Source organism: Sminthopsis crassicaudata, chromosome 4, assembly GCF_048593235.1.
Source record: "Sminthopsis crassicaudata isolate SCR6 chromosome 4, ASM4859323v1, whole genome shotgun sequence".
Classification (NCBI taxonomy): Eukaryota; Metazoa; Chordata; class Mammalia; order Dasyuromorphia; family Dasyuridae; genus Sminthopsis; species Sminthopsis crassicaudata.
In genome coordinates this window covers 292,706,988-292,767,935 of record NC_133620.1, presented here as the reverse complement: position 1 = coordinate 292,767,935, position 60,948 = coordinate 292,706,988, and the positions used below count along the sequence as shown (strand labels likewise).

Here is a 60,948-nt window from a genome sequence, read left to right as displayed (position 1 = left end):
AATAATCAAATGACAATTCAGTTTGTCTGGAACATTTAATTAGAATTTAGGGAATCTCATAAGGTAAAGTCAATTTTAAAATAACTTTTAAAGCAGTGTGTGTGTTAAACTTGGAAATTTAACTGTAAATTATATGAAATTATATGAAACACCTATTCATTTTTGCAATAGATTCTGCTCTATCTGAATTTTAAGAATTCTCTTGTTTAAGGGAATAGGAGAGGAAGCCGGAACCCTCCCTGAGAATTCCTAAAGCTGCAAGAGACTGGAGACAGAATAAACGAAACTAAAAGAAGGTAGAAAGTTTAGCTTTGCTAATCCTGTTTATAGTGTTTTGTAAATGCAATTTTAAAAATTTTGCTAGAAAAATTAAGAGGAAATTGCAGTTAAGACTATTTCTAAGATTGTTATCGAAGTTATTTGGAGTTATTGTCATGTTAAACCTAAAATTGGAAATGACTGTGTGGAATGAGAGAATGGGGTGAAAGCCTTATCAGTTCACCTCCAAGTATGAGATGTGCAGCACCCTATTCCCCCTTCACAGAGTGGGGGGAAGTATCAAACAGCATAGCTCAAGGAAGCTGATGGTGGCAACAACAAGCTCAACCCCTTCCCTGGGGGCTCTGTCAACTCCCCTTAGTAAGCTTGCCAGTTTTCTTAAAACCTTCAGGGTGAGCAAGGTCATAAGCTCTGAAAAATGAACCTGTTTGGGATGTGCATATATATATATACATATATATATATATATATATATATATATGTAACAAGGAATGTGTTTATTATACAGAAATGATTGGTCCTTGGACCAGGATGAGTTTAAACTCAAAGAAGAAAAGAAAAACACCTTAAAGTTACTTTCAATCTGAAAATATGTAGTCATTATATCCTAAATAATTAGGTAAGTAACTAGATATATACCTGTATAAAATTAGGTTCCCAAATACACTGCCTATGGGACCTGTTATTTTATTGATTATTGAAACAAAATCTGAAACATCTTCAGTATGGATTAGATCTTGTCACTCCCTGAATTTGCCTCAAAGAAACAACTGTGTGCTTTCCTGGGCATAGGCTGTATTTTGTAGCTATTCAGGGCTCTGACACACTTCCCCTCCATTGGGGTCCTCATCAGGCTAAGGCTATATATTTCTTCCCCTAGATTTTAGGGAAGATGTAGCAATAACCCTAAGATCCCCTGGCCTTCGGAGTGCTGTAGTTCCACAAACATTGCTGGCTGTAAAACAACAATATGTTGCTCAGTAATAACAAAGTTTCTGAGACAATAATAAGGCATGTACCAGACCAATCCTCAAATCCACCTATAAGCCATAAAATTAGTATATCAATGACTTGAAGGATCTGGTCTCTCTAGCTTTTTCCTATAAATTTATCTTCTTACTCCACTCTTTGCTAAATTCTTTTGAAACAGCCCATTTCAATTGGCATTACAATTATAATAAAATTTGCCTCTTGATTTGGATATGGATCCAAGCCTGCAACTCCAACTCTTTTGGGATCTCCTTTGAACATCATACATGAAACCTTCCATCTTTGCCAAAGAGAAAGGTTATTGTGAATTCTTCACATAACAGAATCCCAACTTTTGGTGCCTATCATCTGGTGTTTGCATCACAAAAATCATGAATGACTTTTTTAGAAGCAACTAGAGGTGTAATGGAAAGAATGCCAGTCTTGGAATAGGCACATCTGTATTCAAAATTTGGTTCTAATACTTAACTCTATCAGTTTTGCTGAATCAATCAATTGTCAACTCTCTCTAGACTCAATTTCTCCTAAAAAGGATAATGATAATACCAATGTATTCCATAGAATTGTTTAGAGTCAGGTTGTAAACTTTTTTTTTTTTAAATGAGCTATTTCCAAGTGTGTGTGCTCCATTTTCTCAACTAGACCATGAATTCTCTGAGACTATGTTCTCTAACACTGTCCTGGGAAAACAGCACCAAACCCAAAGCCCAGAAGACGCAGTACACTCAACAGATGCTTGTTGATTATCTTATTAATTTTTTGCTGAGGCAATTGAGGTTAAGTGACTTGCCCAAGGTCACACAGCTAGGAAGTGTTAAGTGTCTGAAACCAGATTTGAACTCCTGACTTCAGGGCTGGTGCTTTATGCACTGTGCCATCTAGCTGTTCCCTGATGATCTTATGATGATTGTCTTCAAGTTGTTTTCCTCAGTAGAAATAAGTTCCCTGGAAAGAGATAAGACTTAGATTTTTGACTCTCTTTTACTAATTAAGAACTGAATTTATCTTGCATCATCTTTAGATTCCAAATGGCTCAGAACCAGTAGGTTTCTACTTACTTGGCAGAAAGGGAAGTGGCTAGTGTTGATGAGGTCTTCAATATTGGGTGTGGTTAGCCAGAAAAACAGAAGAATTATAAAAATTAATCCCTGAGGCAGGCAGGGAAAAGGCAGATAGAGATCAGTTTCTGAGGTCATCTAGTCACAAAAGTTATGTCAAACCCCTGAGACCCTCCCTTTATAGAGGTGTTGGGCAACCTCATTTTGCCATGTCCTGTCAGAAATCCAAGTTATGTCTTTAGTTTAAATTTTCCCTATAACATCTACTTATGGGCCATTTCTGCTGCCTTCCTTTGGATCAATCTGCCACAGCAATCTGCCTCCTTACTCCTCCACTATGCCACATGGTATCTCCCCTAACTCAATTACACTTCCCAACCACATAGATTTGAACCCAGATCTTCTGATTCCCGAGAGTTTTTGCTACAAGGTCCCAAGTACACTTGAACATAGGTTCTGAGATTTTAAATTATGGGCTGCTTTTCCTTTCCATCACACTGCTTCCTTCTACAAAAATTTGTCATTTTAAGTTCTTATTTTCTGATAATTTAATAATACCGCTAGTCAAAATTTACCTTAACAAAATTAAATGGTGATAAATTACCTATACTGCAAGAATCACCGGACATGGAGTTCAAAAAACTGTGCTTCAGTACCATTTCTGGCATTCACTACTGTAACTTTGTAATCTTTCGAGAAGTCATTCCATCTTTCAGAGCTCACTTTTTCCATCAATAAAGTAAGAATAGGGCAGGTAGGTGGCACAGTGGATAGAGCACCAGCCCTGAATTCAGGAGGACCCGAGTTCAAATCCAGCCTCAGACACTTAACACTTCCTAGCTGTGTGACCCTGGGCAAGTCACTTAACCCCAGCCTCAGGGAAAAAAAAAATAATAATAATACCACTGCCCTTTCATCTCAGAAGTAACTGTATATGAAGAATTATATAATGTAAGTTATAACAATACTCCTTTAGTCTAACTCGTTTCTTTTCATTTCCTTCGTCATTAAAGGTGAATTATAGAGGTAAAACTAGCATTTTTACTACCACCACCTTCCCAAATCTAGTACAAAATTCACTAAACTGTATACTTCTCCTATCCCTTCTCTGCCAACCCTCAAGATAAACACTTCATTAAACTCTTTCCACTGTCTCTAGAGTATTTTCCCATTTCATCTCTCTCCCAATTGTAAGACACATGTGTCTTACAATTGGGAGAGAGATGAAATGGGAAGATCTGTCTTTGGCATCACTTTTCCACCCTCATCATACCTTATCTTGGGCTTCTCCAGCTACCTACTCTGGGAAACTAGCTATATTCCTTTTGCCCTGAAGAGGAAGGGAGGGAGCTGCTCCACACTCCAATGTATAAAGATCCAATATCTTACCTCGTAGTGCTGACTGGTGTCTTCTATAAAGATTTCTGCATGATCTTTATAATCTGGGGATCCTCAATCTACATAGAGCCCTTAAAGGCTCTCTCTGCCCACACAATAAGGTTTCCCACCATGTAACACAAACATGACATTCTCTTAGTTCATCCCTCTTTAGCCTTTTGAAGCCCCCCCCCTCCAAGTCAGTCATCTGCCAAAGTTGCTAAAAGCTAAGCTTCTTATATGGCTTCTTGTGGAGGGAACAGGACAATATTGTCATGGAAAACTGACACTGCTTCTTATGGTGATGAGGTTTGACAAAAGATGTTTCTGTGCTGGAGACTCATGGATTTGGTCTGATAATCCACGCAAGAAGGATGGGATAGGTCTTTCCTGAAGTTTTCCATCACCACAGGTGACAAATGGGTTTTGGTTCCTCTCATACTCAGGAAGTTTTTCAACACATATATCAAAGCAACCAAATTCATTTGCAAGTTCCTAGAGGATAAGCACTGTCCTTTGTCTCTTTTTTAATCCCCAGCCCTTAGGACAGTGCCTAACACATTAGGTTTATTCAGTTGTTCCCGATTCTTTGGGACCATTGAGTTCATGGCCCTTCTTTCTCCTCTTCAAGTTTATTCAAGCTCATATCCATTACTTACATGACAGCAATTTACCCAATTCATCCTCTGCTGTCCCCTTCTCTTTTTACCTTCAATCTTTTCTAGCAACGAGTTCTTTTTCAGCTTCAGCATCTTTCCTTCCAACAGTTGGAGTTCATTTTTTTAAAGTATTGACTAAATTAATTTCCTTGCTTTCCAAGGGGCTCTCAAAGTCTTCTCCAACATAATTCAAAAGTGTCAATCCCATGGCACTTAGTTTTCCTTATACTCAACTCTCACAGCCACACATTGTTACTACAAAACCATAGCTATGACTCTATAAACTTTTGTCAGAAATGTTATGTCTCCTCTTTTTAGTGCATTGTCCAGATTTTCCATAGCTTTCCTTCAAAGGAACATCTTTCATTTCATGCTGCAGATGCCATCTGCAGTGATCTTGAGTCCAAGAATATAAAATCCAATACCGCTTACATTTCTTCTCCCTCTATTTGCCAGGAAGCAATGGGACTAGATGCCATGATCTTGTCTGCTTGTTTGGGGGGTTTTATGTTAAGCTTCAAGCTATCTTTTACACCTTTTTCAAACTCATCAAGAGGCTTCAATTTGTTTTTCTACCAAAGTGGTATCATCTGCATATCTGAGATTACTGATATTTCCCCCAGAAACCTGAATTCTAGTTTTTGATTCATCCAGCCCAGCATTTCATAAGATGGACTTTGCATATAAGTTAAATAAAGTTACAATAGCCTTATCATACTCCTTTCCCAATCTTGAACTAACTAGTTCTTCCATGTTCAGTTCTAACTGTTGCTTCTTGACCTGCATACAGGTTCTTCAGGAAACAAGATGATCTGGCACTCTCATCTCTTTGAGGACATTTTGTTGTGATCCAGACAAGTTTTAGTGTAGTCAATGAAGTGGATTTTTTTTTTTCTGGAACACCCATGATTTCTCCATAACCCAGTGAATGCTGGCAATTTGACCTAATAATAAGTTGATGTTTAATAATATATATTGTCTGATAAACATTTAATAAATACCCACTATGTGCAAGGCACTATACCAAGACAGAGTGAAACTGAAGAGTAGAAGGATGGGAAGGTCACTTCTTCTGAGTGGTCCTTTTTCTGATAATAGGATCTATAAGTCTTTCTCATATTCCCAGTTCTTTTTGCTTAAGATATTGTTCTCCTTATTTGGCCTCTGTGCCAGCCGAGTCCATTTTTATTCCATTTTTTTTCTAGTAGTTTGGCAATGCCACCTCCCCTGGCTGTAAAGTCTCCATCACTGAAAGGAAATAAATATCTAGAAAGAAAAGATAAATGGCATGGCCAGAAGCAGAATTCTTCTTTTTAGAGAATTAACAAATACTGAACCCTGCTATGTACAAGACACTGACCTAAGAGCTAAGGGGAAAACAAAAGATGAAACAAGAAAAATCTGCCCTTTGCCTTAAATACAATGGGAAGAGATCACAGATTTAGAGCTAGAAGGGACTTTAGACCAACAAGTCCCATTTCCTCTTTTTAAAGACAAGGAAATTGAAGTCCAGGATCACATATCTAGTAAGTTCAAAACAGAGTTTGAACCTAGGTTTTCCTGATTACAAGTCCAGTATCCTTTCCACCAAAGGACATGTATGCAAACAGCTAAGATTTTAGGCACAAAGTAACAAAGACAAAAGAGAGATCCAGATAAAAAAATCCCTAAGAAATCAAAGGTCCAGTTGACTATTTTTAGCTAGCTGTGAAATCGGGTGGGGAGAAGCTGTAGGGGAAACTACTGTCCAGAAGTTTCTTCATGATGGCATCTGAGCTGAAGGATACATGGTAGCATTCTAGGCATGGGGCAGAGAATGTTGGGATGCATAAGAAATGATGACAGGAAGAGATCAGGAAACTGGTAGCAGTCTACTTCATGTACAATGCAAAATACATGAAGGGTAATTAAATTAAAATAGGTTGGAGGTTAAAAACAAGAGGATCTTGAATGCTAGGTTGGGACCTGTGTATCCTTTCTCCTAAGCCATTGAAGATTTTCAGATTAGGAACTCTGTTTTGGTAATTAATGAAAAGAAAAGACCCTGGGGGTTGCCTAGTCTAAACTTATGTCTTCAACTGACTTGATAAAGGTGCCCTGCAGAAACTAGGCACTGACCTACATCTAACACCCATACCAAGAGAAAGTCAAAATGGGTTCTTAATTTAGACATAATTACATTATTGGCATAGTGATACTACAAGCAAATTAGAAGAACAAAGAATAGTCTACCTCTCTGTTCTGTGGAGAAGGAAAGAATTTGTGAGCAAAGAACTAGAGTACATTATAGAATGCAAAATGGATCATTTTAATTATATTAAGTTAAAAAGTTTTTGTAACATGCAAAACCAATGCATACAAGATTAGAAAGAAAGTAATAAACTAAGGAAAAATTTTTACATCTAAGGGTTCTGATAAAAGCCTCATTTCTAAAATATACAGAGAATTGACTGAAATTTATAATTCAAGCCATTCTCCAATTGATAAATGGTCAAAGAATATGAACAATTTTCAGATGAAGAAATTATTTATAGCCATATGAACAAATTATTGATCAGAGAAAATAAGACAACTCTAAGGTACCACTATACACCTTTCAGATTGGCTAAAAGAAAAACTTTTTATTGTTGTTTGATTGCATTTTTTCTTATTTTTTTCCTTTTTGATTTCATTTTTCTTGTGTACCATAATTGTAGAAATATATACAGTAGAACCATGCATGTTTAACATATATTGGATTCCTTACCATTTAAGGAAGGGGGGAAGGAGGCAAAAAAAATTTGGAATACAAGGTTTTGCAAGAGTGAATGTTGAAAATTATGCATATGTTTTGAAAATAAAAATCTTATGAACCAAATCAGTTCCAATAGAGCAGTAATGAACTAAACCAGCTACACTCAGCGAAAGAACTCTGGGAGATGGCTATGAACCACTACATAGAATTCCCAATCCCTCTATTTTTGTCCGCCTGCATTTTTTATTTTCTTCACAGGCTAATTTTACACTATTTCAAAGTCTGATTCTTTTTTTAAGTAAAAAGCTATAATAAAAATAAATATAATTGAAAAAAAGAAATTGAAAATAAAAATAAAAATAAAAATCTTAACCAGCTACACCCAGTAGTAGAGTGTGAATTTCTACATAGCATTTCCAACCCCTCTGTTTTTGTCCGCTTGCATTTTTCATTTCCTTCTCAGGTTAATTTTACATTATTTCAAAGTTCGATTCTTCTTATGCAGAAAAATAACTATGGATATGTATATACATATATGGTATTTAATATATACTTTAACATATTTAATATGTATTGTTCTACATGTCATCTGAGGGAGGGGGTGGAGAAGGGGAAAAGTTGGAACAGAAGATTTTGCAAGGGTCAATGATGAAAAATTACTCATGCATATATATTGTAAATAAAAAGCTATAATAAAAAAAAGAGAGAGAGAAAAATATTTTAATTAAAAAAAAAAAGATAAAGGTGCCTTGGTCTAACCTTAGATCTCAGGTAAACTTCATAAAAACCATTCTTCACCCCAATCACAGTTCACAATCAAAATTCTCCAACACACACAATTCAGCATTTATCAAGAATCCCCTAAATATACTATTCAAACTGTTCCTGTCTTTTCCTCAAGGAAATCTCTTTAGGAATCTATCTCTCTCCTTTTTCTCCAAACCAGGAATTTAAGGCTAAGTTATTTAATTTCTCAGACCCATAATATGATTGATGTTTTTTTTTTTCTTTTTAAATCCTATTACATTACTAAAACATCATTTGATCTTTTATTTAGCTTTCTGAATTATCCTCTTCATCTTTTTTTTTTTTTAATCACTTTGCCTTTCTGTTCATAGAAGTACCTTATTAGTCTTTGAATTTAATACAAACTCCTTACTATGTGCCAGACACTGTGCTAAACACTGGGAATAAAAGGAAAAGAAGAATGCTACAGTCTCTGCCCTCAAAAAAACTTTATATTCCACTACGGGAGATAAAACATACAATTTCCAAAGTATGAATTCTCTTGCTGAAAATGAAAATTTAACAATGTGCTGACACTAACGTACCTCAGAGTAGGCAGGTGATGATGCAAACCCTGAGACTAAATCTGGCAAATCCAGCTTAATTATTCTGCCCTGTAAGACCTACCTGAGCCCAGGCATCCCAGACTATTGCCAATCATCTTTGTCTTGCTGCTGGACTTCAATGATTATGGAGGAGTGAGAGAGGCTGAGGACTTTGTGCAGTTCTATCTTACTTAAATACAATTCATGCATAAGTCAAGACATCACCCTCATGATGCCATTGGTCCTCTTCAAGAACAAATATGTACATAAATAACCACATAAAAAAATAAATATGTTTTGGGAAAGAGGCCAACTGCCTTCTAAGGGAGGAGCATTCAATAAAGGATCTATGCAGAAGGTACCCCAGAGCTTTAAAAGAAGTAAGGCACTTATGTACCAGTGAAACAGAAGTGCATTTTTAGCATAGGAGACAGTCAGTGTATGGGTAGGGAAATAAGAGAATGAGTTTTGTATGAAGAACAATAAAAAAGCCAATTTGACCAAAAAATGAAAGGGGCATAATGTATATAATAAACATTAGTTTAACTTGGGACTAGGTTGTAAAGGTCTTTAAAAGCAAGGTAGTTACAGTTATTCATAAAAGTGACAAGGAGCCATTGGGGAGTTTATTTTGGGTACAGTGAGGTTCTAAAGCTCTTTTCATTGATCATTTCCTCACTTTTAACTCATTAATTTTGCTTTCTCGTTACACCCTGTTTGCTTCTACCACAGGTCTTTTATTCCCTATGCTTCTCATAATGTTTATTCCATTCCCAATGTCTATGCCTGATATCAATAAGCCATATGAAACAAACATGGCAGCCATGCTCATTTTCAATGTCCAATCCTGATTCTGCCCAGCCTCCTTCTCCAATGAGAAGCTTAAGCTGTTGCCAAGTGAAAATGATGTATCAGGTTAAGAAGAATCAAAACCTGGAAAATCCCTTATAAGTATGAGCCAGAAAATCAGAGTAAACTTTTGCAGGGAAAAAAAGAAATTCTTTCTGGGCATTAAGCATTCCAACCATTCTGTTCTCCCTCCTCCTTCCTCCCAGAGTGCAAAAGTAATGAATCACATAGAAATCAATAAATCTTTTAGAACTTCAGGAGACCATGTAGTCCTATCCCTACAAAATGATAAAACTATGACCTAGAAAGAGGAAGTGATCACAAGAAAGCAAAGAAAATGACAATTAGCCAGAGACAAAATTAATAGAATCACAGAAACACTACAGAGCTAAGGACCTTAAGATATCAGCATTTTGCAACTAAGAAGTCTAACTCAGAAGGAAATCCTTGGCTCAAATCACCCAGCAAGTTAGCTCCAAATTTGGCACAAATGTATTGGACAGAAAGGAAAAAGTGATCCTAGAATCAGAGCTGGCAGAGTTCTTAAAGGACCTAGAAATTCCCTTTATTTTATAAAAGTGAGATCTAAAGTCACACAGCTAGTAAATGTTAGGAGGTGGTCTTCCTGACCTAACATTTTATCCTCTATATCAGTGGTTATTAAACTTTTGGGTCTCAGGACCCAGATGCACTCTTAAACATTACTGAGACCCTACCCCAAAATCTTTTGTTTATATGGATTATTGCTATCAATATTTACCATATTGGAAATTAGTATTATGAAAAGTTTTGACCTTTCAGGCCCCCTGGGAACCTGAGATCCCCAGACAACCCCAGATTGCACTTTGAGACCCACTGTATTACACCACTGTGCATGTTGCAAAATACAGAACATATTCCAAACTCCAACTGAAATTACTTTTTCATTACCCAGTTCATTTGACAAATATTTATTCAGTCAGTACTAGTAATGCAATATATCTAGCACTGTGGAATATGAGAAACATGGTCCTTGCCCTCCATAGCTTACAGTCTAGCGGGAAAGAAGGGGAGGAATATGAACATATGAAACACGTTAATTAACAATACAAGTTACTATCTGAGAAATGCCACCACATGGTACACACAAGAATACACATCAGGACAAAGGAAATGACAAAGTCACTATGGGCAGAAGCAATTGAAAAAGACTTCTTGGAAGAGTTAGACTTGGGGTGGGCTCTCAAAGACTTTGACAGGAAAGGAAAAAAGATATTCCAGGTGGGACTTGTGAATGTATGAGTAAGCAGTGACTCTGGTGTGTAAGGAGGCTGTAGAGACAATGATTAGAGTAATTTGGCAGGAGCAGAGTTTGTTTTGGATCATTAGGGCATGAGATTGGGTTAAATAAAGCAGAAGATTGTGGAAGACCATGAATGCTAGGTTAAGGAGCCAGGAATTTATCCCCTAGGAGGTAGGTTGTCATTTTATTCCCTTCTCGTGCTATAGAGAACTGGAGATTTGATTGTGGATCTCTGAGGCACCTTGAATATCTTTCCCCTATCTTTTCTTAGGGAGAAGTTAAGGCCTTTTTGGAGGAGCTCAGTCAGGATTGGAAAAGCACCAAAGACCCGAGGGATTTCTATCTATAGGCAACAACATAGGACCTACTACAATTCATCGGCCTTTGAAGTGAGGAGAGGTGATAGACCTAGTCACAGGAATAAGACACCCTGGGCTCAGTCACATACTCAAAAGAACAGATTCATAAAGGTGATTTATTGATCTTGATAATTTTCCCAAAGTCAAGTGGGTCTATGTACACATCAGGACATCAGGACTTGAGGTTGGTACCTTGATAACCATTGAGAACCTCATCTGCAAAGCCCTGGTCCAATACAGACTATGAACTTCAGTTAGGACCTCACTCAAGGGCTTTACATAATCAATAAGTACTAAGAGAAATAGATCCCCACTGGCACCTGGGATCCTTGGAGTCCCTTTCCTTCTTCTGACATCTTAGAATTTCTTAGTCTGAAAGAAACCCTAGGGGAATTCCATTTTATTCCATAGATATTTTCATTTATGTTTTGAGGAAACTGTCTCTTTACTACATGGAGGAAGGTTGACTGGGAGAGGCAGGGTTTGGGATGGAGGGATGAGAAGCAGCTAACCAGATGAGAGTAGGTGGTTATTATAGGAAAAAGGGAGAAAGCATGGGCAGGAGACTAGAGAAATAGATTTTGCAAGTCTCCTAGATTTCACCATCAAAATTACCTAGAACTCCAATGGTACTGGGAATGACTTTGAGGGAAGAGAACTTGAATAAGTAGAATTCAAGGCTAGAACCTTAGTGAAGTTTATCAACTAATGGAGAAGGGAGACCATCAGAAATGTCATAATTAGAACAGGTCAAGTTGTAGAACTAGCCCTGGTACAAGTCTACATGGGGGCCGTGGAAACTAAGGACATAAAGATTGGCAGGAGGCAAGAAAAACCTCCTCTTTCCTGCTCCTGATATCCTGACCAGGAGAATACTCTCTCCCCTCAATAAAAAGCATGTTCATTCCCAGGACTATTTGCCTCTGTGAAGGGGAAATCAGAGCACTGAAGAAACTGAGGGGCCACAGGGAGGATCTATATGCATAAATGTCTCTGTCTTTCAGGGTTTCAGAATAAGACTTGTTCCTGGCCAATTGAGCCAAAAGAAGGGAACTAAACGCCTTGTGAAGGATGCTGAGAATGTGTAAATAAGTTCCTGTGATTCTGCATTGGTGAAGGTCACTGTACCCCCATCATAATCCAGAGCAATCCCTACTCTCTTGGGTCGCTGGGCAAGGAATAACTCTACTTCAGGATTGGTATTAATCCATACACCAGCAGCGGACAAACGCAGAGCCCATACCCCATCCTCAGGACTTAAGCAGAGCTCCCCCTTCCTCCTCACAGTGTCTCTGGCAATACCCACCAGACAGGACTCCTGAACAATGTCATCCTCTTCCAGATCATCTTCATCTTCATCTCCTCCTGATTCATCATCCTCATCTGTCTCCCAGTCCTCCTCTCCTTCCCCATATCCATTTTCTTCTTCTTCCTCCTCCTCCTCTCCTTCTTCTTCTTCATCCCCTTCTTCTTCCCCCCATCCTTCCCTCTCCACTGCAACTTCCCAATAGACTTTGCCCCAGGTGAAGCCCTTACTACCCATAACTGCAGGTTCAGGATCAAACTGCTGGGGGTATTGGTATAGACTCTGATACATGTTGGTAAAGGACACACACTTCCAGTCTTCAGACAATATAAGGTATCCACTGGCTGTCTGAGGATCCAAAGTGACGTTCACTGTGGAGACAAGAAGGAAAGATTGTAGGAAGGGGGGGAAAATGAGGAAAGGGGTTTGGGAATAGAAGTCCCACAAGATTCAAGGCCATAATAAGAACCCAATAACTGAGTCAGGGATAGAGATGGTATTTGGATCTGATGTTGGGTCAAACTGTCTCTTTTTTCCAAACATAATGATGCCACAAGGATTATATGAAAGTCAGAAGTGGAGAAAAGAAATTAGGAAGAGGGAGGAACCAAGCACAAAGATCTGTGAGGAAAGGAGAACTGAATAATTAAATATGAATAAAATAATGCTGAGGCTGGGAAGAGATCAGGATAAAGGGAGTACAAATTATGGTCTTTATGTTTCTTAAGCATCAAAATATAAACTGTAGGAATTACCTGATCTCCATTTCAGACTTTTTTAATAGGAGGAATTTGGTTTAAACATCTATATAATGCTTTACCATTCATATAGTCTTTTTACATATATAATATCATTTGATAATATATGTAAAGATGTTATCAGGGAAAAACTGTTGGCCACACAAAGGGCCTCATGGGGAAAATTTTCTTTATTTGAGGACATCCTGGACCCTTACCTGTCTTATATTCCAGGACTCTTAGCAGCTTCCCTGGTGGAGAAGAAAAAGACAATGATGAGACTCTGATGACTAGTGACCTTGAGAGCAAAAGAGGAATGAAGATGGTAGAAGTAGAGGTTCTGCAGCAGAGTAATAGAGCATTTAAAATGGCATAGCCCAAGAACCGCCAAAGAAATTCAGAGAAGGACAAGTCATCCTGAGTATAACAATGAGGCCAGAGAAACTATGATAAGAATCAGAAATCAGTTAAATAGGGAAACTATCTGAGTGCTCCTCCATCCTTAACCTTTACCTTGAAATTCCCTTAGGCCTTTCCGCAAGGAATGAAGCTTATCAGAGAATTCTCCAGTTCTTTTTCTAATAGCTGGAGCAATAGGTTTCCCACTCCAGAACTTCTTCCGTGGATACCTGAGAATGAACATGAATCAAGTCATTCCCCCCTGCTGGTGGAAACTTTCCTGAGGCTTCGAACATATCCCTCACATCAGGTGCAGTTGGAAAAGGCCTTTTGATGAAAATGTTTCAGAAAGGGCAAGGCCAAATTTCTGCTTTGTGTGGGTCAGGGTCCAAATAGATAGCTGTCAGGGACACACAATGCTGAAAGACTCTTCTCTCTTCCCACTCCATCAAAAACAAAGCCACAGAGACAAGGGACACAATGATAATAACCTCCCTTGCATCATCCACATGCTCATTGTGGCATTTTAAAAGCTTATGGTTAGATGAGTGGCAAGTGAAAATGGTTCTAAGACATAAAAAGGATGTGGACACAGGGGAATGATGTCTATTGTGGGAAAATATATTCTTTTACCTGGTTAGGAAGTCTCTGGTGTCCTAAAAAGGAAGGAGATACACAGTGAGTTTAACCTATTGATAAAGGGAGAGGTTACTCAAGGTTTAAAGGAGTGGCCATTTAAAAACAGGATATAGGGACAATCGTCTTGGAGAATGCTCTCTCACAGTAGGAGAGTCAAGAAACACTCACTGACAATAGTATTTTATAGTAAGAATTAGAATATTCTTGACTAGGAACTGCCAACCTGCAAACTTCATGACAAAATCTTTGAATGGTTTGTCATAGTCAAAAAGGCATCCTAGCATACCTCCTTCCCTCAAAGCTTCTCAGTTCTCATCCATTCAACAGCTTTCTTGTTCCATTCTCTCTGTCATCAGTAAATTTTGTTGTTGTTCAATCATTTTCAGTTTTGTCTGACTCTTTATATGACCCCACTTAGGATTTTCTTGGCAAAGACATTGAATTGTTTGCCATTTCCTTCTCCTTCTCCAGCTCATTTCCAGAGGAAATAGGGTTAAGTGTCTCGCCTACAATCACACAGCTAGCAAATGTCTGAGACTAGATTTGAGTACAGCATCTAGTTGCCCCATCAGCAAACTAACTCTTACTAAAGTTGTTAGCTAATACTAAGAGTTAATAAGATCCTTTGAATCTCAGAATTAAGTTATAGTCATCTCTAAGTTAAGGATTCATAACATGAGATCCATGAACACTGGTTTATTGTACTAAGGAATAAGAACCTAAATGTACTGTGCCATCTACATTGGGAAAGAGTGCATTTCCTCATCCAGAGGCTCCCTACATCAATAAAATCAGAACTCCAATACCTATCTATTGACTGCTATGTTAATTTCAGGCATGCTCTTCTATTCTATGGTATGGAAACTAACTGGCCCTACCTTGACTGTTCAGAGACAGAAACACAATGCAATTGTTTCTTCTCTCATCTAAATTATCCTTTTTTCCTTCCCCCTTTCTGTTTTCATCATACCCCAAGCCCTCTATTTTATTTCTCTTTCTTCTGACCAGACTTCCTTCTCTTCAGAAATGGGAGAGGTCCCCAAAACATCCAAACTCCTCTCAGTGCCTACTCCATCACTGGCATGCAAGACCCTCAATAATCTGGTGCTACCCTACCTTTCCAGCTTTTCGCACACTCTAGATTCCAACCAAAGTGATCTACGTGGTATAGATGGCCCATAGCGTTTTTCCATTTCCTAAATTTTGCTCAAGTAGTTTCCCATCAATGGAACATCCTGCCTCTCCCTCTCAGCTTCTTGAATTTCTACTTTTTCTTTAAAATATCACCTTCTCTTTCATAAAATCATTCTTTCAGTTCTCTGAAGCCTGTCCTCCCCTAAAAACAATGACCAAAAGATGCAGAAGATTCTTCTGCTATGGAAATACTGGAGGGAATATGATACTGACATTTCTATAACTTTTGTTTTTATATTTTGAGGATTAATAGTTTATCGGCTTTCTAAATTATGAATTTCAAAGAAACTCAAAAACTGAGATTTTGACAACATTGACAACTCTTTTACTTACAGATGAATAATTATGATGGTAAAATTTCTGAGAGACAAGTACATCTACTTCAAACAAATTGTTAAAACTCATGGGAACTGTTCTGTGAATATACAGCCTATGATCCCCTGAAACAATATTTTAGTTATATGAAATAAAAACTTTTCTTCTTTCCCACAAGGTAACATCAGTGCAGGTTCCTAATATAGGAACATGTCAACTTATCTATAATGACTGACAAAGGGTCAAAGGTCGACTCCTTGGTTAGGAGTAAGATCTAGTTTTCTACTGATCACAAATGGACAATTTGAACTATGGAAACTGAATACAAATCGAAACATCATAGTATTTCCACCATTTGTTTGTTTTTTTTCTTTCTCTAGGTTTTTTCCCTTTTGGTCTGATTTTTCTTGTACAACATGATATATGGAAATACAATTTCTATGCAAAAACTAAAAGAAGGAGGAGTAAGTTTTTTACAGTAGTAGCTGACTAATACAACTACTACTTCACTGTAGTTCACATATAATTTGGATGCAGATAAAGCAGATGTTACTCACCCATTTTAAAAATGAGGAAAACTTAGGTCCAAAAAGCTTAAAGATTTTCAAAGATCATAATCAAAAGTAGAGATCAGTCAGATCTTATATTTGTATATAATGGTGATCTTATTTGCTCCTTATTAAAACAACCCTATTAAACTCTTTTTTCATATGAAAAGACTAAGCCCAGAAAAATAAAGTAAGAACTTGAATCTAAACCTCTTGACTCTTAGTCAAGCACTATTTCTATGAGAACAGTCTGGGAGGAATTGGTGGGATTACTTTTCTTTAAGGAATCTCTCACCTGCATGAGCTCTGTTGCTGGCTGCTGGGCCTTTTCCTCCAATTCTGAGATCACAATCCCCAGCCTGGTGAGCTCCCCAGAAGTCCTGACATTGTATTTCTCTCTTCCCTCAATGATCTCTCGCTCTAGTCCTTCAAGTCCTTCCAGCAGGTGCTGTTCTCGTTCTCTCAGAAACTGGTGCCCCTGGGCAAACTCTGAGGCAATGTTCTGCCTCTCCATCTGGAGTTTGGTCTACAATGGATGAAGGTACATACAAAACCATTAAAATATTATAAACATGAATGCCTTCCTAGGGAATCAAAAATTTAGATCTTTAATGGAAATCAAGTTCAACCCCTTGATTTTTTAGCTGAGAATACTGAAGCCCAAACAAGTTATATAATTTGCTCTAATGTCACAGAATCAGAGGTAGGATTTGAATTCAGATCTTTCTGACTCAAAATCCAGCATTTCAACTACTATACCACTTGCACCACATTTACTAGGTCCTGGTGAAGAGCTCAGTGCATTTTGTGAAACCTTTTGTGTTTAGCTTTGTATTTTGCTTCTTCTGTCCCCACAATGTCAAAGCTTATTCAGTTCCTTTCTCCTCATCCCAACTTAACAGAGGCAGTAGTGGAAAAATGACCAATTCTGGCATAAGATGATACAGGTTTGAATTCCATCTCTGCCATTTACAGTCCATATGAGAGGTTTGAATTCCCTCTCTGCCTTACAATCTATAAGATCACAAACATTATTCAACTTCTCCACCTCAGTTTCTTATCTATTAAATAAGTGAATTAGAATAGATGATCTTTAAAGTCCCTAAATTCTATGAATCACAAAACATCAGAGATGAAGGGTACCTAATGTAATCTTACCTAGTTACTATTATGCCATTAGACAGATGAGAAAACTAAAATCCAGAACCTGCCTAACGTCAAGTAACACAGCTGTTCAATGAAAGAGCCAACCCTACAATCTAGGTTGCCTGACTCCTAAGTCCAATGTTCTTTCCATTCAAATATAACTTCACTACTGCAGTCAAACTAATATTCTCCTTGACTTAGATGACTGTCTCACAGCCACTGCACACTGGCTGCCACTAAGGATGGCATTTTAAATCAGTCCATGTCAAACTTCTTTCTAAGCAGTCTGTCTTGATTCATTCCACTCAGGTTTAGTCGCTCTCTGCTTTTCATTTCTTTCTTCATCATTTCTATTGTACTTCATTGAATTCCCATGCCTGGAATTCTTTCTCCTTTCCATCTCCTAGCTTCAGCTTAGTTTTCTTTGGATCTAAAGTCCCACCTTTTACAAAGAAGCCTGCTCCAATTCCCCTTACTATTAGTATCTTCCCTGTGTTGAATTTAGCTCTTAATATCTTATTTGTACATAGTTGTCTTTACATTGTCTTCTCCATTATTAACCTGTGAACTCCCTGACAACAGAGATTCTCTTTTGTCACTCACTGTAGCCCGAAGCACTTAGCACAGTATTTTGCACATGTTAGGCAATTTAATTAATAAATGTAAGTTGACTGACTGAACTCACTAGCCAAATTCATCTTTTCCTTCCTTTTTTTCTTAAATATTAATTATATATTATATTAGAAATAATTCAGAATTTTAGCAAAGTTGCTGGATACAAAATAAATCCACATAAATCCTCAGGATTTTTATACATTACCAACACAATCCAACAGCAAGAGATACAAAGAGAAATTCCATTCAAAATAACAGTCGATAGTATAAAATATTTGGGAATATATCTACCAAAGGAGAGTCAGGAATTATATGAGCAAAATTACAAAACACTTGCCACAAAAATAAAGTCAGATTTAAATAACTGGAAAGACATTCAGTGTTCTTGGATAGGCCGAGCGAATATAATAAAGATGACAATACTCCCCAAACTAATCTATTTATTTAGTGCTATACCAATCAGACTCCCAAGAAACTATTTTAATGACCTAGAAAAAAATAACAACAAAATTCATATGGAAGAATAAAAGGTCGAGAATTGCAAGGGAACTAATGAAAAAAAAGTCAGAGGAAGGTGGTCTAAGTGTACCTGATTTAAAGCTATATTATAAAGCAACAGTCACCAAAACCATTTGGTATTGGCTAAGAAACAGACTAGTTGATCAGTGGCATAGGTTAGGTTCACAGGGCAAGATAGTGAATAAAAATAGCAATCTAATCTTTGACAAACCCAAAGATCCCAAATTTTGGGATAAGAATTCATTATTTAACAAAAACTGCTGGGAAAACTGGAAATTAGTATGGCAGAAACTAGGCATGGACCCACATTTAACATCACATACTAAGATTAGATCAAAATGGGTCCAAGATTTAGGCATAAAGAACGAAATCATAAATAAATTGGAGGAACATGGGATGGTTTACCTCTCGGACTTGTGGAGGAGGAAGGAGTTTGTGTCCAAGGGAGAACTAGAGACCATTATTGATCACAAAATAGAACATTTTGATTACACCAAATTAAAAAGTTTCTGCACAAACAAAACTAATGCAAACAAGATTAGAAGGGAAGTAACAAATTGGGAAAACATTTTTACAGTTAAAGGTTCTGATAAAGGCCTCATCTCCAAAATATACAGAGAATTGACTTTATAAGAAATCAAGCCATTCTCCAATTGATAAATGGTCAAAGGATATGAACAGACAATTTTCAGATGATGAAATTAAAACTATTTCCACTCATATGAAAGTGTTCCAAATCACTATTGATCAGAGAAATGCAAATTAAGACAACTCTGAGATACCACTACACACCTGTCAGATTGGCTAAGATGACAGGAACTAATAACGATGAATGTTGGAGGGGATGTGGGAAAACTGGGACACTGATGCATTGTTGGTGGAGTTGTGAAAGAATCCAACCATTCTGGAGAGCAATCTGGAATTATGCCCAAAAAGTTATCAAAATGTGCATACCCTTTGACCCAGCCATACTACTACTGGGCTTATATCCCAAGGAACTACTAAAGAAGGGAAAGGGACCTGTATGTGCCAAAATGTTTGTGCCAGCCCTTTTCATAGTGGCTAGAAGCTGGAAGATGAATGGATGTCGATCAATTGGAGAATGGTTGGGTAAATTATGGTATATGAATGTTATGGAATATTATTGTTCTATAAGAAATGACCAACAGGAGAAATACAGAGAGGCTTGGAGAGACTTACATCAACTGATGCTGAGTGAAATAAGCAGAACCAGGAGATCATTATACACTTCAACAATGATACTGTACGAGGATGTATGCTGATGGAAGTGGATTTCTTCAACATAGAGAAGATCTAATCCAATTCCAATTGATTAATGATGGACAGAATCAGCTACATCCAGAAAAGGAACACTGGGAAATGAGTGTAAACTGTTATTTTTACCTTCTGAATCCAATTCTTCCTGTGCAACAAAAAATTCGGTTCTATACACATATATTGTATCTAGAATATACTGTAATATATTTAACATGTATAAGATTGCCTGCCATCTGGGGGAAGGGGTTGGGAGAGGAAGGGAAAAAATCTGAATAGAAGTAAGTGCAAGGGATAATGTTGTAAAAAATTACCCATGCATATGTACTGTCAAAAAAAAAAAAAGTTATAATTTTTAAAAAAAGAAATAAATTTTAAAAAATTATATATTATAAATGTTTATTATTATAAGTAGGTTAATCTGACATGCTTATCCTATCCTCTCAGGAGGAAATCAGTGAATGTGCCTAGATGTGTGGCCTAAAGATTTCACTTACCAGCAGGTGCTGAATCTCAGTTTCCCCCTTCATTTGAAAACTCTGAACTTTCTCTTTGTCTCTCCTTAGAGTGCCCAGATGACTCAAAATTTTTTCCTAGGGAAAAAAAAAAAATAAGCAGATTCACGATAGTTGGGATCTAATTTGAGATCTTGGGCAAGGCTACAATCATTCTCACTCCAAACTGTCTAGGTTATTTATATGGCAGAGCCCCCCAAGTCTAATTTGCTCAAATTCTCAGGGAGTGTGGGGAAAACATTTTCTAATTCTCCAGGAGAAGTTTGTTAATCTCCACCTGGCTAAAAGTTAAGTGAGCTAGGAACCACCAAGCCTTACCCGATGGGGCTGGGCAGCCTTCTCAATGAGGATAGCCGTGTGATACTTGTGCTCCCTTGACTCCCGGCACATTACACAAAGGAATCGTCCATCATCCTCACAGTAATAATGTAGCTTCTCCTTGTGCCGTTCACACTGCATCATTGCCATTGGCTCAGGTCGCTTCTCCTTCGCTTCTCTCCCCTTTTCCACATTGAGTCTCTCAATATTTTGCACAAGGCTGGCTAGCTGCCAAACTGGCCGAATATTATCCTTTTTAAATGTCTTTTTACAGAGTGGACATGCTGGACGGCCCCCTGGGGGTGCTCGGATGTCTATGACACAACCACGGCAGAAGACATGACCACAGTCAATGGTCACTGGGTCCCTCAGATAGTCAAGGCAGATGGAGCATGTCACCTCCTCTTCCAAGGTTCTCAGAGGGGCAGAGGTAGCCATGATGCCTGATACACAAGAATGATCTTGCTCAATTGCTGGACTTCTTTTTTCCTATAGACCAGAGGATGGAATCAAGAGTATACATGGGAACTTAATAGAGTGGCAATGACCTACAGGGAGAAAAAGTGGGTAAATGGTAAATAGAGAAAAGCTAAAAAAAAAATTTAAAAAAAAAAAAAGGTCATAAAGGAATACAATGGAATATTATCTGACATAAAAAATTGCATATTTTAGAAATTCTGAAGAATATGATTAAATTCATATGAAGTAATAAAGAATAAAATAAGTAGAACCAAGAAAACAATAAGATAGATGACAACAGTATAAATGAAAAGGACAAAACAATACCAAATGTTGTGTAATTATAATGACCAAACTTGACCTAAGAAGAGATAAGGAAATACACCTTTTACTGGAGAGGTGAGAAAATATGGGTATGTAATGTTGCATAAGGTGTCAAAAAGTTTTGTTCACTTGTTTTTCTCCTTCATTACATGAGAAGGCTCACTGGGATGAGTAAGAAAAGGAGAGAGTTGTTTGGAAATTACTGTGATGTAAAAATAAAATTATTATATTTGAAAATTAAGTGTATATATATATTATATATATATATGTGAAAAAAATTCTCTAAATCACTATTGATCAGAGAAATGTAAATTAAGACAACTATAAGGTATCATTATATACCCTTCAGATTGGCTAAGAAGACAGGAAAAGAGAATGATAAATGTTGAAGGGAATGTAGAAAAACTGGGATATTAATACATTGTTGGTGGAGTTGTGAACTAATCCAACCATTATGGAGAGCAAATTAAATTTATAGCTCAAAGAGCTATAAAACTATGCATGCCCTTTGATCCAGCAATGTCTCTACTTGACTTGTATCCCAAAAAGATCATGAATAAGGGAAAAGGACCCACATGTACAATCTGTCTGTAGCATCCCTTCTTGTAATGACAAGGAACTGGAAACTAAATGGGGAATGGCTGAATAAGTTATGTTTTATGAATATTATGGAATATTTTGTTCTATAAGAAACGATGAGCAGGATGATTTCATAAAGACCTGGAGAAACTTACATAAACTGATGCTAAGTGAAGTGAACAGAACCAAGAGAATATTCTACACAGAAACAGCATGATTATGTGATGATCTCAGCAAACATATGTAATGGGGATAAACTAGAACCATTCCCAATAGGATCAGGGTGAAACAAGGTTGCCCTCTATCACCATTACTATTCAATGTTGTGTTAGAAATGCTAGCTTTGACAATAAAAGAAAAAGAGATTAAAGGAATTAGAGTAGGTAATGAGGAAACTAAATTATCACTCTCTGCAGATGATATGATGGTAACCCTAGAGAATCAACTAAAAACTATAAGAAATAATCAACAACTTTAGCAAAGTTGCAGGATATAAAATAAATCCACATAAATCATCAGCATTTTTGTACATCACTAACAAATTCAACAGCAAAAGATACAAAGAAATTCCATGTAAAATAACTGTTGCTAGTATAAAATATTTAGGAATCTATCTGCCAACAGAAAGTCAGGAACTATATGAGCAAAACTACAAAACACCTTCCATACAAATAAAATCAGACCTAAACAATTGGAAAAATATCAAATGCTCTTGGATAGATCAAGCAAATATAATTAAGATGACAATATTACCTAAACTAATCTATTTATTTAGTGCTTTACCAATCAAACTCCAAAGAAACTATTTTATTGACCTAGAATAACAAAATTCATCTGGAAGAACAAAAGGTCAAGAATTTCAAGGGAATTAATGGGAACAAAAGCAAATGAAGGTAGCCTGGCTGTACCAGATCTAAAACTATATTATAAAGTAGCAATTATCAAAACCATTTGGTATTGGCTAAGAAATAGACTAATTGATCAGTAGAATAAGGGTACGTTCACGGGACAAAATACTCAATGACTACTGTAATGTAGTGTTTGACAAACTCAAAGATCCCAGCTTTTGGGATAAGAATTCACTATTTGGCAAAAACTGCTGGGAAAATTGGAAACTAGTATGGCAGAAAACTAGGCACTGACCCACACCTAACACTGTATACCAAGATGAGGTTGAAATGGGTTCATGACCTAGACATAAAGAATGATATTACAAACAAATTAGAAGAACATAAGATAGTTTACCTCTCAGATCTGTGGAGGAGGAACTAGAGATCATTGTTGATCACAAAAGATAATTTTGATTATATTAAGTTAAAAAGTTTTTGTACAAACAAAACAAATGTAGACAAGATTAGAAGGGAAGCAATAACTGGAAAAACATTTTTACATTCAAAGGTTCTGATAAAGGCATCATTTCTAAAATATATAACTAATTCAAATTTATAAGAATTCAAGCCATTCTCCAATTGATAAATGGTCAAAGGATATGAACAGACAATATTCAAATGAAGAAATTGAAACTATTTGTAGTCATATGAAAAGGTGCTTCAAATCACTATTGATCAGAGAAATGCAAATTAAGACAGCTCTGAAGTACTACTATACACCTGTCTGATTGGCTAAAATGACAAGACAAGATAAAGACAAATGTTGGAGGGGATGTGGGAAAACTGGGACACTGATACAATTGTTGGTGGAACTGTGAATGGATCCAACCATTCTGGAGAGTAGTTTGGAACTATGCTCAAAAACTTATCAAACTGTGCATACCCTTTGACCCAGAAGTGTTTCTACTGGGCTTATATCCCAAAGAGATCTTAAAGGAGGGTAAGGGTCCCACTTGTGCAAAAATGTTTGTGGCAGCCCTTTTTGTAGTGGAAGAAACTGGAAATTGAATGAATGTCCATCAATTGGAGAATGGCTGAATAAATTACGGTATATGAATGTTATGGAATATTATTGCTCTGTAAGAAATGATCAACAGGATGATTTCAGAGAGACCTGGAGAGACTACAGGAAGTGATGCTAAGCGAAATGAGCAGAACCAGAAGATCATTATACACTCAGAGAGAAGACTGTGGGAACTCAGTGTGGCCCACAACATAGCATCTCACTCTCTCTGTATGTTTGCTTGTATTTTGTTTTTGTTCAAGTTTTAGGGTTTTTTTTCCTCCTTCTTGATTCTATTTCTCTGGTGCAGCAAGATAACTGTATAAACATGTATACATATATTGGAATTAACATATATTTTAACATATTTAACATGTATTAGACTACCTGCCATCTAGGAAAGGAGGTGGGGGGAAGGAGGGAAAAGTTTTGTAAGGGCCAATGTTGAAAAATTACCCATAAATATGTTTTATAAATAAAAAGCTTTAATAAAATAAAAAAAAGACTATGTGATGATCAATTCTAATGGACTTGGCTCTTTTCAATAATGAGGTGATTCAAACCAATTCTAACAGATTTGTGATGAAAAGAACTCTATGCATCCACAAAGAGGACTGAGGGGACTAAATGTAAATCTCAACTTTTTTTGTTTTAAGCTTGCTTTTTGTTATTCTCATTTTTTTCCTTTTTGATCTGATTTTTCTTGTGCAGCATGATAAATGTGGAGATATGTATAAAAGAACTGCACATATTTAACATACTGAATTACTTTGCTGTCTAGGAGAGGGTGTGGGGAAAAGGGAGGGAAAAAATTAGAATACAATGCTTTGCAGGGGTAAATGCTGAAAATTATTTTTGCATATATTTTGTTAATTAGGCTAGCAAAATCCAATAAATTTGATCAATGGTCTCTTTCAATGATCAAAGTCAATGAGACAGAGTTTACTTACTCTTCACATAGTTTGGGGAAGTAAAAGACAACAAAGAACAGGGAGTATTATAGATAGAAAACACTATGATTGGTTACAAAGTCCAAAGTGTCATAGTCAACAAAAGCACTGATTAACACTTGGATCTAAGTAATAACCCCTTCCTAACCTGCAAATCAGGAAAGATTGGATGGTAGAAGTCTATCTGCTCATCTTGGCTCCTACCTTGATTCTGTAAAGGCCCGTTAGTAAGGTAACAGATCTCCTTTAATTATATATTAGGATGCAAAAGTTTATTAGCTAGATAACAGGTCTCCCTGAAAGGGTACCTGGAGATAATATTATTTCCTGTAATTATATTAATCTAGTTAATGGCATAGAGATGCTAATAAATTTCCTGGGATTCTACAGAGACAGCTTAAAGGTCTAGAAGATAATAAGTTTCTTCTAATCAAAGTGAAGGGAAATGAACTTTTAAATCTTTTTCCCCCTCTGAGGCAATTGGAATTAAGTGACTTGCCCAGGGTCACACAGCTAGGAAGTGTTAAGTGTCTGAGATCAAATTTGAACTCAGCTCCTCCTGACTTCCAGGCTGGTGTTTTATTCACTGAGCCCTGAACTTTTAAACCTTAACTCAGAATTAAAGGCTGAATGTTTAAACCTATGGATATCTGAACTTAAGAGAAAAAGAGATTACTATATAGATAATTATACAAAATGCAGAAAAGAATTAATTACAGAATAAAATAAAATTTCAATTTCATAAAAGTTATCAATAATGTATAAAAAGTAATAAAACAATTTAAAACACTGTGTATAAGAACAAAATCAGCCACATTCAAAGGCACCTATTTCAAATAATTAAAAAAGCAAACAATCAATTAATCAACAGATATACATTGAGTGACGAAGCTCAGCATTGGATTCACTTCAGAGTAAATTATGATTAGATGAAAACAGTGCAGATATTTAATTTAGCAGATATTTATTTAATAAATGTATATTATATATATTAAGCAATTAGAGAGCAACTAAGTACTAGATTATATGTATAATTAGATAGAGATTCAGAAAATAGAATGAATATTGTGAAGCTGCTACAATAGTCTAGAAGGACTCCATAGAAGAAGTAGAACATAAGGCCTTAAAGGCTAAGGAAGAAAACACAGAGAAGGAAATCCTTGTTCTAATATTTCATTCAAAATGTTTTCACGAAATAAACTTAAGTACTGGGTGAAAAACATTTATTATCTATGTGACTGACTCTAAGTGGGTTGTTTTGTTTGTCTTTGTCCAGACCTGTTATTTTACTCACATCCAACTCTTTGTGATATCATCTGGAATATGTTTCTCAAAAATACTGGAATTGTTTGCCATCTTCTTCTCTAACACATTTTAAAAGTGTTAAGTAATTTGCCCGGGATCACATAACTAGTGGGTCTGAGGTCAGATCTGAACTCAAAAGATGAGTCTGATGACTCCAGAGAAGCTATCCATTGCATCACTTAGCTACCTCCACCCCACATTAACAAAGATAATTAGCAAAGACCCTCTGGCTCTTTCTTCTTTTTCTTTATATAATTTCTTAAAGCCACTTGAAATTAAATACACTTCATACATAAAGTGTATCTTTGGAAATTAAGTTTGGTTTGGAATTGTAGTGTTTAACCTAGTTCCTCTCCTACTAATTCCCACTCATCTAAATCCAGTTCTTTTTCCAGAGAAAAACAAGGACATATGACCTGCACAATTTTTAAAAGTTAAGTGATCTCCTGCAAAATTATAATCAATCCTTGGCTTTTCATAACCTTGACAATGCTCTATAAACATTTTCCTTGAATAGAAATAGAATTTTTCTAAAAATTTGCCCAATTTCACTGAAATTCTACTTTAGCTCTTTAACAAAGTTTCCTTGTTACGCTTATTTCTGGGTCAGAGAGACTTTTCCACTAAGATCTGGATTGGAGACTTTTCCACTGGAATCTGGATTGTGTCTGTCCCTGTTCTGGCGCCAAAATGTGAATATTCTCTCAATTATAATCCTTTTCTGGGAGGAGATTTCTTTTCTCTGTGAATCCTTTTCTCTGTGAGCAGGCTTCTTGGGAGGCTGCTGGAGGAAGAATCTCAAATCCTCTTCTTCCTGAATCCTGGCTCTGAATCTCTTCCAGCTTCCCTGAAGTTCTCCTAGGAAGTCTTGTCCTTAACCCAATCCAAACTGCTTCCTTCCCAACTACCCTACTCTTTTACCTCCCAAAGAATGGGCTTGTGAGAACTACTTAGAACCAATGAACTTGCTTCTTTTAAAGGTGTGAACTAAAGTTTGAACTCTGAGCTAGAAAATTAAGTAGCGACTTAGCACCTAGTAAGAACCTAATACAAGGTACTTACGTTTTGCCAATTTTGTGATAAGAGTTGTGATTAGCATCCTCTGTGCTAACCAATCAGAAATCAATAAATACCCCTGTTACTCAAGATTTAGTAATTGGCTTCATTTCCTTTTTAATAACTATAAAAAAGTCTTCAAATTCTCCATAGTATCTTGGCTACCTACAAGTCTTAGACTCCATTTACTGCCAAAGGTTAGCTTTGCTAATAAATTGATTGTGCTTGGAACTTTGGTGCCTTGATTTCTCATTATCACAGATTTCTACCCCAACAAAATTTTGATTCATTCAAGTGTTATACATACTAGTCATGTAACCATATGCAAGACACTTCACCTCTCTTGGCCTCAAGATGTTCTTGGATTTATCAAATGCTACATTTGCTTCTGGTCTTGTTTATCTAGTCTGTTCCACTGATCTATTTTTCTAAAGCATTACATAGCTTACTTTGATGGTTACCTCATAAATACAGGATTAAACCTTAAAATCTAGTAAACCTTCAAAATGTACTAAGGCTTTTGAGACACTTCAATGAGACTATGTCATGTACTCTTACTTTCATGATTTCTCTTGATTTCTAGGACTTTTTGTTCCTACAAGCGATCATATTATTTTGTCTCATTTTACAAAAGCCAAACCAATCCCTGGGTAGTTTGACTGATATGAGTTCATCATAAAGGTACACAGGTAAAATCATCAATTTTATATTACATTAATAGAACACAATTATGAACAATCCACATTTCTCCGATCTTTAAGTCTTCCTTTATTTTTTTTTTATTTTTCATTTTTTGCTGAGGCAATTGGGGTTAAGTGACTTGCCCAGGGTCACACAGCTAAGAAATATTAAGTGTCTGAGACTAGATTTGAACTCAGGTCTTCCTGACTTCAGGGCTAGTGCTCTATCCACTGCACCAATAGCTGCCTCCTTTATTTCTTTAAGGAGTGTTTTATAATTGTATTTATAAAAAGTTCTATGGTACTAGTACCCAAATACTAACACCCAAAGATTTCATGTATTTTATAGTAATTTTGAATGAATCTTAGCAGCATGATGTATAATGGATAGAACTCACCTTGAAGCCAGGAAGACCTAAGTTCAAGTATTGCCTCTGACATATCATTGGCTATGTGATCCTGAACAAATCCCTGACCTCTTACTCCTCCTTACTCCTTACTCCTTAGGCAACTACCTAAGACTGTAAAATGTTGAGAAGGGTAGAGGAAGCATCCTCCATTGAAAGTTTATTATATCCACAGGAACAATAATCTCTAACAATTATTAATTATCTAGATTTTCCTGCAATTCCTTAAGTTATTTTAAAATTACTTAGGTGCTATGCTATTTAAGGACTCTGATGTGGATATTTAATACTGATAGCTTCATTATGAATGATGATTTTAAGCACATTCCCTTGCTTGACTCACTTTTAATTGTATCTATTTTTACTTTGGCCTTGTCTGTGATTAACATTGTTGCTACTGTTTTTTAAGAACCTGCTGTAGTGTGATATATACTACTCCACTTTCTTATTTTAACTGCATAAATCTTGATTTTGAGTATGATTCATATCAACAAACGACTAGATTTTGCTTTCTAAACCACTATCGCTGTTACATTTTATGAGTGACTAACTCAATGACATTCAAAGCCAAGATTACTATTTATTTATTCTTTCACCAAATACTGATTAAAATATTAAAATATTTCTTCTCTTTCCCATCTCTTGAAATTATCCCCACCCTATTTTAATCCTTCCTTCCAAATACCTTTTCTCCCTCCCATAATAAAATCATAATAGGCATAAGCAACAAAGCATTCTGAGAAAAAGATAGGAGAAAAGATTGATTAGGTGGGTCAAACTACAACTATCACCTCCCATCAGAACCCAAGAGCCCCAGGAATAACAATGCCTCTCAGGCTACCAATGCTTCTTTCTGGATGGTCTTTTAAGTTATAGAAGAACATAACTCTTGTGTCAATAAAAATCATGATCACAACCAAAATTTATAGTTTTAAAATTTGCAAAGTATTTAATTAATATCACATTTTATCCTAACAACAACCCTGGAAGGTAGCTGCTATTATCACCATTTTGCAGATAAACTAAAACAAACATTATCATACTCAGGTTGACAGCTACTAGTAGTGTCTAAGGGTCAGAATTGAATGCATACTCTGATTCCTTAGGAATCAGAGATACTTAAGAAGAAACAAACGTTCTCAGTTTGAGCTCCAAAAATATCTGCCTGTCCAAATGGCAACAGGCAAATTAGTTACTTAACCTGGTAAAACCCTAAAAATCACACCACACTGAATAATGATTTAAAAATTACTATTTCCACACTAATATTGCCCCTCTACACACAAAGGCCCATTGGCAAAAGGAAAGGGGACTGCTAGCAAAGAGCAGCTGAGACAAACTTGCTAATAACCTTTCAAGTTAACCAGAGACACCCCTCCCCAATCCAGAGAAAGGTATAGTTTTCAAGTATCCAAAAGCAGCAAGAAGAGAAGGCTTCTAAGAGAAAGTTCTAGGAGATCAGGAAAACACAGTAAAGAATTTGGAAGCCACCAGGAGTAGCAACAATTGCTGCAAGCATAGCAGCACTATTATTAGGACACCTCAAACAAGGACCAAGGAGGACTTCAAGGTCTCTGGTACATCTTAAGATGCTACAGAGAGTCTGGATACTCAACACTCAAAACCTCAGATAACAAGGAGAAATAATCCTGGGAGATGGAAGTCAGTATAGAGCCCAAGTAATACTAGTAAAGATCAATTAGGGGAGCAACAATCCCATCCAAAAGCCCTTCAGGGGGTGAAGCATGATCCTAGAACAAAAACTTAGGAACTAAAGATGGATTTTTGAACAAACAAACAAACAAAAAAGACTAACACTATAAAGAATTGTTATAGATGCCGTATCCCAAGATAAGGTAAAAATGGGTACATGATTTAGACATAAAGGGTGAAGCCATAAGCAAATCAGGAGAACAAGGATTTTATCCACCACATTGATGGAGTAGGAAAAAAAATTTTGGCCAGACAAAAAATGTATGAGATTTAAAATGGACAATTTTAGTTATGTTTAGTTATATTAAATTTTAAAGTTAGTGTACACAAAGCAAATACAACCAAAATTATAAGGAAAGCAGAAACCTAGGAAGCAATTTTTACAGCATGTGTCTAAGATAAAAGGCCTTATTTTTCAAATATATAGTAAAGTCAAATTTATAAGAATACAAGTCATTCTGCATTTGCTAAAAGGTGAAAGGATATGAATAGGCAGTTTTCAAATGAAATCAAGCTATCTAAAAGTCATATAAAAATATCCTAAATCACTATTAAAGAAATATACATTAAAACAACTCTGAGGTATCATTTCACACATCAGGTTGGCTAATATAACAGAAAAAGAAAATGATAAATGTTAGAAAAATATGGGAAAATGGGAATACTAATGTGTATATTGGCTCTAGCCATTCTGGAGAGCAATTTGGAACCATACCAAAAGGATTATAAAACTGCACATACCCTTTGATAAAGCAGACTACTAGGTCTGTATCCCTAAGAAATCATTAAAAAAGGGGAAAGGACCTCCATGTACAAAAATATTTATAGCAGTTTCTTTTGTGATAGCAAAAAAATTGAAAACTGAGGAGATGCTTATCAATTGGGGAATGGTTGAACAATCTGTGGTACATGAACATAATGGAATACTATTGAACTATAAGAAATGATAAGCATATGGACTTCAGAAAAATTGGAAAGGCTTACATGAACGATTCAGTGTGAAATGAACAAAAGAACAATATTATACATCGTAACTGTAACCTTGTTTGATGATCAACTATGAATGACTTCATCAATACAATTGATACAAGAAAATTCCAAAGGATTCATGATGGAAAATGCTATCCACATCCAGAGAAAGAACTGATGGAGTCTGAATACAAATCAAAGCATACAATTTTTCTTTCTTTTTGCTTTTGTTGTAGGTTTATTCCTTTTTGGCTGTTTTTTTCTTTCATAACAAGACTAATATGGATCACATATATTTAATATCTCAAATGGCTTACCATTTAGGAAGAAAGGGAGGGAGAAAAATTTGGAACTTAAAACTTTTTTTAAATGAATTTAACAATTGCCTTTATATGTAATTGGAAAAAAATAAAATCTTTTTTTCCAATTTTTAATTTCCTTTTTATTTATTTATTTTTAAAAGCTTTTTAGTTTCAAAACATATGCATAGGTAATTTTTCAACACTGACCCTTGCATAGCCTTGTATTTCAGATTTTCCCCTTCTTGTCCTCTACTTCCTTCCCTAGATGGCAAGGAATCCAATATATGTTATACATGTTAAAATATATGTTAATGATGGACAGAAACAACTATACCCAGAGAAGGAACACTGGGAAGTGAATGTAAATTGTTAGCACTACTGTCTATCTACCCAGGTTACTTAAACCTTCGGAATCTAATACTTAATGTGCAACAAGAAAATTGGATTTACACACATATATTGTATCTAGGTTATACTGTAACACATGTAAAATGTATGGGATTGCCTGTCATCTAGGGGAGGGAGTAGAGGGAGGGAGGGGAAAATTTGGAAAAATAAATACAAGGGATAATGTTATAAAAAACATGCATATATACTGTCAAAAAAAAATTTATAATTATAAAATTTAAAAAAAAAGAAATTCTCATGATAAAAAACAAAAACTAAACAAACACAATTTGGGTATATAAATATATATATATATATATATATGTTAAATCCAATATGTATAAACATATTTATATAATTCTCTTGCTACATTAAAAAAAAACCAGATCAAAACAGGAAAAAAATGAATAAGAAAAAAAATGCAAGCGAACAGCATCAAAAAGAGTGATAATGTTATGTTGTGATCCACATTCGGTTCCCACATTCCTCTCTCTGGGTGTAGATGGCTCTCTCCATCACAAGATCATTGGAACTGGCATCAATCATCTCATTGTTGGAAAGAGTCACATTCATCAGAATTGATCCTCGTATAATATTGATATTGCTGTGTACAATGATCTCCTGGTATTGTTCATTTCACTTCCCATCAGTTTAGTTAAGTCTCTCCAGGCCTCTTTAAAATCTTCCTACTGATCGTTTTGTGTGGTTCAGAAATGGTGAGGGGTCACCATTTAATAAAAAAGCTGGAGAAATCTCTAGAAGCAAAGCAAAGTTTATTATATATTCTAAGATGGGTGTCCCACCCTTCAAGCAGACAATCAAAGAGAGGAAGCACCTTCTGGGACAGGGTTAACACTTTTAATCCCTAACGCAAATACTCCCTCCCACTACTGACCCTCATCCTCATTGGTTGAGGATCTTACATTCTAAACTCAAGAACTATCCAAGAAATAGTTGCCCATATTTGGCTTAAATAGGGAGAAAATGATGTCTTGGGAGGATAGCAGAAAGAGGACTTAAGTATGCCCTTGACTCAATCTTCAAAGTCCTTCAGGCCTACTCAAACTCTGAAGTAGATGAAGCCTTACTGATTTTCACAACTGTCCTGAAAGATCTCACCTCATCTAGTTCAGTTTCTTACAGAACAATAATATTCCATAACATTCACATACCACAATCTCTCCAATTGATGGGCATCCACTCAGTTTTCAGTTTCTTGCCACTACAAAAAGGGCTGTCACAAACATTTTTGTACATCTAAGTCTCTTTATGTCCTTTAAGATCTCAGATACAAACTCAGTAGAAACACTGCTCGATCAAAGGGTATGCACAGTTTAATAACTTGTTGAGCAGAGTTCCAAACTGCTCTTCAGAAGGGCTGGATCTGTTCACTGTTCCACCAATAATGCATTAATGTCCCAGTTTTCCCACATCCCTTCCAACATTTGTCATTATCTTTTCCTGACATCTTAGCCAATCTGAGGTGGTGTCTCAGAATTGTCTTAATTTGCATTTCTTTGATCAATAGTGATTTAGAGCACCTTTTCATGTGATTAGAATAAAATACTACATTTAAAAAAGAATTATTGTAAATCCAAAAATTTCAAAAATCCAACCTAAAAGAATAGCTCTATAATATCTACAAGTAAAGATTCAAAGGCAGGAAAAATAAATTTTACACAAAGACTACACAAAAATGAAGAGATTAAATAATGAATAAAAGTCCTTGATGAAAAAGAATTGGAAGGTGAATAAGTAGGTTGGAAGAGAGAGAGTGGTAAACCTCACTCAAGAAAGGGAATCATTCAAAACTAGAATAGACTAGACGGAAATTACTCCATGAAAAAATGAGAAATATTAGAACATACTCAAAATACTGAAAATATATAAGGAATCTGCCATCCAAAACTGAGAAAAATTAAATCAAAGAGATCATTTAAGAATCATTGGATCCTCTGAAAACCACAATCTAAAAAGAAAGCCTAGACATTCTATTTCATGTTCAGTAATTTTTCAGTCATATCTGACTCTTCATGATGGGGTTTTCTTGGCAAAGACACTGGGGTGCTTTCCCATTTCCTTCTCTAACTCATTTTACAGATGAGAAAATTGAGGCAAAAAGGGTTAAGTGACTTTTCAAGGTCACACAGGTATTAAGTGTCTAAAGCTGGATTTTAATTCAGGAAGATGAGGCTTCCCAAATCTTAAGCCCAGCATTCTATCCACTACACCACTTATCTGCCAATATTTCATGAATACACAAATGAAAACTCAACATATCTGTTGGAAGAGGAAAAATGACAATTAAAACAAAGTCACTTCCTAAAAAAAAAAAAAAAAAAAAAAACTCAAACCCACAAATATTATAAATAAAATCCATTATCTTCACCTCAAACAAACAAAAAAAAAAAGAATTCAAAAGCAAAGGGGCAAAGTAACTTTACCCTGAAAGGATATGTAAGTCTAAAAGCAACAAAAAATGGATCTTAATGGAATAAGGATGGGGGGTGGGGTGGGGAAGGGGAGGAAGGGAAGACAACTGGAGTTGAGTGACTTGCCTAGAGTTACACAGCTAGTAAGTATCTGAGGCTGGATTTGAACTCAGGTCTTCTTGACTCCAAGGATGGTGACAGAGCCACTGCACAACCAAGCTGCCACAATGAGGGACTTTTAAGGCTTTTTTAATGAAAAAACAAGAACCCAGTCAGAACTTTGAAATGCAAACACAAGGAAGGAAAAGAAACTTTATTTGAGCAATTTAAAGAGTCTAATGCCACAATTTAACATTCAAATTGAGTGAGAGAGAAAAGGAGAGAAGAAACCAGGCTCCCTTCTTGATTTCTTGAAAGGGTACTGAGTTATGTAAGAAAAAACTGAGAACTTGAGCATGGATTAGTTCCATTCTGAGAGTTTTAAGAGAGGGAAGAGAAAGAAGAGTAAAAGGAATGCACTAGAAAGAAAGGGATAGAATTTGCTATATCTCATTATTGAGATTCATGAGTAAGGATATTCAAACTTGGGAGAAAGGGTAGAATGAGTGAGCATCAGATCAAAACCTCATTCTTATCTGAACCAGAAAAGAGTTCCATACATGGATATACACAGACATACATGCATACGTGCGCACACGCGCACACACACACACATACACACACATACACACACACAGAGAGAATTTAATATATAAATACATCAAACTTAATAAGAAAATAGGAAGGGAAAGGAGAGAGGGAAAGTATCAGTCACAAGCAAAACAAACTTCCCCATCCCAGTGCCAAATTAAAGAAGAAGAAAAAAACACCTGAAAATAAAAGAATATCCATCAACTAGGGACTGTCCAAACAAGTTGTAGTATATGAATGTAATGGAATAGTATTATACCATGAGAAATTATGATGGAGATTATTTCATTTTTTAATATTAATAGCTTTTGATTTTTCAAAATACACAGATAGTTTTCAACATTCAACCCTGCAAAACCTTATGTTGCAAATTTTTCTCCTTCCCTCCCTATACCCTTCTTCCCCCTAAACATCTTGTAATATGGTATGAATTAAACATGTGCAATTCTTTTTTTTTCCTGAAGCACTTGAGATTAAATGACTTGCCCAGGGTTACACAGTTAGGAAGTGTTAAGTGTCTAAGACCACATTTGAATTCAGGTCCTACTGATTTCAGAATTGGTGCTCTATCCACTGCGCCACCTAGCTGCCCCATGTACAATTCTTATAAACGTATTTCCACATTTATCATGCTGCATAAGAAAAATCAGGTCAAAAGGGAAAAAAATAAGAAAGAAAAAACAAGAAAGCAAATAACAATAACAAAGGTGAAAATACTATGTTGTAATTCATATTCAGTCCCCATAGTCCTCTCTCTGGAAGTAGATGCCTCTCTCTCCATCACAAACCTAGTGGCCTGAATCACTTCAGTGTTGAAAAAAGACAAGTTCATCACATTAAAAAAAGTAATGATGACCATGTCTTGTAGAGCATCTATGATGAAGCAAATTACCAACATCCTTTTTTATCAGAAGGCCACTTTGTAGATGTTTTGCTTAACTTTGCTAAGATTACTTGTCACAAAGTTATTTTGTTTTGTTTTATAATTGAGGGGAGCCAAAAATGGAAACAATTGCTCAATCATAGCTATTCCATAGAGAGCCCTGAAAAAGTCATCCATTTCTTCAATGTCTGAGATAATGGCTCTGATATTCATAAAGCAGACTCTCTCACCAGATGCTTATTTGTGTCCTGTTACAGTAACCCATTCAATGGTATGAGTTTGTACACTGCAATTACATGAAAATATCAATCATTTGTTAGGGAAGATAGGTTAGGATGGATGAAAATTGAACAGATGTGAAAGAGGAAAACTTGGATATTGTACATTAGGCCAATAAAACAGTATTTGAGGATAGATATAAACAAAATTATGTCTCCTACAGAGAGCTTTCCCTACTAAACCACATCTAACCTTGATAATTTATGAGGGAATTGGATTAGTTGACAGTTAAAGTCACTTCCAACTCTATACTTTACAATCCTATCAACTCCACATCATCAACCTTAACAAACTCAGTTTATAATCTAGTCTTATTTATTTGTAACTACTTTGGAAGCATTCAAGTTACTATACATAAGCATATGTCTTCTAGCACTCCAACTCTAAAAAAAAAGCAGGTGGAAACATAGGAAGAGTGCTTAGACCAGGGATTCAATGGAAAGAAAGTCAATAATATTGAAACATTGTCAAAAGTTTGATCAAGCTCACTCTTGGTTAAGAATCCCCTTAGTTACGGTACACCAAAATCAGGTCAAAATGGGTTCATGATCTGGGCATGAAGAATGAGATTATAAATAAACTGGAGGAACATAGGATACCTCTCAGACCTGTGGAAGAGGAATGAATTTATGTCTAAAGAAGAATTAAAGATCATTTTTGATCACAAAGTAGAAAACTTTTGATTATATCAATTTGAAAAGTTTTTGTACAAACAAAACTAATGCAGATAAGATTAGAATGGAAACAATAATCTGGGAAAACATTTTTACAGTCAAAGGTTCCTATAAAGGCATCATTTCTAAAATATATAGAGAATTGATTCTAATTTATAAGAAATCAAGCCAATCTCCAATCGATAAATGGTCAAAGGATATGAATAGACAATTCTCAGAAAAAGAAATTGAAACTATTTCTAGCCATATGAAAAGATGGTCCAAGTCATTATTAGAGAAATGCAAATTAAGACAAATCTGAAATACCATTACACACCTGTCAGATTTTTTTTTTTTAATTTTTTATTTTATTTTATAATTATAACATTTTTTGACAGTACATATGCATGGGTAATTTTTTGCAACATTATCCCTTGCACTTACTTCTATTCAGATTTTTTCCCTTCCTCCCCCAACCCCCTCCCCCAGATGGCAAGCAATCTTATATATGTTAAATATATTACAGTATAATTTAGATAAAATATATGTGTGTAGAACCGAATTTTTTGTTGCACAGGAAGAATTGGATTCAGAAGGTAAAAATAACAGTTTACATTCATTTCCCAGTGTTCCTTTTCTGGATGTAGCTGGTTCTGTCCATCATTAATCAATTGGAATTGGATTAGTTCTTCTCTATGTTGAAGAAATCCACTTCCATCAGCATACATCCTCGTACAGTATCATTGTTGAAGTGTATAATGATCTTCTGGTTCTGCTCGTTTCACTCAGCATCAGTTGATGTAAGTCTCTCCAAGCCTCTCTGTATTTCTCCTGTTGGTTATTTCTTATAGAACAGTAATATTCCATAACATTCATATACCATAGTTTACCCAACCATTCTCCAATTGATGGACATCCATTCATCTTCCAGCTTCTAGCCACTATGAAAAGGGCTGCCACAAACATTTTGGCACATACAGGACCCTTTCCCTTCTGTAGTAGTTCCTTGGGGTATAAGCCCAGTAGTAGTATGGCTGGGTCAAAGGGTATGCACATTTTGATAACTTTTTGGGCATAATTCCAGATTGCTCTCCAGAATGGTCGGATTCTTTCACAACTCCACCAACAATGCATCAGTGTCCCAGTTTTCCCACAGCCCCTCCAACATTCATCGTTATTTGTTCCTGTCATCTTAGCCAATCTGACAGGTGTGTAATGATACCTCAGAGTTGTCTTAATTTGCATTTCTCTGATCAATAGTGATTTGGAACACTCTTTCATATGAGTGGAAATAGTTTTAATTTCATCATCTGAAAATTGTCTGTTCATATCCTTTGACCATTTATCAATTGGAGAATGGCTTGATTTCTTATAAATTAAAGTCAATTCTCTGTATATTTTGGAGATGAGGCCTTTATCAGAACCTTTAACTGTAAAAATTTTTTCCCAATTTGTTACTTCCCTTCTAATCTTGTTTGCATTAGTTTTGTTTGTGCAGAAACTTTTTAATTTGGACACACCTGTCAGATTGGCTAGAATGACAGGAAAAGATAATGTACAATGTTGGAGGGGATGTGGGAAAACAGGGACACTGATACATTGTTGGTGGAACTGTGAATACATCCAGCCATTCTGAAGAGCAATTTGGAACTGTGCTTAAAAAGTTATCTAACAGTGCATACCCTTTGACCCAGCAGTGTTGCTACTGGGCTTATACCCCAAAGAAATCTTAAAGAAGGGAAAGGGACCGGTATGTACAAGAGAGTTTGTGGCATCCCTCTTTGTAGTGGCCAGAAACTGGAAACTAAGTCAATGCCCATCAATTGGAGAATGGCTGAATAAATTGTGGTATATGAATGTTATAGAATATTATTGTTCTATAAGAAATGACCAACAGGATGATTTCAGAAAGGCCTGAGAGACTTACATGATCTGATGTTGAGTGAAATGAGCAGGACCAGGAGATCATTGTACACTTCAACAACAATACTATATGATGATTAATTCTGATGGATGTGGACATCTTCAACAATGAGATGAACCAGATCAGTTCCAATTGGGCAGTAATGAACTGAACCAGCTACACCCAGAGAAAGAACTCTGGGAGATGACTATGAACTACTACTACATAGAATTCCTAATCCCTCTATTTTTGTCCGCCTGCATTTTTTGATTTCCTTCACAGGCTACTTGTATACTATTTCAAAGTATGATTCTTTTTATATAGCAAAACAACTGTTTGGACATGTATACATATATTGTATTTAATGTATACTTTAACATATTTAGCATGTATTGATCAACCTGCCATGGGGGGGGGAGGGAAGGAGGGGAAAAATTAGAACAAAAAGTTTGGCAGTTATCAATGTTGTAAAATTACCCATGCATATATTTGGTAAATAAAACCTATTAAATTAAAAAATAAAATTTAAATTTTAAATTTTAAAAAAATCCCCTTAGTTATAACATAGTCAGATCTATGGTAGAAGTAGTTCTAAAACTTTTTGTTAAAAATAACCATCTTGACATTGAAAATCAGATATCAAGGAAATTTTATTAAAGAAGAATCTTAAGGAAAAGTTTTAACATTTCTGGCCAGAAGGAGGCCCCACTCCTTTTCAGGAAGAGAGAGCCCTGATACAGAAATGGAGGAACCTTTATACTTGTGTGTGAAGCAACTCCTTCCTTCAGAAAACTGACTGGTCAGTTTTATCCAGGTTATAGTCTTTCTGATATACCCACTACATGTTTCCTCTTAATATGTATAAAAACATGTTTCCTCCCTTATCATACATCCCATGTTCAAAAATGGTGGAAAAGTACCTCTGGGGTATGTTGTTTAATATTCAATTAGCCTATTAAGCAGGCTTAATGATTTGGTCAAATCAGGTCATTGACTCCAACTAGTTTGGGCTGCATGGACTATTATCTTAAGTTTGTGCTTTTCTCAAAATCAAAAGAGTCTTTCTGATTGCCTGAATCCACCCATGCCTTCCTTCTTCTTGTTTGCTCAAAGCTTCTATTGATCACTTAATCTTCCTTAACCTCTTGGTCAGTGGTACCCACTATCCCCCACTATTACCTCAAAGCTTGTAACACTGTGGAAACCCAACTTTTCAGCATTTTTCACATTTTGAATTGTATATATAATATCTAACCTGGGTAAATCAATAGACATCAACAGGTAATATCATATGTTAAAAAATTATGGAAATTACTGAGTCAAATGATCTCTAAAGTCCCTAACAACTCTATTTCAAGAATATCACAAGCTCCTTAAATCAGACTTGATTCAGACTATATCAATTATTGAAATAGACTATAGTTTTTGCTTTTGCTTTACTTCCTTTTTTTTTTCAATTAATATTCACTCTCCCCCGATCTCCCTACCTCCACTAGAATGAAAAAAATAAAATAAAATAAAATAAAAATTTAATAAATATGTATAGTTAAGGAAAACAAATTCCTACATGAGCAATGTAAAAATGTCATGTCCCATTCTCAATTTTAAGTCTATCCTCTCTTTAGTAGTCTTTTTCATTATTAGTAGACTTTCAAAGTTGTTTTTCTTTACACTTCACTCACTTCACACAAGATTTTCCAGGTTTCTCTTAAACAATCCCTTTTATCATTCCTTACAGGGCAATGATGTTCTATTACATTCATATAACGTAAATTGTTCAGATATTACACAATTGATGAGCAACAGCTCAGTTTTCACTTCTTTGCCAAAAATATAGTTTTTATTGGATCACAATAAAACTATGGGATAATGACTATGTATAATGTCATTTCCATTTTATAGATGAGAAACCTGTGTCTCAGAAAGGCTACATGATTTGCTTGGTACCAGCAATATAAGTATTGGAGGCAGGATTTGAATCTAATTCTTTCCTATTCCAAGTTTATGCTCTTTCTCCTATATCATGCTATCCCTCAATTATTTTATTCCTTTAAAAACAGAAGAAGGGATTAATTCCCCACAGCACTTAGTATTTCAGTTTATTCATCTGTAAAATAGAGTCAGTAATACTTATACCTTACTGTGATTTTTTAAAAGGTTCTTTGTAGGTTCTGATAAAAGCCTCATCTCCAAAATATAGAGAATTGACACTAATTTATAATGGTCAAAGGATATGAATAGACAATTTTCAGATGATGAAATTGAAACTATTTCCACTCATATGAAGGAGTGTTCCAAATCACTACTGATCAGAGAAATGCAAATTAAGACAACTCTGAGATACCATTACACACCTGTCAGACTGGCTAAGATAACAGGAACAAATAATGATGAATGTTGGAGGGGCTGTGAGAAAACTGGGACACTGATGCATTGTTGGTGGAGTTGTGAAAGAATCCAGCCATTCTGGAGAGCAATTTGGAACTATGCCCAAAAAGTTATCAAACTGTGCATACCCTTTGATCCAGCAGTGCTACTACTGGGCTTATATCCCAAAGAAATATTAAAGAAGGGAAAGGGACCTGTATGTGCCAAAATGTTTGTGGCAGCCCTTTTTGTAGTGGCTAGAAACTGGAAAATGAATGGATGCCCATCAATTGGAGAATGGTTGGGTAAATTATGATATATGAATGTTATGGAATATTATTGTTCTGTAAGAAATGACCAGCAGGATGAATACAGAGAGGCTTGGAGAGACTTACATCAACTGATGCTGAGTGAAATGAGCAGAACCAGGAGATCATTATACACTTCAACAATGATACTGTATGAGGATGTATTCTGATGGAAGTGGATATCTTCAACATAGAGAAGAGCTAATCCAATTCCAATTGATCAGTGATGGATAGAATCAGCTACACCCAGAGAAGGAACACTGGGAAATGAGTGTAAACTGTTAGCATTTTTTGTTTTTATTTTTACCTTCCGAATCCAATTCTTCCTTTGCAACAACAACAACAACAACAAAATTTGGTTCTGCACATATATTGTACCTAGGATATACTATAATATATTTAATATGTATGGGAAAGCCTGCTATCCAGGGGAGGGGGTGGAGGGGAGGGGAAAATTCGGAACAGAAGGGAGTACAAGGGATAATGTAAAAAAGTACCTATGCATATGTACTGTCAAAAAATGTTATAATTATAAAATTAATTTTAAAAAAAAATTTTTAAAGTTCTTTGTAAACTGTTGTCTTTCCTACTTTTCTTCTTTCTCTTTGTCATTTTTCCAGTTAGGTATTGGGAATTGAGTACCTGCTCCTTGTTTCAGGCCTCTTCATAATGGGATGAGGATATGGGGTCTGCATTAAACATAAGAACAATCTGGAAAGTGTGCAATGCCAGTTTTTTATTTATCCAACTACTTAAAGAAAATTTCATAACATCCAACCCCAAAAAAAACCTGTTTTGGAGAGACATAGAAACTGATTCCATTCAAGGACTCTATAAGGTCTTTTTTCATTTTAAGAAGCATGAATTCCAGCCTTTGTTCCCATGCTCTGGAATAGCTAAAATAATGTGATAGAGTAGCAAAGTGAGTACAGGATTGAGTTCAAATATTGGGTCTCAGCCATGTAAACTTGGGCAAGTCGCTTAACTTCTGTCTGATTAAGCTTTTTCATCTAAAAAATGGAAATAATAGCAACTATCTCTCAAGGTTATTATGAAGGTAAAATGAAATATTTGTAAAAGCACTTTGCAAACCTTAACACACTATAAAAATGCCAACTAAATGAAGTGAAAAGAACCAGGAGATCATTGTACACATTAACAATAACACTGTGTGATAAACTATGACAGACTTAGCTCTTTTCAAGAATACAGTGATTTACAACAATTCCAACAGATCAGAATGGAAAAAGCCATTCACATCCAAGAATTATGGAGACTGAAGGCAGATTAAGGCATATACTATTTTCATTTTGTTTTTTGTTTTTTCTTTTTCATAGTTCTTCCCTTTTGCTCTGATTTTTGTTTCACAACATGAATGATATGGAGATATATTTAAAATAATTATACATTATAACATATCAGATCATTTGCTGTGTTGAAGAAGGGAAGGGAAGGAGAAAGAAAAATTTAGAATTCAAAATCTTTGAACCCTTGGTCTACTATTTTTTAAAATAATTTAAATTTAATTTAAATTAAATACTTTTGTGTTTAAAATGATTGTACATGTATAACTTACATCAGATTGCTTGATGTTTTAGGGAGAGGGGAGGGAAGAAGAAAAAATTTAGAATTTTGTGTTTAAAATGATTATTATACATGTATAACCTACATCAGATTTCCTGTTGTCATGGGGAGAAGGGAGGGAAGGAGAAAACATTTAGAACTCAAAACCCTATAAAAAGAATCCTGAAAACTATCTCTACATGTTACTGGAAAAATAAAATACTATTGAGGATAAATAAATATTTCTTCCAATTACATGTTGAAACAACTTTTAAATATATTTTTTAATTCTGAGTTCTAAATTCTATCCTTCCTTCATTCCCCTTTCTCTTCCCTGAAATGGTAACTAATCTGTTATAGGTTATACATGAGCAATCATGTAAAACATTTCCATAGTAGTCATTTTTTTATAAGATAAAAGAAGGAAGAGAGGGGAGAGGGAGAGAGTAGGGAGAGAAAGAAGGAAAGGAAGGAAGGAAGGAAGGAAGGAAGGAAGGAAGGAAGGAAGGAAGGAAGGAAGGAAGGAAGGAAGGAAGGAAGGAAGGAAGGAAGGAAGGAAGGAAGGAAGGAAGGAAGGAAGGAAGGAAGGAAGGAAGGAAGGAAGGAAGGAAGGAAGGAAGGAAGGAAGGAAGGAAGGAAGGAAGGAAGGAAGGAAGGAAGGAAGGAAGGAAGGAAGGAAGGAAGGAAGAAAGGAAGGAAGGAAGGAAGGAAGGAAGGAAGGAAGGAAGGAAGGAAAGAAAGGAGAAAGGGAGAGAAAAGGGGGAAGGAGGAAGAAAGGAAGGAAAAATAGTTTGCTTCAGTCTATATTCAGACAATATTCTTTCTCTGGAACAAGATAGCCATTTTTCATCAGGATTCCTATAGAATTGTCTTGAATCACTGTATTTCTATTAAGTGCCTTTCATAAAATATCTTCTCATATCACATTTTTTTCCATTCTTGCAATGATTCTTTCCGGAGTAGGTACTCCCTTCATCTCCCTCCAACACTCTAAGCCACCAGCGGGCATACTTTTTGCTCTTCATTCTCACTTTCACACTGCCTTTTCTCACCACTTAGCAACTCTTCTTCTTTTGACATTTATTAACCTCATCCATGTCATCAATACAAATCCTTGTCATTCATCCACTAGATTCCAAGACATCCTCCTTATTTTCAAGTGTTTTTCTCCACACTCCCTTCTTCATACTTGGAGCACTCATATTCATGTCAAAGTCCACTTGAACATACTGGCTTTTGAGTTCACCAACTTACTCAATTCACTATCACTCCACCTCAGTTACCTATAAAAATGGTCATTTCTTCCAGCCTCACCATCACATTCTAACTGCTATACCTACCTACCAAAATGGAATTCTAATCAGACAGATTTGGAGCTAGAAAGATGGAGTTTCAAATTTAGCTTTCTATGTTCCTCAGTTTCCTCATCTGTCAAATGAAAGGAAGGCTGGATTCAATGGTTTCTGAAGTCTCTTCTAGCATGAAATCTATGATTTTGTCATCTTTGAAATCTCTTTCTTATTATGACATTCTTCTCACTTTGTCTCAATGTTCCTAAGCTTAGACTTTGTCCTTATCTTTCATAACTTTCTTAACATGGCCTACCATGATTCTATGCCATGGAGTCATCCTTGGCTTTTCTGTCTCCCTCACTGGCCACTGGCCTCACTTGTCAAGTCTATGTTCCCAGAATCAATCAACTTTAATCACTTTTGCTTCACTTACAAAGCAACTCTTCTGGTTCAGGTCTTATCTTTCACCTGAACTACTCAATCTCCTGATTGACTGATCTCCTTATATAATGGGATTCTCCTCTCCAATTCACATTTCACATAGCTGCCAAATCAAGTTCCTAAAACACAGATCTAATCATGTTGTTCCCTCTCTCCCCCATTCAAAAATCCTTAGTGATTCCCTATTGTTTCTATTACACTTCTCATCTGGAGCCCTGTACATTCTGACTCCAGCCTGTTTTTCCTGTTATTTCCTGTACATACAGTATGTTACAACCAAACTGTACTCTTAAGTCGTTCCTCAAACTCAAAATAGTATCCTCTCTGTAATTTTATACAATCATTGGAATATATATTCTTCTCAACTCACCTTGACTTCTTAGAATTCCTAACATTCTTCAAGAATCAGATTAAATTGGTACATCTAGGTGTTAAAGTGGATAGAGTACCAGCCCTGAAGTAAGGAAGATGTTAAGTCTAAATCTGACCTCAGACGATTAATAATTACTACCTGTGTGACCCTGGGCAAGTCACTTAATCCCAAATGCCTTAGCCAAAAAAAATAAAATAAAAAGAATCCGCTTAGGTTGCATTCCTGGGGAAATACTTTCCTGATACTATTTGAGATTAGTATTTTCTCCCTATTAAAATGGCTTTGTATTTATTTTTCTGTGTACATATTATACTAAAAAATAGAATGTAATCTGGAGATCAGGAATTGTTTCATTTCTATCTGAGTCCCCAAGGTCTGCCTGGAACAAAGCTTTGTATACAATAGGCACTTCACAAATATTATCTGAATGCAATTTCTTCAGGAAGTAAGAAGAAGTGGATTCAAAAATCTGGCCAACAGAAACTGGAAACTGAGTGGATATCCATCAATTGGAGAATGGCTGAATAAATTGTGGTATATGAATGTTATGGAATATTATTGTTCTGTAAGAAATGACCAACAGGATGATTTTAGAAAGGCCTGGGGAGACTTACATGAACTGATGCTGAGTGAAATGAGCAGGACCAGGAGATCATTATACACTTCATCAACAATACTATATGATGATCAATTCTGATGGACGAGGCCCTCTTCAACAATGAGATGAATCAAATCAGTTCCAATTGAGCAGTAATGAACTGAACCAGCTACACCCAGTAAAAGAACTCTTGAGAGATGACTATGAACCACTACATAGAATTCCCAATTCCTCTATTTTTGTCCACCTGCATTTCTGATTTCCTTCACAGGCTAATTGTACACTATTTCAAAGTCTGATTCTTTTTGACCAGTAAAATAACTGTTTGTATATTTAATTTATACTTCAACATATTTAACATGTATTGGTCAACTGAGGGAGGGGGTGGGGGGAAGGCGGGGAAAAATTGGAACAAAAGATTTGGCAATTGTCAATGCTGTAAAATTACCCATGCATTTATCTGGTAAATAAAAAACCATAATAAAAAAAAAGAAGAAGAAGAAAAAAATCTGGCCAAATAGGTTGATCTAGAGCAGATCACTTACCCTCTTGGCCTCAATTTTCCTTACCTATAAAATATGATCTATAAAATTAAATCAGATTATCTCTACAAGCCCTTCTAACTCTGACAGCATCTGTTCTGTGATTTTTAACTCTCCATAAGCCTTCACTCACAAAAATTCCTAGTGGAAAAAAAATAATTATTGGTTATATTTCTTGCATTCTTCCCAACCTGGTTAACGATCACAAATCTTTTTTTTTTTTTTAATTTATTTATAAATTTTTTGACAGTATATATGCATGAGTAATTCTTTTTTTATAACATTATCCCTTGTATTCATTTTTCCAAATTATCCTCTCCCTCCCTCTACTCCCTCCCCTAGATGACAGGCAATCCCATACATTTTACATATGTTATAGTATAACCTAGATACAATATATGTGTGTAAATACCATTTTCTTGTTGCACATTAAGTATTAGATTCCAAAGGTATTAGTAACCTGGGTAGATAGACAGTAGTGCTAACAATTTACATTCACTTCCCAGTGTTCCTTCTATGGGTGTAGTTGTTTCTGTCCATCATTGATCAACTGGAAGTAAGTTGGATCTTCTTTATGTTGAAGATATCCACGTCCATCAGAATACATCTTCATACAACATTGAAGTGTACAGCGATCTTCTGGTCCTATTCATTTCACTCAGCATCAGTTGATGTAAGTCTCTCCAAGCCTCCCTGTATTCCTCCTGCTAGTCATTTCTTACAGAACAATAATATTCCATAGCATTTATATACCATAATTTACCCAACCATTCTCCAATTGATGGGCATCCATTCACCTTCCAGTTTCTAGCCACTATGAAAGAGCTGCCACAAACATTTTGGCACATACAGCTCCCTTTCCCCTCCTCAGTATTTCTTTGGGATATAATCCCAGTAGTAGCGCTGCTGGGTCAAAGGGTATGCACAGTTTGATAACTTTTGGGGCATAGTTCCAGATTGCTCTCCAGAATGGCTGGATTCTTTCACAACTCCACCAACAATGCATCAGTGTCCCAGTTTTCTCACATCCCCTCCAACATTCATCATTATTTGTTCCTGTCATCTTAGCCAATCTGACAGGTGTGTAATGGTATCTCAGAGTTTTCTTAATTTGCATTTCTCTGATCAGTAGTGATTTGGAACACTCTTTCATATGAGTGGATATAATTTCAATTTCATCTTCTGAGAATTGTCTGTTCATATCCTTTGATCATTTATCAATTGGAGAATGGTTTGATTTCTTATAAATTAGGGTCAGTTCTCTATATATTTTGGAAATGAGGCCTTTATCAGAACCTTTAACTGTAAAAATATTTTCCTAATTTGTTACTTCCCTTCTTATCTTGTTTGCATTAGTATTGTTTATACAGAAACTTTTTAGTTTGATGTAATCAAAATCTTCTATTTTGTGATCAATAATGATCTCTAGTTCTCCTCTGGTTATAAATTCCTTCCTCCTCCACAGGTCTGAGAGGTAGACTATTCTCTGTTCCTCTAATCTATTTATGATCTTATTCTTTATGCCTAAATCATGGACCCATTTTGATCTTATCTTGGTATAAGGTGTTAAGTGTGGATCCATATCTAATTTCTGCCATACTAATTTCCAGTTTTCGCCAACAGTTTTTTTTTCAAATAATGAATCTTTATCCCTAATGTTGGTATCTTTGGGTTTGTTAAAGACTAGATTGCTATAGATGTACCCTTTTTTGTCCTTTGTACCTAATCTATTCCACTGCGATCACAAATCTGAGAGAAGTCAAAAAGTAGTTTCTAATCAAAAAAATCAAATCAAGGTAGTAGAATAAAAAGCATCCTCAATTTGGGAATTAAAAGGCCTGATTCGATACTTTACTGACAGTTATGTCACTGTGAACACAACCAACCTCATTTTCCTCAACCTGTACCTTGGTGATAATAATGATGAGGTTCGGCTCCCCTCAATTCCTGGTCAGGGAGCCAAATGATGAGGTTCGGTGTGGGGCAGGGAATTGTGGGAGCCCTCTTCTGGCAGTATAGGTCCTTTGTAAATGAATTTACCAACCAGAAAAGTTAAACTGGCAAAAGAAGTTTATTATTAAAGATCTAGCAGAGAGGTGAATAAGGTCTTGTTAGGGAAACAGGTGAGAAAGATAGAGTAACGCTGAAAGAGAATGTCTTTCAGCAGGCAGAGAGTCTCTGGGTAGGTAACTATGCAAGGGAAGTCCCTTGGCCTGGCATGATTCCTGCTTTGAAGTCCTCTGCTGCCAAGGATTAGCCCAGCTGCCCCTTTTATAACTGAAATCTTGGCTAGAAGCTGGGGGCAGCTTTTAGTGGGGGGTGGGAGAAGTTTGAGCTGGAATCAGAATAGAAAATCTTGGAATTAAATAAGTATCTCTGGGCTAATTTCCAATTCAATGGGATTGGATAGAAATCTCATCTCTAGCTAGGGCTAAGTAGGAAAGTTCCTCCAACTCAAGTAGTCCCATCCAGATAACAGAATGAAATCATTTTATTTTGATTCCCTGGGACTGGTCTCTCAAGGGAGAACTTAGCATTCTCCCCAAAGTCAGGGAGAGAGAGAAGGAGAGTTTCAGGGCTTCCTTCGTCAATAATACTTATAGAATCTCCTTCATGGGGCAGTTTTGAAGAAAATACTCTATTGTACTTTTTTATAGCCTAAAGGGCTATAAAATGAGTTACTAAAACTGAATCAGGAACATATGAATTCAAAACTAACCCTCTGACACTTACTAGCTGTGTGAACCTGGATAAGTCACTTAACCATTTTTTGTTTCAGGTTTCTCATGTTTTAAAAGGTGATAATAATACCCCTCAGGTTTCTATGACAATAAAAAAAAATCTATAAAACTTTTTAAACCTTAAGGCTATATATGATTATTGTTATTATGACTATTAATATCTTATGGATTATGACTTTATTATATATAAATATAAATCCTGAAGAAAGGACTCCTCAACATCTATTATCTCACCAGATTTCTATAACAACAATAAATTACTATAGTGTTTGTAGCTAAAATGATCCTTTACTGGGAATCCATAAACTTTTATTTTTGTTCAACTTCTAAATACTTACTTGTGCAAGATATTAATGCTCTCCAGGACTTTTTTCCATGTGTCAAACAGAAGGAAAAAACCCTAGCCTATATATTGTTTTAGGCTGTTATCAGGATAAAATTAACAAATTGAGAAGCATCATCATATCAATAAAAATAAGTCAACATTTATCATAAAAAGTTGGAGTGATCCATTAGAGAATAAAAAGTGAAAATCCAAGTCCTTTACACATCATGATTGCACTACTAGCAAAAGGATGCTTCTGGTGCTAGATAGATTCCAAGCACAGGAATTATAGATAGAAATAAATCTCAACTGATTAATTAACACGAAAAATTATCAGAAAAACAATGTAAACCTTCTTCCTCTTTAGGGAAGTAAAGGGTCTCTTTTCATCTCCTAGATTATAGAATCGGATTCAGATTGGTTGCCCAATCAATTTTAATTAAATTTCATTTGCTTAAATTCAAAAATGGAGTAAATAAATTAAATATTTAATTTACTCAGAATCTGAGTTACAAAGACAAAATACATTTCAACCACCCTCCCTCTCAGCACTAAAGCTAAACAGAATCACCATTTGTAAACTGCTCTCTAGTGCCCTCTCATCCTTCCCCTTCTCAGTCCTTTCTCCCTTCCCCTCTCCCGTCCCTTCCCCCACTGCTGAGCCCAGCTACCTCTTACCTAATCACTTTTGTTTGCTTGGTGCAGTGGAGAAAATGTTGGACTTGAAGCTGGAAGAATAGAGTTCAAATAGTCTATTTAAATTCCCTAGGCTGTGGTATCCTAATTTGGAAAACTGGGTTAAATTATATTATTTGTAAAATCCCCTTCAGCTTCAAATTCTATGAATTTATTTCCTTTTCTTAGGCTCCTCCTTCAACTTGCACCCCCATCTCTATTTTACCAGAAGTCACCAAAGGTTCTTCCCTTATTAGCCAGCCTTAGCTCAAATTCCTATGGCCTTGAGAGTAAGTCTGGACACTCTGATCCAACTAGATCAGCAAATTCTAGTTTAACCTGGACACCACCCAAGTTCATTTTCTGCTTTCCAAAACCAACTTCTTTCCATTCTTTTTTTTCCTTATGTGATATTTAGTTACACCCAAAATCAAATCCAAACAATGTATTTTGTGATGACAGGGCCTTAAGCTGGGCAGCATATGACCAAGGTGTTCTTCCAGATTCTATCATTCCTATTCTATAGGATCAACAAAAATAATCTCTCTAGGCCTCAAATTTTATATCTATGAAATGAGAATTTTATCTATCTTGTTCAACTCATAGGATTTTTGTAGGAATCAAATGACAACAATGATGAGGGAAAATGCTATGAAATTAAACTGCACTTGACAAATTCAAAGTATTAATAATAATGAGGAAAAGAAAAGGAAGGAGGGGAAGAGGAAGGACAAAGGGACAGAAAGGAATGGAGAATTCACCTTTTTTGTTGTTGTTGTTGTTGTTGTTTTTAAAGCATACAAATTCACATACATTGCCTCAGCAGGGTATATATATACAGTGTGTGGAGTGCAAAAAATGCCAGTCTCAGAGTCAGAAGAGCTGAGCTCAAGGCCCAGATCAGGGACACCCTCAGTGTGTGACTCTGGGCTCACTTCATCTCTAAGTGCCTCAACTTCTTCCTCTTCAGGAGTGCATAAGGTTGTTCCATCTCTTAAAGTAGTGCATTTCAAATCTTAAAATGCCTTACAAAGCAACTGTAGTAGTACTATGTCTCAGTATTAACACAGAATTGTCAAGGCAATGTTTACCACCCCTTTTGGTTTCCTCATGGAGAATCACTTCTATATCCTTTAAAGGGGGGATGGGAAAAAAGCATAGTGAATACTGATGGAAAAATAATTGACATGAAGGAGAAAGTCATTACTAATCTAATAAAACCTTTTCCTATGTAATATCATTGTAACACTTACAAAGGCCTCAATGTTCTTCTTCAGGACAACCCTGTGAGGGCAGGAGGCAGGGCAGATATTCCTACTTTACTTGTAGCACAATGGCACAGTCAAGGCTCAGATCAAAGTCTCCTGACTCCTTTCCATTACAACACATCTACCTTCCAGAACTGTGCCTATATCAAAGATCAGCAATCCTATGGTTCTTTATGAGTGGCCAAACCAAGTCATTTTGGAAAAAAATAAATAATCCACGTTAGGAAAAGAATGATCCAACAATCACACCTCCCCACGATCTCCCTTATAACTCCATGCTCTGATGCTTCTAAGAAACAGACTAAAAGGAAGTAGCTGAGCAACAAGGGATAGACACATCACCACCACCTGGAAAAGCAGAGGTTAAAAAAGGGAGAAACCCAGAGAGCTGCCAGAGCTCTAGCCCATCATCAGGAATCCGTACGTAATACAGGCAGCCCAGCCCCGCCACGGATGCCCGCATTTGGCTCTTCCAGATCTTGGGATTGGGGGTGGGGGTTGTGGGGGTGAGGAGGGGAGACGACTGGAAGAGAATTATTAAAGCTTTAACCTTGACGGCCTCTACTCACCAGCCGGGACGGAGCACTAGATCACGACTAGGTGTTTGGGAAGGGAGCGGGGCGGGGGAAAGGAAACGACGGTTCGGACCCCAGACCTTTCCAGCTGTGGCTCCTATCCATCCAGGAACAGAAAGCTCACAAGAGTCTCCACCCACAAGACGCTGCACTCCAGCCAGCCCGGAGCTCAGATTTTCTTTTTTAACAAGGCCAGTGCCAGGATTGGCCGTGACTAGATAATATCTTCCAATCACATTTTGCAATTTCTTGAAGTCACCGGTTACTAGGTAGGGAATCGAGCACAGCTTTGGTAGGAAAAGAAAACGGAAATTGGCTTCTTTGGGTATTGGATTGGAAGGAGGTTGCAGTTCCCCTAAGGCCAGTTTTTGAAGCTGAAAGGTCTTCTCACTTTTCAATTTGTTTCTAGAAGGAGGAGACCGTTTTCACAGCCCTTGGGGGTTTGGAAAAAATCATCCCAAGGACAAGAAAAAAGAACTTTTTCTGATGCACATTTCAATACCCCCGAGATACTTTTCAGTTCCCTCCTTCTGCAGACAGTATAAGAGAGGGACTAAGAGCCAGTCCCTGCACCCCGCTGGACAGACATCCAAACCCAGATGGACATGGAAGGATCACAGGTCCATATAACCCGTGTCAATGATAATTCACCTTAATATAATACTTGCAAAAGGTTTTCATTGAAACAACTATTTGATAATAATAATATTAGCTTTAAAATGACCAACAGGATGAATACAGAGAGGCTTGTAGAGACCTACATGAACTGATGCTCAGTGAAATGAGCAGAACCAGGAGATCATTATACACTTCAACAACAATACTATATGATGATCAATTCTGATGGATGTGGCTCTCTTCAACAAAGAGAAGATCTAACTCAGATGCAATTGATCAATGATGGACAGAATCAGCTACACTCAGAGAAGGAACACTGGGAAATGAGTGTAAACTGTGAGCATTCTTGTTTTTCTTCCCAGGTTATTTTTACCTTCTGAATCCAATTCTTCCTGTGCAACAAGAAATTCAGTTCTGCACACTTATATTGTATCTAGGATATACTACAACATATTTAACAAAAATTACCCATGCATATGTATTGTCAATAAAAAGCTTTATTTAGCTAATATTTATAAAGTGTCTACTATGTGTTACGCACCGTTCAGAAGATTTTAACAACAATAGCTACAGAGTTTACTATGTCCTAGGAGCTTTACAATTATCACCTCATTTGAGCATCAAAACAAAAAACTGAGGCACAGAGATATGAAGTGACTTCCTCAGGATCACACATCCAGTAAGCATCAAAGTGGAAATTTGAAGCCAGGTCTCTTAGAGAAAGAACCTCAAAAGGTTTTGTTGGTCACATAAAGGTTCAAGAGCCCCAACATTTTGGTGGGAAGGCAGTCTCTATAATGTAGGCTGATTAAGTTTAATATATAACTTGATTTTATCAGCAAGCCCAAGAAATGCTTATATTAGCCTAGAGTAATGTCTATAAAGAAGATACTCTAGCTGTGATTCCCAGGAAATTTAAGTTCGAAGATAAAACTAACCTTGAAGGCATTATTTAGTTGAGTATGACCCTGACATATAATAATAATAATAATAATGATAAGAAGAGCTTGATACTTAAAGCAAAAATCTCCTGCAGATGAAAAGCTTGTTTTAGCCAATGCTCCAGAAAGAACAGGAAGAGAACATGTTGTTCATTCTGGAATAAAAAAAAATTTGGAAGATTTGAGGGTTTTATATCTCTTCCCTCTAGTAAAAGGGAAAAAAAAGTTATTAATAGAAAGAGTAAGCCCATTCTTCTCATTAGCACTCCAGTTAAGTAGTCCAACTGAAACCAAAAGCTGGAAAGAGAAAGAAGCTTTACAATTTCATACATAAAAGATCATTGCCTAGCAATGACCAGCAAAAAAACCCAAGTACAGTGGAGAAACATTCAACAAATAAAAGCATCTGGACAGAAAATATACATTTAGCAGAAATCATATGCTCAAGGGAGCATGAGCAGGCCCAACAGGAATGGAACATCAGAAGACTGGCAAGCACTACAGTGTTGGAGATGTGAATTATCCCCCCCTGTAAAGGGCTAGAACTGAGCAATGCACTTGGATAATGAAGCACCTGAGACTAATTGCCAATTGGACGGTTCCCTATTAACTTGTTTGAAGGTTGACCCTCCCCAGCTGTTCTGTGCTGACTTGATTGGTGGGACAAAGAGGGGGAAGTGACTTGTGTGGGAGGAGTAAGAGAAACTTGGGTGGTGGAACTCACGCTCACTCGCACTCATGACCTGGCGTTGGAGGGTTCAGTAAAGATCAAGAATAAAGACGTTTAGTGATCCTGACTCCAGCTGATTTCTGGGAAGACAGAGTTCCAGCATTTGGCGCCCAACGTGGGGCGCCATTTGTAATGTGCTCTCCTGGCAGTTACAATTACTAATCTGCTGTAGGCCCAGAGTACCTTTGACCACTGACCTTTGCAGTGTGAACTCTACCCGGCTCCCCTCCTCTGAGGCCTTCAAGATCTCTGGCCACAATCTCTTGAATCTATAGCTTAATAACCGGTAGCACACTCAAGAACAGCCACGTATAATCTTAAAAGCCTTTATTATACCTACTCACATAATGCCCTGACTGATGCCCTGACTTGTTGGTTCCCGAGTGAACACCTGGTCAGAAGACCCACGTGTTCACTACCAAAATCCTTACCTCTTTCGGCTACCCTTCTTGGCTTGGCCACCCAGGCTAGGGAGCCAGGGTGAAGAGTGCCAGGTTAAAGAGAGCGACTGCTGCCTGCAGTGGGCTTATAAAGGACCTGCGAGGTCACACACACAGCCAATCATCGAGAGAGTCACCCATTTCGAAGCTATCTCATCGTGGCCAAGATCCCACCTACAAGGCAGTCCTAATATCTACAGAAATTACTTCTGGGCCTCAATCTCCTGATGCACTGTATCTGCCCATTTAAAGGGCCCTTATACCCCACCACCACCATTTGTCCTAGCTATGTGTGTTCTTTATGTGTCCTTTCATCTGTGACAAGCCACTCTTGTTCCTTAATGTATACCCTTTTTACATGGGCCCAGACCAAACTGATTCCCTATGTTTGTGTGTTTCCATAAAATGTCTTTCATCATAGCTAGAGGACTTCTCGTGATTTAAGAAATAAAATTGAGAATGCTCTTGTGATGATATAAATTTTTTTGGCAGATATTAAAGGAAAAAAGGAAAAAGAACCTATTTTCATTTAGTTCCCTGAACAAAGAACTCTATTCTAAATACGTAGTAAAATATTTGGAAAATATTTAAAAATTGATTTCTAGGCCTCTCACTAAAGATAAAGAAATAATTCATTAAGTCAAAATCCTTTTAGTCAAAGAGGGAGTATCTAATTGTCATTACTGACTCTAAAGGATTCAAAGACCATCGACTGGGAAATAACTAAACAAATAAGAGTAGATAAATATGGTGTCATAAGGAACAATATAAAAAATTCACAAAAGCTTTGGAAAGGACACAAACAAATGCAGAGTAAAGTAAACAAACCAGGAAAACTCTACATGACCACACCAATGTAAATAAAAAGAAAAACAGAAAAAACTGGATACTAATCAATTATGGTGAGCAAACTTGGCCCAGAGAAGAGATGAGAAAATTTATTTCCCTCCCTTTCTTATATAAATGATAGCTGTGAAATATTACATATACAATAAGATTTAATCATAGGACAACAGTCCTAGAATTGTAAAAGATTAAAACTAATATTGCCTCGGGTTTTTATTGTATAGATTTCTACTGTATTATATTGGTTCTACAATGTAATTGAGTTTACACTATATTGATTTTTATAATTGAATTTGCATCTGCCTAAAGCCACTCTCATATCTTTGAGATGAGCTCAGGAATTTAACTTTCTCTCTAAATTAACTTAAAGTTAGTTTAAAAGAAGAGTTCAATAACTTTCTCACAGCAGTACTCCTGGAATATTTCCTAAATATGTTTGTTTGATAAGCCCCAAAAATCAACTTGTTAGCATGTCTTCTCTCCTTGCTTATCTAAGGGGCAGCTAGGAGGCTCAGTGGATAGAGCACCAGCCCTGAAGTCAGGAGGACCTGAGTTCAAATCTGGTCTCAGACACTTAACACTTCCTAGCTGTGAGACCCTGGGCAAATCACTTAACCCCAGCCTCAGGGGGGGAAAAAAATCCTTGCCTATCTATCTATTGTATAAAATACACAATTTTGGGGGAAGTTTTTAATCTCTTCTAAGATGACAGTAAGCTGAGAAACTGTGATCTCCTAGCAAAGAACAAAAGATACAATTGGTTTCCATAAAATAATTAACATTCCTTGTTAAAAAGGGACTTGATTAGTCTCACTTGAATGACAGCCTTACCTTTCTTAGTATAGTCAATCATAAAGTTTCTGTCCTGACCCTACAATCACCTTTTCTCCATAGCTATCAAGACCCTGTCTTTGTTGTGTGTCAATAAAGAGGATCTTGCCTTCTCTTGAGGTTGCTGGCTTAGGTGACATTGCCAATCTGACACTATATGTTTCTGTACCAATAATCTGATTTTGCTGGGAGTATGTATTCAATTTTCCCAAAATAGCCAAAAATCCTCAGAGGTCATCTAATACAAGCTTCCTACATTATGGGTCATGACCCCATATGTGAGTCATGAAAAATTTGGTAACAATGAAAGATTTCTGAACACACAACAACCAAAAATTAATTAAAAATCAAATGTGTAATGAATCTGAGGTATTTCTTGGAGCTCTTGCCCATGTTGCATCATGGAACTTCAATGCAGCCTTGGTTCTGAACACAGGATTGAACTTTGCACTGCACATGCCATCATGCCAGAAAACACTAACTCTCAGAAAGACCTCAGCACAGATTTGAGACTATTATATGTTGTGAATTGCAGTGTTTTAAATTTACATAGAAAGTGTTTTACAGAACATAATAGCTTAATTATAGAAAAAAAAAGACTTTAATTATTTTCCTATCATCATTCCTTAGCATGTATCAGATTAATATATATTTGGATTGTATTGTGTTAGAATATTTTCTAGCAATTTAAAATTTGCTGTTATCTCCTCCTTTTACAGAAACTTACGTGTTTAATTGTAGCAAGTAAAGACAGAAGCCCTTTAATACTATTTTTCCACCATCACTGCTGTATATGTGAATATCAATTTTTTTTAATTAAGCACATACAGCAAGAAACTGAAAACTGAGTGGATGCCCATCAGGGATGAAGTATTATTATTCTATAAGAAAAGATAATCAAGATGATTTCAGAGAGGCCTGAAGAGACATACATGAATTGATGTTAAGTGAAATGATCAGAACCAGGAGATCACTGTACATGACAACAAGATTAATGATGATCAATTCTGATGGACATAGCTCTCTTCAACAATGAGATGATTCAGACCAGTTCCAGTGATCTTATGATGAAGAGAGCTATCTACACTCAGAAAGAGGACTGTGGGAACTGAGTGTGGTTCACAACATAGGATTTTCAGTCTTTTTGTTATTATTTGCTTACATTTTATTTTCTTTCTCATTTGTTTCTGTTTGATTTGATTTTTCTTGTGCAGCATAATTGTATAAATATATATACATATATTGGATTTAAGATATATTTCTACCATGTTTAACATACTGGACTACTTGCCATTTAGGGAAGGGGGTGGGAGAAGTGGGGGGAAAATTGGAACACAAGGTTTTGCAAGGATTAATGTTAAAGAATTATCCACACATATGTTTTAAAAGTATAAAGCTTTTAAAAAAAAAAAGAATGTAAAAAGAAAAGAAAAATAAAAAAATAAATTAAGCACATACTAATGTACTTTCATAAACTAAATCTAATTATTTATTTGAGAAATGATTAGCAATATTTATTTATATTTTATTTTTTAGTTATGAATAAGTGACTAATTTTAGTAACTATTTTTAATACACATTGTTTTATGAATCATGTTGGGAGAGAAAAATCAGATCAAAAGGGAAAAATCCATGGGGGAGAGAAAAAAAAAAACTGAAAAAAGAAGTGAACATGGCATGCGTTGATTTACATTCAGTCTCCTTAGATCTTTTTCTGGATGCAGATGGCATTTTCAATCCAAAGTCTTTTGGGATTTCTTTAGATCACCAAAGCACTGAGAATAATCAAGACTTTCATATAGTTGGTCATCTCACATTCTTGCTGTTAATTTGTACAATATATTCCTCCTGCTTGTTTTGCTCAGCATCAGTTCATGTAAATCTTTCTAGTTCTTTCTATAATCAGTTTGTTCATCATTTCTTATAGTACAATAATATTCCATTACCTTTATGTATCACAGCTTGTTCAGTGATTCCCTTTCAACAAGTGGCTAAATTTAGACAGAAGAGGTAAAAATAATGATGACAATGTGCAGTTTTCACTACCAGATTGTAGCACACCTAAATTGACAAGAAAAAGAAAATATATTGAATCATTTTTGCAATAGGGGTTTAGGTCTAATAATGATGATGGTGTGGAAAAATCTCTTTGCTTAATTTGTAATGAAGTTTTGATTGCAGAGCGCATGAAACTAGACAAATTAAAATGGCATCTTAATATCAATGTACTGCAATAAACCAAAGGAATAACTTAAAATCTTCAAATGAAGAAAAACAATATTTTGAGAAATGTGTTACTGTCAACAAAAATTATTTACCTGTAAATAAAACTTCTTATTTAACTGCAAAAACTAAAAAGCCCTACACAAGAGAAAATCTTGTGTTCTGCTATTAAAATATCTGAAATAGTACATGAGAAAAAGTATGGGGATAAAATTTATAAAATTCCTTTAACAAATAATACTATTTCCCAAAGAATTTCTGAAATTAGTAATGACCAATTCTAGCAGTTTATTATCAGGCTTAAGAGCAGCCAAGAGTTTACATTTAGAACTGATGCTTCTAATATGACATAGTTGTTACTTTATGTAGGATATGTTTATGAAGGAAGCATATATGAGGAATTATTATTTTGTCATCCTTTGGAAGGGCACACAAGAGGGGAAGATATATATATATAGATAGATAGATAGATACACACACACACATATATATATCTTAAAGTCAATGAATTTTTCCGAAATGAAAATTTACGGTGGAAAAATTGCATTGGAATTTGTACAGATGGTACTAGAGCAACAGTGAGCAAGAATGTTGCATTTGTTGCAAAAATTAAAATTGATAGAAAAGAACAAATCACTTTTACTTACTGCATGATCCATCCGGAGGCATTCTAGCCAAAAAAATATTGCTAGAGATAGACATACTTCTCAAATCTATCAAAATCATTAGCTTTATCAAAAGCCATGCCCTTAACAGTGGTTTGTTCTTAAACCTTTGCAAAGACATAGACTCCGATTACAAAAGCTTATTACTTTATGTAAAGGTAAGGTGGCTCTCAAGATGTAAAAGTTTAAACATATTATTGAAATTAAAAGATGAGGTTGTTTTATTTTTAACTGAGCAGAAATGAACTTTGTTAATTTTTTTTCACAATGATTCATAATTTTCAAAACTATGTTATTTGTTGAATTTTTAAAAAAACTCAAGGATTAAAACATGTCACTTCAAGGAAAAAATTAACATTTATGTTAAAAGATAAAATTAAAAGTTTTATTAAAAAAATTAACATGTAGAGGAATAGAATGAAAAAATGGTTCTTTAGAAATGTTATAGCCACAGACGATTTTGTAATTAAAAAATAACCTTTCTAAAGATTTTGATCATTGGAAGTGCCTGAAGACACAGTTTCAGAAATACTTCACTTTAAATTTTTATTATAAAATACATGTTAAGTTCATAAATCATATCAACCTGAAATTAAAAATGCCACTAAAAGTTCAAAGAGAATTTGCCAAGTTATGACGTGACAGAACTTTAAAATTTGAGTTTCCTAAAAAATCATTAATTGAATTTTGACTTGGGATTAGGACAGAATATCCAACAATTTCTGAAATGTTCCTAAACATATTTTTGCCATTTTATGCAACATATTTATGTGAAGGGGCATTCTCAGCATTGACAATTACAAAATAAAATTGATTAACTCTAAAAATCACTGAAGATGTTCTATATCTTCCAGTATCAAATATTCTACCAAGATTCTTTATGTAAAAATAAACAAACACATCCATTTCATTAATATACAATTTTTTTCATTTTTAATAAATTACATGTATACCAAAGAATTATTTTAAAATAAATTTCTTTATGATTTGTTATCAGTAAATGTTTGATTTGTATATCTATTTTATATACTTATATATAGGGGGAAATTTTTCAATTTCTCAGGCAAAAAGGGATTACAGGTGGAAATAATTTAAGAAGCCTTAGTCTAATACAACCCAGTCATTTTACAGATAAGGAAACTGAGACCCAGAAGATTAAGTGACTTATCTAATTAGCTAGATAGCACACTAGATAAAACACTGGACCTAAAATTAGAAAGATCTGAATTATAATCAGCCTTAGACATTTAATAACTATGTGGCCCTGGGTATGTCACTTAATCTTTGTCTCAGTTTCCTTACCTACTTCCTAAATTTGTTGGAAGGATCAAATGAGATATTTGTAAAGTATTTCACAAATTGTAGAGTACTATATAAATGTTAAATATTATGATAGCTCAGGGTAAAAGAGTCAGTAAATAATAGATACAGAATATGAACACGGGGCCTCTGAATCCAGAATCAGTGCTCTTTCCATGGTATCACCTGTGATATGTTGATTAGTTTTGCTGAACAGCTTTCCCCCCTCTATTTTTTCTCCTTTGTTACAAAAAAATATTTGCTAGGTAAGGAAATGAGAAAAGATATAAGCAAACATAAGGGTGATAGGTAAACAAGTGATCAATAAAAATTTAAATTTTGAAAAAGAAAACAAAAAGACATTAATAGGATCATGACCAGCTAAAGATACTGATAGCCCTCTTGTGACATTTAAAAATTTTGAGAAACCTAGTTTCTGACTAATTTAATCATTTTATTAATAAGGCTAGCACATTATTAATAATAATGGTCATTTGGCCATCTTTTTTAGGCCAAAGATTCCCTACTGGCAATGGACTCAAAGTTTATATCTTTAAAAGAATAGGTGTTCCTGAAGATGCCAATCAACTCTGACTGATTAATACAGCAGGAAGTGGGCTGTATTAAAATGAGGGTCTTAGGGAATGTGACTTAAGTCACTCAAATCCTAGTCAAAGAAATGTTAATTTCTGTATCACCAGCCTCCACAAAAGGGAAAATCAATAATTTCTCAGACTTGTCAGAGCAAACACAATGTACTAATTAGCCATGAAACCTTGACTATCTGATTAGATCTCCACCTGGGTAAATCATTAAATGAGATTTCCCATACTGGTTGATTTCTGAAAGCAGAAATAGAAAAGGGGAAAAACCCTGACCCTAATGCAATAATTAGTTATTAAGTAGAAGACAGAAAAATTCATTTCTCACACTGTACTTGTCATGGCATGGACTTCACTAATCCAAACTAAAAAAAATT

The 60,948-nt window shown here is 35.8% G+C and overlaps 1 protein-coding gene across 2 annotated transcripts; it reads right to left on the bottom strand.

The window, feature by feature from the left end:
* Nucleotides 1-6,964: 6,964 nt before the first annotated feature.
* On the bottom strand, nucleotides 6,965-51,529 carry TRIM26 (tripartite motif containing 26). 2 transcript variants are annotated; one of them, XM_074264867.1, is made up of 8 exons: nucleotides 51,371-51,529; nucleotides 20,445-20,992; nucleotides 20,109-20,204; nucleotides 16,352-16,582; nucleotides 13,994-14,016; nucleotides 13,475-13,590; nucleotides 13,180-13,212; nucleotides 6,965-12,595 (listed from the first exon to the last, which is right to left on the bottom strand). In XM_074264867.1, exons 2-8 carry the CDS (start codon nucleotides 20,880-20,882, stop codon nucleotides 11,919-11,921), a joined length of 1,614 nt encoding a protein of 537 aa, XP_074120968.1. In that variant the 5' UTR covers nucleotides 20,883-20,992; nucleotides 51,371-51,529; the 3' UTR covers nucleotides 6,965-11,918. The 2 variants fall into 2 exon arrangements, with proteins under 2 accessions (XP_074120968.1, XP_074120969.1); XM_074264868.1 differs by having other exon boundaries at nucleotides 20,445-20,933; nucleotides 51,371-51,524.
* Between the last annotated feature and the right edge of the window lie 9,419 nt (nucleotides 51,530-60,948).

What these genes read in the sequence shown, in the direction of transcription:
- TRIM26 (XM_074264867.1), bottom strand. Translation starts at nt 20,882, where the DNA reads ATGGCTACCTCTGCCCCTCTGAGAACCTTGGAAGAGGAGGTGACATGC. An exon ending in CAGCAACAGAGCTCATGCAG is followed by an intron (nt 14,017 to 16,351) that starts GTGAGAGATTCC and finishes CTTCCTTTTTAG; the next exon opens with GACACCAGAGACTTCCTAAC. An exon ending in ACCAGAGACTTCCTAACCAG is followed by an intron (nt 13,591 to 13,993) that starts GTAAAAGAATAT and finishes GTTCATTCTCAG; the next exon opens with GTATCCACGGAAGAAGTTCT.